Here is a 68150-nt window from a genome sequence, read left to right as displayed (position 1 = left end):
AACAAATCAATGCCAAAGTCAATATCTATGTCGGACGGCATACCTGTAATATCAATTGGAAACACATCTGGAAAGTCCCTCACTAATGGAACTGACTCAACTATAGGGGTATCAATACTGACATCTCTCACATAAGCTAGATACGCTTCACACCCCTTCTCAACCATTCGTTGAGCTTTAAGAAATGAAATAACTATGCTGGGAGTATACTCTAAGGTACCTCTCCACTCTAATCGCGGTAAATGTGGCATAGCCAGCGTCACAGTCTTAGCGTGATAATCAAGAATAGCATAATGGGGCGACAACCAGTCCATGCCCAAAATAATATCAAAATCCACCATGCTGAGAAATAATAAATCGGCTCTGGTCTCAAAACCACTAAGTGCAATCAAACACGACCGATACACGCGGTCCTCAATAAGAGAATCTCCCACAGGAGTAGACAGATAAATAGGGGAACTCAAAGAATCCCGGGATATGCCCAAATATAGGGAAAAATAAGAGGACATATAAGAATATGTAGAGTCTGGGTCAAATAATACCGATGCATCTCTACGACAGACCGGGACAATACCTGTAATGACAAAATCAGAAGTGACTGCCTCTGTACGAGCAGGAATGGCATAATATCTGGCCTGGCCTCCCCCTCTAGGGCGACCTCTACCTCCCCGACCTCCACCTCGAGCTGGCTGAGTAGGTGGGGTGGCAGTTGGTACTGTAATCATAGCCCGAGGACCCGGTGGAGCACGCTGTGCCTGAGAAGTCTATGGAGGTACACTCCTCCTAAATCTGGGGCAATCCCTCACCATATGGAAAATGTCGCCACACTCAAAACAAGCTCTGGGAGGGCGTGGCTGCTATGACTGGCTCGAGCCTGGTCTGCTGGACTGGCCACCAGGAACACCCCGGGCATGAGGCACACTAGATACTGGCGGTGCATAATAAGGCTCCTCGGGCCTAGAAGGAGCTGGAACACCATTGGCGACTAGAAAAGCTGAATAAATGGGGCGACTCACATAACCCCTACAATGGTGAGCTGCTGGGACACGAGCTCCAGAATAATAACCAGTCTCTCGAGACCTCTTGGCCTCTCTCTCCTCTCTATCCCTGGCAAGAATGCCCTCAAATCTCCTGGCAATACTCACAACCTGCTCATAAGAAATATCCATCTCCAACTCCCTGGCCATACGAATCCCGATGTTGGGGTGGAGTCCCTCAATAAATCGTCAAACCCTCTCTCGGACTGTGACAACCAAGACCGGTGTATGTCGGGCCAAATCACTAAAACAGACTGCATACTCTGACATAGTCATAGATCCCTGGTGCAGCTGCTCAACTTCGCACGTCATGAGTCCTTGAGGCTCTGAGGGACATACTCTTTCTAAAACATGCCCGAGAACTGAGTCCATGTAAGTGAAGCTGCCTCATCCAGACTACTCAGCTCTTAAGCACGCCACCACTGATAGGCTGCTCCTCTAAAATGGAATATAGTAAAAAAAAACCCACTCGTCTCCGCTACGCCCATAGTACAGAGAATACGATGACACTTCTCCAGAAAATCCTGAGCATCATCTGTAGACAATCCGCTGAAGGTAGGTGGGTGGTACTTCTTGTACTTATCAAGTCTGAGCTGCTCCACCTCAGAAGCTGCTGCCCTAACCTTGGGCTGAGCTAGAGCTACCGGCTGAATTGGTGCAATCTCTGGAACCTAGTCGACCTGAACTAGCTGCTATGGAGTACCGGCGACGGGAGTCTGTGCTCCTCCCCCGGCCTGATATGTGGCAAGAGCAAGTGGAATCAATCCAGCCTGAGCTAAGGTGCTGAACATGCTCAGAAACTAGGCTAGAGTCTCCTGGAGGGCTGGTGCAGAAGCAGGTACCTCAAGTGTCTGCCCTCCAGCTGGAGCTACTGGGGGCTCCTCTTTAGCAGCTCGTGCGGGTGCTATGGCTGCACCACATAAACGTCCTCGGCTTCTACCCCGTCCCCGACCTCTCACGGCTCTAGCAGGGGTCGCGGGTGCCTAGTCATCAGATCATCTTGTACATGTCCTCACAATATGTGAGAGAATAGAATAAATAAATTTAGAATTTTTGAAGTCAACAATTTTCGAACGACAAGGAATCAAAGTAGTGAAATTTTCCTAAAAATTCCATAGCCTCCCGAAGATAAGTACAGACGTCTCCGTACCGATTTGCAAGACTCTAATAAACCGGCTTATGACTCACAACACCTATGAACCTAGAGCTCTGATACTAACTTGTCACGACCCAATTTCCCCTCTGTATGATGTCGTGACAGCACCTAGTCTCTATGACTAGGTAAGCCTAATATTTTGCGGAATAAATGAAATGAAAACATAATTTTAACAACTAACTGTAGTAATAACACAATAACTGAGTATCATGCCACTTGGCATGTACAATAACCAACTCCTCAATATACTACACAACATTCCCAAAACCCGAAACATCGTGAATCACAAACTACAGGAGGAAAATCTAGTGACTCTATACATTAGAGTCTAACAAAAGAAATACAGAAGATAATGGACATTGGGAAGAGTAGAAGGGGACTCTGAGATCTTCGGACGCGGCAGATATACCTTGAAGTCTCCAAAGCTGTCCCGACTCACTAATAGTCCAGTGGATAAGGAGCACCTAGATCTGCACACGAAAAATATGTGCAGAAGAGTAGCATGAGTACACCGAAACGCAAGAGGGTATCTCCCGAGATACCGTCTCGTAGTCCTAAATGTAAATATGCAGTACATGGGGATCTCCCGGGATACCGTTCCGTAGTCACAAAGTAAATATACAATACATGGGGATCTCCCATAATACCGTTCCGTAGTCCCAAAGTAAATATGCAGTACATGGGGATCTCCCAGAATACCGTTCCATAGTCCCAAAGTAAATATGCAGTACATGGGGATCTCCCGAAATACCGTTCCGTAGTCCCAAAGTAAATATGCAGTACATGGGATCTCCCAGAATACCGTTCCGTAGTACCAAAGTAAATATGCAGCCAAACAATAGAACTCAATAATTACGGCACGAAGTTCTACAGCTCAACCTAAGTACCAGTTAAGGAAAGACAGGTAAATTCACTAAACATGATGCACGTTGTTCAAGTAAATAGTTAAGGCAAGTAGGCATGTTATTCTAGTTTAGTAGGATACTACACATGCTGATGAAACTCAAATAAGAAGGAAATCAAGTTATTACTTAGTAGAAAAATCGGGGGCACAATTAGCCTGTGTACATACTCGTCACCTCACGTACACGACGCTCATATATAAAAATAATTCAAATCCTACGGGGAGTTCCCCCTCCCCCCCTCCCCACAAGGTTATGTAAACCACTTAGCTCGAACCAAGCTCAATCAATCGGTAAGAATGCCTTTTCCATGAATATCCGACTCTGAATGGCTCGAATCTAGCCAAAATAATTCGATACAGTCAACAAAAATTATAGGAATCAATTTCATAAGAAAATACTACATTTTTCAATAAAATCCGAAATTATCTAAAAAATCGCATGTGTGGCCCACGTCTCGAAAAATCTGGCGAAACCCACAAAATACGACAACCCTTTCAATTATGAGTCCAACTATACCAGTTTCACTCAAATCCGACTCCGAATCAACACCGAAATCTCAAAAATTCGTTTCTATGAGATTTCTAAATTTTCCCCAAATTTTCATCTCAAAACACTGAAAACAATGATATATTCATGTATATTGACTAAATACAAGTTAGAATCACTTACGCCAATATTTTTTCTTGAAAATCTATCAAACATCGTCTCTCCTCAAGCTCCAATTTGTCAAAAGTGGCAAATGGGACGAAGTCCCCTGTTTTATAACTCTACAGAGGCAGCCCTCGGTCCTGCCTCGATCCTGGCCCTCGATCATGGCCCTTGATCCCGGGTCTAAATCTTGACCTTCGATTCCGAGCCTTCGATCACGGCCCTCGATCCTGAACCTTCGATCATTGCCCTCGATCCTGAGTCTTCGATCATGGACTCGATCAGCCTTCGAACCTGGCCCTCGATCCTGGCCATCGAACCTGTCCCTCGATCCTGGCCTTCGACCCTGGGCTCGATTTCTGGGCTTCGATTTCTGCATTTCCGTAGAAGAAAAATTGCAGCAGTTTTTGCACCAGCTGTTTAAGTCCAACTTTTGATCCGTTAACCATCCGAAACTCACCCGAGGCCCTCGGGTCCTCAACCAAATGTACAACAAGTCCTAAAACATCATACAGACTTAGTCGAAGCCTCAAATCACATCAAATAACGCTAAAACCATGAATCACACCCCAATTTAAGCTTAATGAAACTTAAGAATTTCCAACTTCTACATTCGATGTCGAAACCTATCAAATCAAGTCCGATTGACCTCAAATTTTGCACACAAGTCATAAATGACATAACAGAGCTATAAAAATTTTCGGAACTGGATTCAACCCCGATATCAAAAGGTCAACTCCCCGGTCAAACTTCCAAACTTAAATTCCTATTTTAGCCATTTCAATCCTAAATGAGTTATAGACCTCCAAAACATAATCCGTACATGCCCCTAAACCCAAAATCACCTAACGGGACTAACGGATCCGACGAAATTCCATTCCAGAGTCGTCTTCACGCAGTTCCAACTATGATCCAAATCTTACGGTTTAAACGTGCATTTAGGGACCAAGTGTCCTAAAACACTCCAAAAATCAAAACGAAACCTCCCGGCAAGTCACAATTGCAAGGGTAGATATGGGAGAAGCAGTAAATAGAGGATCAGGGTTATTACTCTCAAAACGACCGGCCTAGTCATTACAACCACCCTTGGCCATACATAGCTTCGCCTCTGGGCGCCCCGTATCAGGATATTTTTTATTTCAAGACTCGAAACTGAAAACCTTTGGTGGAGGATAGAGAGATCCTAATATGAAAACATCCTTCAAACTTGAACAAATATTTGCAAAAACGATCATCAACAAGAAACTAATTAATGTTGCTGAATTGCTCATATAATTCGTCTACGTATAACATTAATGGAAGCCATTTGGTAATTCTCCAAATGGAAAGAATTTGATTACTTAACCCCAGTAACGTAAAAACCAAAGATAACCCTTTTTTATTCCTTCCATGCATCATATTCCACAGTACTATACTCACACGCAACTTAATCTCAAACAAATTAAAGAAATATTGAACAATGCCATACAAGTCTTTTCATATCACTCAAAAATAAATCTCAACTAAGTATAACACTGTCTATTAAAAACTCGAATATATCTAATCCTTATAAATTACCAAGACATACGCCACAACTCAAACTGTAATATAGTGTCACATGATTACTCGATTGAATTGAACCAGTTGTAACTTCCAACTTGAATATTTCTTACTTCAACGTACCCTTCACAATCAAATCCAAATCACTTCCTTTAAATTCCAAGATGTTGACAACATCAAATCTAGAGAGAAACTTTCTTTTTGCAATCCATATCCTTAACATTCTGCGTTTGTAAATCAACTACCATACTGCAATTCATTTGTATACCAACACTCTTTTTAATCACCAAAATCTTGACCTTTCCCTTAATACTTGTGGACATACTCAAAGGCAATTCCCCTTCCACCAAATCACTTGCTAGCCTAGGAATGCCTGATAATTTGTCTACCATAACTGTAACATTCACAATCATTCGGAACGTTCGTCGAGCCTTAGCATTCGCTGCTGGCGTTAAGACTTCTACGATGACTCTGTCATCGTATATCAGACTAGTAGTTGCCTCGTTAAACTTGAACGAGGCCGCGTTAGGGTTTTTAATAGAAATATCTGCAGAGACCGTTATGTTCACGTTGGTTTGTAGATTGGAACTACTAGTGAGATAACTCAACCCGTCAAATTTGATTGAGTTCATTTTTATAGTAGGCTTTTTCACCTTGAAAAAGGTGAATGCAAGAATTACGATGATCACAACTAGGATTATTGTTGTGATACCACAACAACTGCAACATTTGATGCATTTTTTACGATGTCGTTTTTTGGCTAACTCCACACTGGATATGGACGTGGAATTAATGCCTTCTTCGTTTTCTACGTGTATACGGTGGGATGCAGGTGCCAAAGGTCGAACTTGATCTCTAGATTCAATCATGGTGGAATTTGGAGATTGGGGTGGAGACATTTTTGAAAAGTTTGTAAAAATTGATGATGATAATTTTGCTATGAAATGGGAGTATTTAAAGTGACAAATGGTATAGAGCTGACTACTTTCAAGCCAAAGTTGAATATTTCTAGCTGTTTTAGGCTTTGAGTTTTTCTAGATATTCAACTAGTTTTGACCCATTAATAGCCAACTTGAGAGCATTGATGAGTCCAATTATGAAGTATCTAAGCCTTGACTTCTTTGGAAGGAATCTTTATGTTTTTTCATTATTTTATTTATCTAATAAGAGGATCAAATTTTCAAAATGTACTTATTTTAAGAAAAGCATTTTATATTAGAAATGCTTTCCGAAAAAAGTATTTTGGAGCTGTAGCAGCTTTTATAACGCTTTTAGTAGTATTGGTGTAACACTTCTCAAATCTATAAAAGTTTTAACATATACTAATATAAAATTTAATTTTTTTAATCTTAAATTATACTTCTTTTACGAATTTAAACCCTTGTGATTGACTTTTGAGTTACTTCTCTATTTTTAAATAATTGGATATACAATTAGGGGAATATTAATAATTTAAATTTTATTAATTATTAAAAGTAAGTATAATTAAATACTAGTTAAGTCAAAACAAAAAAAATAAAAAAAACAAATAAGGAAGCACGTGCCTTAGCCCATATAGGGTTGTGGAATGCAAAGGATTAAGCAAAGGCTTATACAAAGAAACAAAACGCTGTTTTGTTTACGCAGCAAACGCAAGGCACGCAGGCGAAAAAATAATAATTCTAGGGTTCTTTACAAATCACTAATTCTTGGACTCAAGTATATAAAATCCCCTATTGTCAATTATTCTAAGGTAGTGATAGGTAAGAATTACATAGTTAATTTTTTTCTTTTTCAGTATCAACAGTAAAGTTCCGTGTTTAGGTGCGAAACTTTGAAATTAATTAAAATACACTAGTTGTTTTAGAATCAATTGTTTGACTAGTGTCAATTGGACTAGGGCCTACGTATAGGCTCGAGAAGTTTTGAGGTGAGTTGATATAACCCTTTACTAAAATGGTTTAACTCACAAAAGCATGCATACAAGGTGTTTGATGAATTGCTTAAAAGAGTTTATATTTACTTAATTGGAGCGAGTGAGTACTTATTAACTTAGAACTGTTCTAGCTAAAGTTTAGATGATTTATTATGATATATGTGCATAAATTTTCAGATTTTTGTGTTATTCTTATATGCCATTTTCATGTTGAATATTTATGAAGAAGCAAGAATCTTTAGAAATACTTTTGAATGTTTATTTCCTTCTTATGCCATGCTTTACATTTAAGGATACCAACATGAGTATGTATAGGAAAAGATTTAGACTTGAAAAGTCACAAGAAGAAGTTTTAGAAAGAAAAGATTTTTGGGAGTATCCTTTATTTTGAGAAGGGGTCATCGTCCAGGTCGGGGGTCCTGACCAAGGCATTGACTTTCTAAAATTACTTGTGCCAAAGTAGGGAGCACACGAGCCGAGGGTCTCGTTGCTGAGAATTTACTTAGCCAGGTTAAGGTATGATACATGAGCGTTGAGAACCATGAAGTGAGTGCCACCTCGTGGATTGGGCCTATTCGTTTAGGTTGGGATCGAACCCGTGCCGATCACATGGCTCTGTTGGGTTCCGAAGACAATGCCGAATACATAGAGTGGGATGAAGTCGAAGACGATCAACTTGCTAATTTATTGGATTCCGCAGACGATATTGATCTGGATGCTATAGAATTTATCTAAATTGGATGCTAATTGCTTTTTCAATTGACGACGAGAATATACGTACTCTAATATATTTAGTAGCTAATTTAGTTTGATAGTAGATAAAGTTAAAGTTACAAGTTTTGTAATATTTTCTCTAAGCTATGACTCTCAATCAATATATTCTGAAGTTTTACTTGCATATCTCACATAAATTTGTAACTGGTTAGTACTATATGGTCAATGTAAATATGGTCCTTGTTAGTTTATTAAGATTAATTGTCACCTTCTGATGCTACTGTCATCTGGTTATTATTGTAGTTCCTTATTAATTTGGTAACTATATATATAAGTAATCCAGTTGCGGAGCGAGAAGATTTACCAATTTCTACAAACGATGTCAGAACCTATCAAATCACGTCCGATTGACCTCATATTTTGCACAGAAGTCATAAATGACATAACAGAGGTATTTCAATTTTCAGAATCGGATTCCGACCCCGGTATCAAAAAGTCCACCCCCCGGTCAAACTTCCTAAAAATTAAACTTTCGGCATTTCAAGCCTAATTCCACTACGGACGTCCAAATAATTTTTCGGACACGCTCCTAAGTCCAAAATCATCATACGGAGCTGTTGTAATCATCAAAATTCAAATCCGAGGTCTTTTACACTTAGGTCCACATCCGGTCAACTTTTCTAACTTAAATTTTAATTATGAGACTAAGTGTCTCATTTCATTCCGCATTCCTTCCGGACCCGAACCAACTAACCCTATAAGTCATAAAATAACTATAAAGAATAAATTGAGCAGTAAATGGGGGAATGGGGTTATAATACTCAAAATGACCGGCCGGTTCGTTACAGGAATATATGAGTGGTAATACAAATACAATACACAAAAATATACATCGTAACACAAAGAAAAAATTGAAGTTTACCACTCGGCTTGTGGATTATGTATACTAGGGGAGAAATTATTTCCTCGCTCCTCATTCGCCCGTGGAGATAAGTTTAGATCCGGCCAAACGCTTTCAGCCGGAACCTATTCGGCTAAAACTGCTCCAAAATAACCACCTGATGATTGAGAAATTTTCCTACTTTACGCAACCTCATTATTGCGAGCGTCTTCAGCCTTGACGTACATTTCCAACATTCTTATCATAATAAATTCCCGGTATTCATCCAGAGTCCTCAAAATATCTCTCAGAGTTTCATCATCTTCGATGTTAAATTCAGCATAACAAGCAACCCCTTACGGAGTCACAGAATACGGATATCTTCCGATTATTTTAAGATTCACCGAATGTTTGCTCACACTCATTGTTTTACATAACAACGATACTAATGTATCGTACTCCATTGTAAGTGGCAACTTAACATGAGACTGTGGTGATAACCTATAGCTTACTGAGTTATTCGGCACCACAAACGCACCCCCCAATATAATGAAATCCTAATTTTTCGCTCTTCAGACATTATGACAAAATGCAAAATAACTTAACAAAGAAAAATTTTATAAGACTTGAGAGTATTTCTGAATGGATTTTTACAAAATCCTTAACGTCCTTAAATAAGGCAAAAACCATTCCGGGGGGGGAGGGGGGGGAGGGTTAATTATTTGAGGTATAGCGTCTTAGCTTAAGACGTTATACCTAGTTAAATTATTGTTATGTTAGTTAAGCCCAAAAGAATTATTTATGGGCCCACATAATACATATTGCGTCTTAGGGAAAATCGTTATATATATTTTGGTCACTATGTATTTTTTCGACATATTTTTGTTTTTTGAGTCCAAAAGAACCACATTTTAGTTCCGGATTCCTCGGTTTTCTCTATTGGCAATCAATTTTTCTTTTCTTTTTATTTTTTCAAATATATTACTGTGCTAGTATTTTTTTAAAAGTAGTCCTTGTTATAAATATATTATATTATGGATGTTCATTTAGTACTCCATTGTAAATAAACTTCCTGAAGAAGCTTATCCATATGAGACTCTGCCGTAAATATGTTTATCTATTTAGTACTCTATTGAAAATAAGCCTCCTAAAGAAGCTTATCCTTTCGGTACTCCTTTACGGATAAATATTACATATGGTAGAAGATTATCTATATCTGGTACAGTAGCAGCTTACACAGCAGCTTAGAGTAGCAGCTTACACAGCTGCTTACACAGCAGCTTACAAGCAGCTTGTAGTAGCAGATTACACAGCAGCTTCCTTTCTTCTATAAATAGAGTAGAATTCAGTTCATTATGTACATAAGTTTGAAGTTTGAATAATATATCAATCCTTTACTGTCTTTATTTTATAACACGTTATCAACATGAGACTCTACCATCTAGAGAAAATACTTTGAAAGTATCAGAGGTACGAACGTTTTTTCCCTAAATAATGTCAAATATTTCTAAACTTGAGTTTGTAGCCCTGGATATATCGGGCAAAAGCTCCATGTCTTGGGTGCTTGATGCCGAAATTCATCTTGATGCGATGGGTCTGGCAGACACCATCAAAGATAAAAATCAGGTATCAAACCAAGACCATGCCAAAGCAATGATATTCCTACGCCATCACCTTGATGAGGGCCTGAAAATGGAATATCTTACTGTTAAAGATCCAGTCATACTGTGAAATAATTTGAAAGATAGATATGACCACCTAAAGATGGTCGTTCTTCCACAGGCATGTTATGATTGGACTCATCTAAGGCTACAAGATTTTAAATCTATCAGTGAGTATAATTCTGCTATGTTCATAATTATTTCCCAATTAAAATTATGTGGTGATAATATTACTAATCATGATATGCTGGAGAAAACTTTCACCACTTTTCATGCCTCGAACATGCTTCTGCAGCAGCAATATCGAGAGATGAGATTCAAAAAGTATTCTGAACTTATCTCACATATTCTTGCAGCCGAGCAACATAATGAGCTATTAATGAAAAATCATAAAAGCTGACCTATTGGTTCTTGTCCATTCCCTAAAGTGAATGAGATGAACTTTCACCAAGCTAAGCGTGGAAGAGGACATGGCCCCAGTCGTGGTCATGGCTGTGGTCGAGGAGGAAACTCTAATCGTGGTAATAATAATGCACCAAAGAACCCTCCTCACCACCAGCAGTGGAAAAGGAAGGAACAAAATCATGAAGCGGTGCAAGCAGCAAAGCCAGAAAATACATGCTATAGATGTGGAGGAAAAGGGCACTGGTCACGTACATGTCGTACGCCAAAGCACCTGGTTGAGCTGTATCAAACCTGCCTGAAAAAGACAGAGAAAAATGCTGAAGCAAATTTTATTTTTGAAGATAATTTAGACTTCATGCATTTGGATGTAGCTGATTATTTTGCACTCCCGGAAGGAGAAACAAGTCATGTGATCGGTAGTGAATCTGTAGAAATATAAATATTTTAATTTTGGTTGTTTGTAAATAGATAGTATGGTTATGTAATTGTTGTACATAAATAAAAGTTATGCTTTGATAATGATGTTTACTATCATATTTATTTTGTTTATATCATTTTGAAGAATATGGATAATCCCCAAATTATGTTTGGATCAAAGACAAATCATGGAGATATTTGTGTAATTGATAGTAGAACAACTCATGCCATATTCAAAGATCAGAAATACTTTTCTTATTTGCATAAGAAAAAAGCAAATGTTTCTACAATTTTTGGTAATATAAGTTTGATTGAAGGCTCCGAAAGGGCTACTGTATTTTTGTCTAGGGGAACAAAACTTATTATAGACAATGCATTATTCTCCTCCAAGTCCCGAAGAAACTTGTTGAGTTTTATAGATATTCGCCGAAATAGGTATCATGTTGAGACAATAGATGAAATGAACGTGGAATATCTTTGTATTAAAAAGAATATTTCTGGCCAGAAATGCATTGTAGAAAAGTTACCAACTTTATCTTCTGGCTTATACTATTCAAAGATTAGTACAGTTGAAACACACTCTATCGTAAACCAGAAGTTTACTGATTCAAATACTTTTGTGCTTTGACATGGCCGTTCGGGCCATCTTGGATCAATAATGATGAGACTAATTACTGAAAATTCGAGTGAGCATCCATTAAAGAACCTGGACATTCTTACAAATGATGAATTTTCTTGTGATGCTTGTTATCAAGGAAAAATGATCACTAGACCATCACCAATGAAGGTTGGCATTGAGTCCCCTGCCTTTTTAGAACATATACATGGGGATATATGTTGATCTATTCACCCACCAAGTGGACTGTTTAGATATTTTATGGTCCTAATAGATGTATCTTCAAGATGGTCTCATGTATGCCTACTATCATCTTGCAACCTGGCATTTGCAAAGTTATTAGCCTAAATAATTCGATTAAGGGCACAATTCCCAGATTATCCTATAAAGGCTATTCGCCTTGATAATGCTGGAGAATTCCCATCTCAAGCTTTTGATAATTACTATCTATCAGTTGGGATAAAAGTTGAACATCCTGTAACTTATGTTCATACTCAAAATGGCCATGCAGAGTCATTTATTAAACGTCTGCAATTGATAGCAAGACCACTACTTATGAAAACAAAATTACCCACTACTGTTTGGGGCCATGCTATCTTGCACGCAGCATCACTTATCCGTCTCAGACCGACATATTATAATAAATATTCTCCGTCACAATTAGTTTTTGGTCATGAACCAAATATTGCCCATCTACGAATTTTTGGATGTGTTATATATGTGCCAGTAGCACCACCACAGTGCAGTAAGATGGGCCCCCAAAGAATGTTAGGAATATATATTGGGTTTGAATCACCCTCTATTATTCGCTATCTTGAACCATTGTCGGAAGATTTATTTACTGCTCGATTTGCAGATTGTCGATTTGATGAAATATATTTCCCACAATTAGGGGGGAAAGAAAAAGGAAATCAAAAGAGAAATTGTGTGAAAAATTTTATCATTATCTCACTTTGATCCACATACCCCTATATGTAACCAAGAGGTCCAGAAGATCATCCATTTACAGAATATAGCGAATCAAATGCCAGGCGCATTTACTGATTTAAAAAGGATAACTAAGTCTCATATCCCTGCAGAGAATGTGCCTATCCGAATTGATGTCCCAGCAGGCCCATCTACTAGCATGAGAGCTAGTGTACCTAAAGCACGCCTGAAGCATTGTAGGCCTTTAGGTTCTAAGGATCGAAATCCTAGAAAAAGAAAATCGTCAAATGATCAAAATGATATTATGAAGGGATCTCCTGAAGAGACCCAAGATCTGATTAGTTCTGAGATTCCTGAAGAAATCAATGAACCCGAGACTCAAGTGAGTGGAGAACTTTTAATAAGTTCTACTAGTGATGGGATTAATTTAAATTGATCTGAAATAGTGGTAGATAATATTTTTGCATATAATATTACACTAAACATTATGCAAGATAGTGAAAATCTTGAATCCCGATCTGTCGAAGAATGTTGACAAAGATCTGATTGGCCAAAATGGCAAGAGTCAATTCAATCGAAATTGAAGTCACTTGCTAAAAGAGAGGTCTTTGGACTAGTAATCCAAACACCTGCTGGTATAGAGCCAGTTGGTCATAAATGGGTTTTTGTGCGAAAAAGGAATAATAAAAATAAAGTTGAAAGATACAAGGCTCACCTTGTTGCACAAGGATTCTCACAACGACCTGGAGTCGATTATGAAGAAACATATTCACCCGTTATGGATGCCATAACATTTCGATAGCTCATCAGTTTAGCCTTACGTGAAAGACTTGAAATACATCTAATGGATGTGGTTACAGTTTATCTGTACGGGTCACTTGATAATGAAATTTACATGAAAATCTCTGAAGGATTTAAAATGCCCGAAGCATATTCAAAACCTCGGGAAATGTACTTCAATCAAATTACAAAGATCTTTGTATGATTTAAAACAATCTAGGCACATATGGTATAATCGCCTCAGTGAATATTTGCTGAAATAGGGTTACATAAATGATGTTATTTGTCCATGTATTTTTATAAAGAAAATGGCTTCAGAATTTGTTATACTTGCTGTTTATGTTGATGACATAAGCTTGTTGGAACTCTAAAAGAGCTCCAAAAGACAATTGAATATCTTAAGAAAGAATTTGAGATGAAAGATCTTGGAAAGAAAAAACTTTGTCTTGATCTGCAAATTGAACATTTAGCAGACAAGATCTTTATCCATCAATCTGCCTATACAGAAAGGGTCTTAAAATGCTTTTATATGGACAAAGCACACCCATTGAGTACACCAATGGTTGTTCGATCACTTGAAGTGAATAAAGATTTGTTCCGACCTCCAGAAGAGGATGAGGAACTCCTTGGTCCCGAAGTACTCTATCTCAGTGCAATTAGTACACTAATGTATCTTGCTAATGCTACAAGGCCTGACATAGCATTTTCTGTTAATTTACTAGCAAGATATAGTTCTTATCCTACACAGAGACATTGGAACGGGATTAAGCATATATTGCGATATTTAAAGGAAACTTTTGATATGGGTTTGTTTTATGCTAACAAAGATAGTGCAGATCTTGTTGGTTATGCAGATGCAGGTTATTTATCTGATCCCCATAACACTAGATCTCAAACCGGGTACATGTTTATATGTGAAGGTACTATCATATCATGGCGCTCCACAAAGCAATCTATTGTTGCTACTTCTTCAAATCATGATGAAATAATAGCTATTCATGAAGCAAGTAGGGAATGCATATGGTTGAGATTAATAATTTATTTTATTCGAGAAAAATGTGGTTTGGAATGTGAGAAAAGACCCACAATTTTATACGAAGACAATATTGCATGCATAGCCCAATTAAAGGGAGGATTTATAAAAAAAGAGATAGAACGAAGTACATTTCACTAAAATTATTCTGCACACACGATCTTTAGAAAAATGGTGATATTGATGTGCAACAAATCCGTTCAAGTGACAATCCGGCAGATTTATTCACTAAATCTTTACCAACTTCAACTTTTGAGAAGATGGTATACAAGATTGGAATGCGGGGACTTAAATATTTGAAACAAGGTTTTCATTAGGGGGAGTAAAATATGCGATGTACTCTTCTTTTCCTTACTAAGATTTTTTCCCACAGGGCTTTCCTTATAAGGTTTTTAATGAGGCAGCTAGCAATGCATATTACTAAATATGTGTACTCTTTTTCCTTTACTAGGATATTTTCCCACAGGATTTTTTCCTAGTAAGGTTTTAATGAGGCACATTATCTTTTAATGAATATCTAAGGGGGAGTGTTATAAATATATTATATTATGGATATTCATTTAGTACTCCGTTGTAAATAAGCTTTCTGAAGAAGCTTATCCATATGAGAATCCGCCGTAAATATGTTTATCTATTTAGTACTCTATTGGAAATAAGCCTCCTAGAGAAGCTTATCCTTTCGGTACTCCTTTACGGATAAATATTACATATGGTAGAAGATTATCTATATCTGGTACAGTAGCAGCTTACACAGCAGCTTAGAGTAGCAGCTTACACAGCAGCTTGCAGTAGCAGCTTACACAACAACTTCCTTTCTTCTATAAATAGAGGAGAATTCAGTTCATTATGTATATAAGTTTGAAGTTTGAATAATATATCAGTTTCTCTCTATACTTGTCTTTACTTTACAGTCTTTATTTTATAACAGTCCTCCTCCATTTCTCTTTTCCTCATTTTCTAATCTTCCATATAATTTTGCTTCTTTCTTTTTATTGTTTTTTTCTTAGTTATTAAATACTATTTTGTATTTTACTAGCTATCATTAGTATAAACAACTAATTCTAAACTCATATCTATATTTTGAAATTCAAAAAATATAATAAATCTTAAATTCCATATTACATTTATATTAGTTGGTAAAAAGGTTAAATTCATTATTAAAGCTTTTATCAATTGTTTTAAACTAATATACTAATTTTTTGAAAGATAGTCAAGTTACCGATTATTTTTTATTTTATTTGAAAGTGGGTTTCAAAATTGAGCTGATGCCCTAATTTTGCGCCACATCTGTAAAATTGCTCTTATATTATACTAGTTTTAGAGTACACGCATTACGCTTATATCCACATCAAGGAGTATAAAAGTTTTAAAAATTATAAATATCAATAGAAAACAATATGCAGAAGATACGATCTATAAGAAGCAACATTGATTTCTTACTGGCCAAACAATATTGGCTTCTTACCAATACTAATGAAAAATTTTATATTTAATTTCTCTGACTTAATATTGAATTTGAAATGACCGAATATCTGTTATATACTTTTATCACGATTCTTTTTGAATATTTTTCTAATGACACAAAAAAGAAGTTGAGCCGTTTAGTCTTCTACAAATTCTGTGGATGATGGGGTTGGTCCTATAGATTCTAAAAAATTGATAGGTGATAATGTAAAATCTAAATATAACTAATATTGAGTTCATATTCTACAATAAAGAAATTAATATTTATAAAGAACAAAAATCATTCGTTGGAATAATAAAAATGAAAGAAAAATAAAAAATGGCAATTCATTTAAAATATACTTTGTCTTCTACTATTTCATTATCATTCCTTCAAGTCTGATTTTTTAACCAATTTGACTCTTAATGAAATATTATAACTGACTTTGCTATATTTTTCAATCTCATTCACTGTAAATGCTCTTCTTAAGGGGGAAAAAAATCATGTAATCAAAGAGTTTTGTCAAATTGAAAATTCTTTTACTTATATAATGAATTTGGAACTTTTTGAATATGATTCATTTGCTAGATATTCAATTTAAAGACTTATTAATCATGTTTTCTCAACATTAAAGGAACTAACTTAATTTTTGTTGATTCAAATTCTTGATACGAGCTTATTCAAAATTTTAAATATTTAACTTTAATTATAATTTCATCCAATAAATCTATTTTCAAATGATAAATATTTTATCAACATTTTATTTTTGGATCTTTCTAATTGCATAGTCGTTATTATTATTGACTTTCGCACCTTGATAGAATCTAAGGGTCCACCAAACTATATAAAGAACCACGTTCTCTATTAGTTCCCACAGAACACACGCACACTGCAGTAAGTAAATGACACAATGAAGTTTTACGTGGAAAGCTCCCAGCTCACGGGATTAAAAACCACGACCTACCCTTGTAGGATTTCAACTTCACTACTGAGCATACTTTAGATTACAACCTATTGTAACCTAGGAATTAACCTCTTAATCCCTCACTAACTTGTAACAACTCTATTACAAGCCACTTTGTAATAACCCTATTACAAAGACTTACAACTCGACTTACTCTAGCCAAGACACAAACACAAAGGTTTATGATTTACAAAGGTTTCCTACACAATGCTTCTAACTAAGCTAAGTAGGAATTACAAGTAAAGAACTTTAACAAAGGTGCAACACAACTAAGGATATGTAATAACTCAATACAGGGAACTGGTCCTTGTTATGTTGTTCTTTGTTCTTGATACCCTTGAGAATCGATAGTTGGATTGATGTACCGGTTTAGAGAATGCTTGATGGATTCTTCAACGTTCAAGTCATGTTTTCCTTTGGTTTAATGTTAATATAACATTCATGACAAACTTGAATGATGCAAGCATGTTTGGTACATGAGCATTCCCAATGAAGTTGACTGATTTGAGCAAAAGGAGAGTAAGATATATCATGAAAAAATTTAAAGTTATATAAGCACTGTTAGTTTAAAAGTTATTTTACACTATCGGGGTCGTTTGGTAGGGTGTATAAGAATAGTATAGTAATGTTGATATTAGTTATCCTAAAATTATTTTTTACTGACTATTTAGTTTGGTGTATTAAAGGTCTTAAAAGAGCAATTTTATCTTTATACATGCTTATCCATATATTAAAAACTATAATATTGCTAATACCATGGTTTGCTATGTATAAGAATAATATTGAATAAGATATATTATAACTAATTAATACAAGTATTAGTTATACAAAGGTCGTGAAAAAACTACTCCAGACAACGGAATAATAATACCAAAGCTAATACATATATTATTTTTCCTAATACATTCTACCAAACGACCCCTATTAATATAGTTTAACCTGTTATATCACGTTAATTTTGTTTTTATTTGACTGTCAATTAATGTTTATCATAGGACGATTACCTATAATTATCTTATAAATATTCCGAGGAACTTAAAAATACAAACCTGAATAATAGAGGGGTGATGATGGCGAGTAAAACCAGTAGACGAAAATTTTGTATAAGCTTGACGCTCGTCCTCGTTGCTAATGTACTCTTCTCCTATTCTTCCTCTTTCCACCACCTTATTTATCCTCTTAACCATGCTTTCGTACATCAGCTGCATGTATGGATCATGCAAAAACAACAGTATTCAGAGACGGATCTAAGATTTCTAGTACATGGGTACATTATTAAAAAAAAAAGAGAAAAAAATATATTAAGTGGGAACTGATTTCTGTTCCTCTTAGTAATTAAGTTAACCTTCAACCAAGTGCACCGTTCAATCTTATTGAACCATGAGTGCCAACAGTTAATATTATACCAATTTTAGAAGATGCGTACATAAAATATCTAATTTTGCGGAGAGACTATGCATTTACGTGCCACATATTTTTGCCTATAAATTCGCCCCTGCCGGTATTATAACTCTACATCCGCCTCCGGTTATTGGCTCATCTAACCCGGTAGCATTCATGAGTTGCGAGTGGCAAAGTTTAGCACTCTTTGCTAGTGAGCTATGCACGAGCGTTCAAAATCTATTTTTTTATCAATAACAAACTGAACTTTTAGCTCCCATGCAAAATTAATCACTTTCATAGAAACCAAAAAAAAAAAAAAATACCTTAATTGTATGAAACTGGGAGTTTGCTGCATAATTACACGACCTGAAATATACATGCGGACACCTTTCCAAAACCCAATTATCCCTACAAAACGGCAGCCAATGTACAGCAAATTTTGCAGCTTCCAAAAGAGCAAACAGAGTAAGCTCCGAACCTCCATCGTCCGACACGTATACCGAGAGCTTCTCGGTCGGGTAATCGTACGCCAACACGGACAAAGCCGTGTTCGCTACGTTAACCGGCGGCTCCTTGTACGGATCCGCCGTGCAAATAAATACGTCCAACGCGGGAAATGTTTTTAAATTTTTGAGTTTTTCGGGGAATTCTTTACGTGTTATGGGATGCATGTGAAAAGACTGAGAACTTTTCCACATGAAGGCTAGGATCGTGTCACAAATTAACATGGAAATGCGTGTTATGGTTGTGTGGTGAAATATTTGTGTTATGTGGTGATAGAAGAGAGCTAAGATGGCAAATATGTAAATAAGAGCAAATGCACGGTTGAGAACCATTCGTTTATGCATGACTTTGAGAGAGTGAAGCGGCGATAGTTTCCATTTTTTGGTGCTGCTGCTGTAGATTATCGGATGTATTAATGTGTATGAGAAGTCCAACTATTTATAGGAACTCATACAAGTTTTTATAGAAATAATTTAAATTTAAATTTCTCATTTTATCTTTAGTGGAATATTTTATAATCACACAAATATCGATAACTTGTATTAGTCCATAAATTTCAAAAGTTTTTCTTTCTTTCTTAAATTGCATGCTAGTTAAATACTGTCACATAAATAAAACGCGGATAGTGGTACTCATAGGCAGGGGAGATACTGTCGCCAAAGGATCGCCATGTCGAACACTAATCCTTTGTCGAAAAATTATACTGCGTATATTGTATAAAATATTAAAGACCTTTTTATCCATATTTTTTTTCTTTTCAAAAACATGTTTTTCATGAAAATTTGTAAGTTTTTGGAGATTTAACGAAAATGAGTTTTTCAAAAACCAAAAAATAGTTTTGACTACTTTTCATATTTTTCGGATTTTTTTCCTCTCACGCTCTGAAGGATTTGAACCTACGACATCGGGTTTTGGAGACCCATGTTCTACCGAATCCCATACAAAATTATAATATTTTTTTAAGTGAAATATATGTCCAAACATAATTTCAAACTCCAAATACTAATTTTCAGCTTAACTCCAAATACTAATTTTTTTCTTTCTAAAAATTATAATTTTTATGTCGAAACGACTGCTAAATCTATATATATTTTGTATCCGATGAATCTGAGCTAAATATGGCCTCCCACCAATCTTGACATATATCTTGCGATTGCAACGGCTGAAAGTAAGTTTGTCCCTGATAGTACGTAAAAACTAAGATCCTTCTTATATTTTATACACAAAATTCTCTTCAAAATCGTAGTATCCTCTCCATTTTATTCCTGTTTGCTTACACATATCTTTGACAATGGACAACGAAATCTTTGACCGACTATAAATGCTCGCAACATTTTGAGTTATTAGCAGCGTGATTTTAATTAAAATAATGTCATTTTGAGGTCATGGTTTTTTGTTTGTTTACATTGTACAACAAAAATGACATCATTTTATTGTAATATAAACACAAGTTACCAAACTCCTCACTAAAAATTTAGAACTGTTATAAAATAAAAATTATAAAGTAAGACAAGTATAGAGAGAAACTGATATATTATTCAAACTTCAAACTTATGTACATAATGAACTGAAAACTCCTTTATTTATAGAAGAAAGGAAGCAGCTGCGAGGCTTTTCAGGAAGCAGCTGCAAGACTTTTCTTTAGCTGCTTGTAAGATGTCTGCATGAGCTGCTTGCAACCTGCCTGTTTAATAAGAAGCTGCTGCAAATTATTTCATTGAGCTGCTTGCAACCTGCCTGCATCAGCTGCTTGTAGATAAACTTCAACAGAGTACTAAATGGATAATCTTCTTCAGGAAGATTATCTATAGCGGAGTAATAAATGAACATCTACAATATAATTATTTTTATAACACTCCCCCTTGGATATTCATTAAAAGGTATTGTGCCTCGTTAAAACCTTACTAGGAAAAACCCAGTGGAAAAAATCCTAGTGAAGGAAAAAGAGTACACATATTTAGTAATACGTATTTCTAGCTGCCTCATTAAAACCTTATAAGGAAAATCCTGTGGGAAAAAACCTTAGTAAGGAAAAAAGAGTGCATCGCGTATTTTACTCCCCCCTGATGAAAACTTTGTTTCAAATATTTGAGTCTCCGCATTCCAATCTTGTATACCATCTTCTTAAAAGTTGAAGTTGGCAAAGATTTAGTGAATAAATCTGCCGGATTGTCACTTGAACGGATTTGCTGCACATCAATGTCACCATTTTTCTGAAGATCGTGTGTGTAGAATAATTTTGGTGAAATGTGCTTCGTTCTATCTCCTTTTATAAATCCTCCCTTCAATTGGGCTATGCATGCAGCATTGTCTTCGTATAAAATTGTGAATCTTTTATCACACTCTAAACCATATTTTTCTTGAATAAAATGAATCACTGATCTCAACCATACGCATTCTCTACTTGCTTCATGAATAGCTATTATCTCAGCATGATTTGAAGAAGTAGCAACAATTGACTGCTTTGTGGAGCGCCATGATATGACAGTACCTCCACATGTAAATACGTACTCGGTTTGAGATCGAGCTTTATGGGGATCAGATAAATAACCTGCATCTGCATAACCAACAAGATCTGCACTACCTTTATTAGCATAAAACAAACCCATATCAAGAGTTTCCTTTAAATATCGTAAAATATGCTTAATCCCATCCCAATGTCTCCGAGTAGGAGAAGAGCTATATCTTGCTAGTAAATTAATAGAAAATGCTATGTCAGGCCTTGTAGCATTAGCAAGATACATAAGTGCACCAATTGTACTGAGATAGGGTGTTTCAGGACCAAGGAGTTCCTCATCCTCTTATGGAGGTCGGAACGGGTCCTTATTCACTTCAAGTGATCGAACAATCATTGGTGTACTCAATGGGTGCGCTTTGTCCATGTAAAAGCATTTTAAGACCCTTTCTGTATAGGCAGATTGATGCATAAAGATCCCGTTTGCTAAATGTTCAATTTGCAATCCAAGACAAAGTTTTATTTTTCCAAGATCTTTCATATCAAATTCTTTCTTAAGATATTCAATTGCCTTTTGGAGCTCTTCTGGAGTTCCAACAAGATTTATGTCATCAACATAAACAACAAGTATAACAAATTTTGATGTCATTTTCTTTATAAAAATATATGGACAAATAACATCATTTATGTAACCCTCTTTCAGTAAATATTCACTAAGGCGATTATACCACATGCGCCCAGATTGCTTTAAACCGTACAAAGATCTTTGTAATCTGATTGAATACATTTCCCGAGATTTCGAATATGCTTCAGGCATTTTAAATCCTTTAGGGATTTTCATGTAAATATCATTATCAAGTGACATGTATAGATAAGTTGTAACCACATCTATCATATGTATTTTAAGTCTTTCACGTAAGGCTAAACTGATGAGATATCGAAATGTTATGGCATCCATAACTGGTGAATATGTTTCTTCATATTATCCACCACTATTTCAGATCGATTTAAATTAATCCCATCACCAGTAGAACCTATTAAAAGTTCCTCACTCACTTGAGTCTCGGGTTCATTGATTTCTTCAGGAATCTCAGAACTAATCAGATCTTGGGTCTCTTCAGGAGATCCCTTCATAATATCATTTTGATCATTTGTCGATTTTCTTTTTCTAGGATTTCGATCCTTAGAACCCAAAATCCTACCACGCTTCAGGCGTGCTTTAGGTTCACTAGTTCTTATGCTAGTAGATGGTCCTGCTGGGACATCAATTCGTATAGGCACATTCTCTGCAGGGATATGTGACTTAGTTATCCTTTTCAAATCAGTAAACGCGTCTGGCATTTGATTTGCTATATTTTATAAATAGATGATTTTCTGGACATCCTGATTACACATAGGGGTACGTGGATCAAGATGAGATAATGATGAAACTTTCCACACAATTTTTCTTTTGATTTCCTTTTTTTCTCCCCCTAATTGTGAGAAATTTGTTTCATAAAATCGACAATCTACAAATCGAGCAGTAAATAAATCTCCTATCAATGGTTCAAGATAGCGAATAATAGAGGGTGATTCAAACCCAATATATATTCCTAACCTTCTTTGGGGGTCGATCTTACTGCGCTGTGGTGGTGCTACTGGCACATATACAGCACATCCAAAACTCCGTAGATGGGCAATATTTGGTTCATGACCAAAAACTAATTATGACGGAGAATATTTATTATAATGTGTTAGTATGAGACGGATAAGTGATGCTGCGTGCAAGATGAGAATTCAATTTTGTTTTCATAAGTAGTGATCTTGCTATCAATTGCAGCCGTTTAATAAATGACTCTGCAAGGCCATTTTGAGTATGAACATAAGTTACATGATGTTCAACTTTTATTCCAACTGATAGACAGTAATTATTAAAAGCTTGAGATGAGAATTCTCCAGCATTATCAAGGCGAATAGCCTTTATAGGATAATATGGGAATTGTGCCCTTAATCGAATTATTTGGGCTAATAACTTTGCAAACGCTAGGTTGCAAGATGATAGTAGGCAAACATGAGACCATCTTGAAGATGCATCTATTAGGACCATAAAATATCTAAACAGCCCACTTGGTGGGTGAATAGGTCCACATATATCCACATGTATACGTTCTAAAAAGGTAGAGGACTCAATGTCAACCTTCATTGGTCATCGTCTAGTGATCATTTTGCCTTGATAACAAGTATCACAAAAAAATTCATCATTTGTAAGAATCTTCAGGTTCTTTAATGGATGCCCACTCGAATTCTCAGTAATTCTTTTTATCATTATTGATCCAGGATGGCTCAAACGGCCATGCCAAAGCACAAAAGTATTTGAATCAGTAAATTTCTGGTTTACGATAGAGTGTGCTTCAATTGTACTAATCTTTGAATAGTATAAACTAGAAGATAAAGTTGGTAACTTTTCTACAATGCATTTCTGGACAGAAATTTTCTTTGTAATACAAAGATATTCCACGTTCATTTCATCTATTGTCTCAACATGATACCCATTTCGGCGGATATCTATAAAACTCAACAAATTTCTTCGGGACTTGGAGGAGAATAATGCATTATCTATAATAAGTTTTGTTTCCTTAGACAAAAATACAATAGCTCTTCCGGAGCCTTCAATCAAACTTATATTACCAGAAATTGTAGAAACATTTGCTTTTTTCTTATGCATTTTTTTAAGGAAAGATACATGAGTTGTTATTTCCTTCGGGGAACTCAATAACTAACCATAATATATTAATGTGGTGGTAGTAGAAAGCATTCTACAAGAATGCTTTTGCCTTAGAATGATACTTAATAAAATTATCCAAGATATTTTACGTACAATAAGTACGTGTGGCAATGATCTTTATGCTACAAAAATAATATTTATATCCTCTATTATTCTACCTCTTCAGGAGGTGAGTTGCGGTATTTCTTCATTCACTCCAAGGAATGAAAATGTGCTTCAAAAATAACTTTGAATAGCTCATTATTTTGTTTAAGCACATAAAGAAATTACTTCAAAATATTTTCCTACTTCGGGAGGAAATTTCAATTGTGTTACTTTTTCAGGAGCAAATTTAAAATACGAAATATTGAGTATATATTCTCTCAATCATATTAACTCTTCTGGAGGTGAATTGTAATATATTTACAACAAGAGCACGTTCATATTTATGACTTTATTAATATTATCACATTCACTTTAGGGAATAGATTAATATTTATAAAACATTCTCATCCTTCAGGAAATCGAACATAATTATCTGAACGCGCATTAATCACATCAAATTGTGATGCTTCAACCTCTTTTAAAATATTTACTACTTTAGGATCAAATCGAGGCGTGCATGTAATATAGAGAATATATCTCTAGCTTATCTTTAATTGTAACCATATAAAGTCTAAATTATCACTTCTGGTAGTCATAGGCATATACCACTTCTGGTGGTTAACAAAATTTAGTTACAATGAGATATACGAAATATAACCACTTCTGGTGGTTGTATATTTCTTGCAAACTCTGCTGGAGTTTAAGTGGATCTAACAATGTTATCCACTTTGTAATCCTTTATTAAGATAATAAGGATGAAAACAAATACCAAAATAGGTACTGTATACGTAACATATAACCAAGCAAGCGATGATAAAAATATTAAAATATAAGCAAACGGCTCAAATTAAATTGCGCAAATTTGGCTACTCCATATGTAAGTGATATCTACATCACTACTGCCAAGAAGAAAAACTCACCAACTCAAGGATACAATATGCCTTATGATGCTAGGAATGAACAAGATCTAACCACGGACATAAGAGTGCTGCCTTAAATCGGAGATGAACACTGAAATAAAAATTAAATTCGAAGTAAGTGCTCAAAATGGCAGAGTCTCGTGCTGATAACGTGTTATAAAATAAAAACTGTAAAGTAAAGACAAGTATAGAGAGAAACTGATATATTATTCAAACTTCAAACTTATGTACATAATGAACTGAAAACTCCTCTATTTATAGAAGAAAGGAAGCACCTGCGAGGCTTTTCAGGAAGCAGTTGCAAGACTTTTTTTTTTCCAGCTGCTTATAAGCTGTCTGCATGAGCTGCTTGCAACCTGCCTGTTTAATAAGAAGCTGCTGCAAATCATTTCATTGAGTTGCTTGCAACCTGCCTGCATCAGATGCTTGTAGATAAACTTCAACAGAGTATTAAATGGATAATCTTCTTTAGGAAAATAATCTATAGCGGAGTAATAAATGAACATCCACAATATAATTATTTTCATAACAAGAACTATTACGAATTCAACTTTCATTTTAGCACTAAAACTTGACAAAAATTGACTGAGGCCGAAAAACAGATGTCATTAAACTAGATACGCACTGGTAGAGCTGGAGGGTTACTAAACTGGAGGTGAGCATTAAAATACAAGTTTAAGTTTATACACTAATAATTACTGATAAATATTTCATATAGAGATTTACACGTAGTTATCTTATAAGTGACCTGATTTTATAAATCTTTTTTATAGCGACAATGTGCAGAAACTAAACTCTTAAAATAATAAATTTAACATACGTACATAAACAGTGTGAAGAAATTTTTAATACTATATCAAATCACCCAAAAGATATCTATATAGGCAAACCATATTCACAAAAAATAAATTTGTAATCTTATAAGTAAGGCAAGTTACATACAACGGGTAAATTTTACCTCATAGAGTACAAATCCTTACAATATCGGTATGTAAGTTAAGTTCTAAAATAATAGTATTGTATTAAAACCAAAGAACACAACACGCATAATTTATGTTGTTAACGGCAAATTACTCCTTTTAAGATGGCAAATAAAGTTTTAAGCAAATTAAATGACATTTCTTATTCTACACAATTGAACAATAATATAACTTAGGAAGATATGACTCTAAGCTCTGTGCACTGACAATGTATATATTACTATATCATCTTATAAACTTGACCTATAATAATATGTAATTCTTACATCAAGTCTAATAGGGTAATTTAAAAAATAGAGAGATCCTAGTAGCAATAATCAGTTAAATTATACTGATAGTATAAAAATTAATTATATTAACAATGCATATAGCTTAATCACATATGTACTTGATTTAGTGTTCTAGATGCTTTCAATTCAAGGAAAGTGATGATGCAAGTGCAAGGTATAAGGGTACCAGATTCTTAATTTCTAAATATGTAAGCGATGGTGATTCACATATATAGAAAAAACAATTAAGTACTAGTTGAAGTTCTAAGTCAAGGTACTACTACACGCTTTCAGATAAAGATATTACGCAGGGGTATCTTGTATAATAATGTTATATTTCTTTAAAATTATTTAAATATATGTGTGTGAACTCATGCTCAAAAACTCATATGGTGCAAGTATTGTTGGGTGCACCTCTACAAGTGAAATTGACGGTTCAAATTCCACTTTGAACGGTCTTGATTTCGGCACGAAATATAGATATATATGTGAAAATTACAAATTTTTCAAAAAAGATATAATTTTGAACATATAATTTCAAAAGTGTAGTGGTTTCATGGTAAGTGACTAAAGTTAGACCCGTCAAATATAAATTCTAGAAACACTTCTTCATAATAGTGCACCCATCCTCTTGAAATCCTAGATTCGCCTCTGATTATTTATTTACGCATGTGGTTGGAAAATATTTGCAAGATTGAGCAAAAGAATATTTGAAGTCGAAGTTTAATAAGTTTATTATTAAAACTTTATATAATGTTCGTATTAAAATAACTCACAGAAATTAAAATATCTAGCATTTTTCTTATATGCCTTCATCTCATTCACTAGGTTGAAACACACAAGAGGCGACACGTTGCATTCTAGACGCACGAAACCTGATAACTGCAACCCGCAAGAAATTAATTCACGTTTACACCAAATCATATAGATTTAACATAGTTTAAGTAATGAATGAATTAAAAATATATTATATTAAATTAACCATAGTTAAATGATTTATGTACATAGAAGAAACATGTCATATACTTATTGGTTTAGTATGTCACTTTTAGTATTATTTTAATTTATATATATGGTTATTGTCGGGTCGGGTTAATTCATTCTTATTTTAATTAGATTATTATTTATTAGTCGAAAAATAAAAAAAATAAAAAAAGAAAATACTACCGAAAAATATATTTTTCGGTTACTATGATTTTTGTGTGAGTTAGTGAAAGTTTTATGATTTTTGTATGAAAACATATAGTAATATGACTTTGATGAAAAATAATCATAGTTATATGACCACTAATAAATGTACACCCGAAAAAAGAAAAACTATGGCAGGAATTTATTTTTGACTCTTTCTTTACCCATTGGTTAACTCCACTTAATGAAACTAGATCTAATTTTCTTGCTATTAACATTTTTGAATTGACAAGATTTTTTTATGTGCGAATCAAACAAAGGAAGTGGCTTATAAATTTTTATATTAATTAATTTGAACATTTAATAAAGTATTAGCCATGGATTTGTTATTGCAAATGATGACACAAGGTGTGACGTATAAACCATGACTTGGGTGTTTAATTTATTCACCACCAAAAGCAGTGGTGCCCTTTTGTTGCAAAAACTATATACTCTATCTTTTAGCACAAAATAAAGTTATATATTGCATGTAAACAAATAAAAGAACAGTTTCGTGAAACTTTAGTATGCATCTGATCTTGACTAGTACTATTTATTATTTTTTTTCCTTCCTCGTTTGGGGTTAAGGGAGACACTAGAGTGGGGGCAAAGAAGCAAAAGGGATTAATTTAACACTCAAATAAATCTTTGCTAGAAGGACTTTTATCGACTAAGTTAAATATTTGACTAGATAATCTCGACGTGCGGCCCTTTACACTCAGGATGCGGCTCTTTCTCGGACCCTGCATGAATGCAGGATATTTTATGCACTAAACTGTCATTTTATTTTAATCTCTCGTCATGTTTTGGTCCTAACCTTTGTACGAATATACATTATATTATGCACCGAATTATCCTTTTTTTTATATATATAATATCATCGTGTTTTGGTCCTAACCTGTGTAAGAATATACGTTCTTTTTGCCACTACTAAGTTTTTGCTTTGGGAAGGAGGTGGGCGGAGCTATGGGCGCAAGGGAGAATTGAATCCTCTTCGCTGGAAATTACACTATATATAAGATCAAAATAATTTTTATGTGTATATTGTAAATATTTTTTTTAAACGGTGCTATTGCATTCCTTCGTGTAAGATTGCCAGAGAGTACATTTGGGAAGGGGGCATAAGACCTAACCCTTCTTAGCAGTTGAGAACTTTTATTCCAACTCTATGGATGTTTGTCAAAGAAGCTCTAACATATTCCTACTATAGTTACTAGCTACTAACATACATCATGGTGGCTCAAAGTGAATTTCTGATGATTTCATCAGCCTAATTCTAAATGAAGCCACTTCCAACTTATCCAGCTGAAGTAATCCTCTTATTTCTCTTGGTAATCCAGTAAAGTCATAGAAGATTGTTTGTTGCTTGTGAATGTGGCTGAGCGCTGCTAATTTGTCTGCGACTTTGTTAGCTTCTCTGTAGCAATGTTTAGATTTTACCCCTCGTTCCTTCATCATTTGTTTAATTTTCTCAGTCGTTTGAAGTAACCTCCATGGCGAATTTGATTCTTCATTGACGACTGACACTAATACTTTCGAATCTGCTTCAACCTCAATATTATCAATTCCTTTTGCTGTGCACAATTGTAATCCAATGAGCATGGCATGTCCTTCTGCCTAGTTACTAGTGCATTTGCCCATATAAAAGGAGTATGCCATTATAAAGTTTCCGCAATGATCTCTAATCACCCCTCCTGCACCACACGACCCTTCCATGCAACTTCCATCACTGTTTAGTTTATAAAATGGCATGGGGGGTCTAGACCATCTCACTATCACTACAAAAAAAACTCGATTTAGCGACAGATTTTTGTGATAAATATTTTTTCGTCGCTAAGTAGCGACAGATTAACTACGGAAATAGATTTTTATCGCAAAAAAGATAAGTAGAAGAATTAGTATCTAATTTAGCAACAAAGTAGCGACAAAATAAAAAAAAACCGTCGCTAAAAATTGGCGCCCTCATTTTAGCAACAAAATAAGTGAGGAAAATTTGATGACAAAATTTATTACATATTAACGACGGATTTAGCGACGAAGCATGTATGTCACTAATCTTTTTCATTAATGAGAGTATCTTTACCCTTGTTGCTACGGAAATTTTTTGTCACTAGGTATTTAGGGGAAAAAATTGTGTCAAAATAAGTGTTGCTGCTATCTTTACCTTTGTAAGACTAAAACATAAGGTCTTTCTCACAGAAAAATACAGTAAGAAACGAGCCCCTTTGCTTCTTCTTCTTCTCCTCTAATCTTCCATTAATCTTCCCAGATGCGCTACTAGATCATCTCTTTTCTAAAAGACTGGTATGTCTCTGCTTTTTTCTCTGTTTATTAGCAATTTTTCTATAGTAAAAATTTTAGGGCTTTGGTATATGTAAAATAAATCAAGCTTTCATCTCTTCTCCCTTCTTCTTTGTAGTATGTGAAGTTAAATATGAAGTAGGGGTTGACATATTCTGGGTATATCTCATTTGTGCATAAATATATATTGTTATTACTACTTATTGTTGCTAAAATCTGATTTGGGGGTTTCTTTTATGTTGAACTCTTGATTAATACCAATTTTGGTGATATTTGGTGATTAAAATCTAATTTAGGTGTCTTGAGATCTGCATGGCTTCCAATTTTTTTAAGGTGAAGTGCTGAAAAACTCTACTTTGTTGGTGAACTTTCACGTTGTTTTGTCCTGCTTTTAAGACTGCTTTGACATCAACCAATTCCAGCATCTTCCGAGTAACCTGTTCCTTCACTCTACCACTAGTAATCTTGGAGTTTTGCCACTCTTTTATGCCGCATGTATAGCTGGTTTGTGCAGATGTTGAGACTGTATTGCCACCCACCAGTTCCAACTTCTTAGCATCATCAATCTTGTCATTCATATCCTCCAATGGTTCATTATGCTGCAAAACCTTATAAGAGTTTAGAGTACACAACTCCTTTGCACCTTCTGTTTGATCACCATGCTGCACATTATCTAGACCAACTATTTTTTGACTTGCAGCAATCGTTTTGCAAGCTACCAGAGTCCATACTTCCTCCATATTTTTCTCCTCATTGTTGCTCAATTTATAGGCATTCAAGCTAGCTATAGATGCACCAATATTCCCAGCCAAAATGCTACTGGAATGTGCAGCCACTTGAACACTTTCATGTCTGGTTGTTTCCTTTTCTTGTTGCAACAGATTTCCAGTCTGCACATTTGCTTCTATATCCCTATGGTTGCATGATTGCTCAGCTTCAACATCTATTTTTTTAAGTATAATTGATTGATATACATCCCAAGCAACATTAGTAGCATTCACCGCTTACCACATTCACCAGTTGCAACTTCAAAGTGTTGCATCAAATTTCCAGCTTGGTCATGAGCCACGCTTGATGCATACTCTTAGTTGGTGATCGACTCACCTCTGCCCCGTCACTACCAGTTAAATTTTGCAAAGCCTTAATAACTGAATTTTGTGTAGCTGCTATCTCAATGTGAGTTGTACCAGTTTTGCTTGACGCATCAAAACCAAGTCCAGCTCTTTCCTCCTTTCTTTCAAGACCTCGACCATTATCGTGCATAACAGTAGGTGTAGCCACTGCTGGTTTTTCAATTACTTCACGTGCAGATGTAGTAGCTAGATCACCAATCATAAATAACTTTGTATGATTTTGTAAAGCTGAGCCCACAGCCTGGTAAATCCTCCCCAAAGCAGTAGCTGCAGGAATATCCCTAGGAGCTTTAGATTTATTAGAAGTTTTTCGTTGATCCGTATTACTCTGCACAGTATTTTCAGCAGCTGTTTTCTTTTCAATAATTTGTCCAGTTTCAATTTGAACTACAACTGCATTAGGCACATTTTTAATAGCTTCTTTAACACATGTAACAACAATCCGATCAGTTGGTGCATTTTGAGAAACCCCATGCTCCACTCGAACTTCAGTAGCTGGAATAATTGTGACATTGAATTTTGATGATTGCGAGCATGTTCCTCCTACATTCATCTTCTCAGTCACACGATCACCACCATTACCAGTAGACGACACCATAACAACCTTCTTCTTTTCATCCAATAAAGTCCTTATATCACCTTGATATTACTCAGCAGATTTGCCTTCATACGTAGCTTTTTGATGATCATGACTGCCATTTTTTTTCTATTTTCTTGACATATGAGTTATGTAGCTTTTTGCACCATAGAAAGGGATTTAGTTCAACCGGATTTTGTTCCGAAAATATGTGAGACAATTGGATGAACAATAGAGTTGTAATGAGATGCAAAGTTGTAACTGCAAGTACAATAGAGTAAGAATAAAAAGAAAATGACAATCAGATGTGATATCTGTGACTAAAACTATAGACTACTTGACTAACAATTTGCTACTAAAGGAACCATGTTGCTTTCTGCCAAATTTGATGTCCTTGTCCTCCAACAAAGCTGTATACATCCTTGCAAAAATAGTAGAAGCAAGGACATCTCTTGAAGGTTTAGGTTGCCCACTTCACCAATTTTGAAGCATCATCTATATGAAAAATCGGACCCTTATCATGTGATGCTGCCGTATTTTCACCAGTTAACAGAGCAGCAACAACTGCAGTCATAGCCCCTTCACAATTTTGCCCGGAATTAGCCACACCACTATTCCTCATAGCAGACTGTTTTTGAACTTCAGCAGGTTGTATGTGAAACACCTGCTGCTTACCACTATTGTTATCTTTTTCTGATATTTCCATAAAACTTTGGCCAGCAGGAATAACCAATGCATTAGTTCTTGTCTCCACCTGAGCATTAAGATTTCCAGCATCGCAATTTACATGTGCACTAGTTGCCTGTTACAGAGTAACACTCTACTGATTAGTACCACTTTGTGACAGCAAAAACTTCTGTTGCTCTATGTGTTCAACTCCTTCTATCAACAATTGTCCAGCTCTTTTTGCATTTAAAAAATCCCTAGCATCTCCTTGAAACTTTTGAGTTATTATTTTGAGTATTTGGATTTCTTGGATATGTTGGGAAGTATATAATCTGAATTTTTTTGTAGGGGCTATTCTTTTTGTTCATGTACTATTGTATACTTCTTGGTACCTCCATTAATAAACTGTTTTACCTTATCAAAGAAAATAAAGTTCTTTATTTTTTGTATAGGCTATTAAAAATGGTCGAGATCCAACACTAAGTGAGCTACATTTGCACGTTCATACACATGGTCATGATGAAAAATCTTTTGTTAGTGAGTGATCACGAATTGTACATGTAAGTCGAAAATCTAATAATTTTACTAACTTTATATATGACATTCACGTACCACTTGAACTACTTGTTTTGCACATGTTTCTGTCCTAAAGATAATTTTTGCGAACTTTTGATTGATTGAAGAACTTAACAGTTATCATTAATGAATTTCACTAACTATTATGCTATTTACAAGAAAAATATCAGCAAATATTACAACAACGAACACAAACTCAATCTGATTTTGATCAATCTCTAGCATTTTATCAAGCTGCGGGAGGGGAAAAGAAGAGAAGAATATATGGTCTTGGATCTCAAGCAAAATATTTCTGTAAAGACCCGACTTGTCGTTTTAAGAATTTATGCCACGTTCAGTGACTTAAGGTCTCGAGCATCCTCGCAATATGTATTATGACCCGCGTGTGTAGTCGAGTTTGATTTACAGATGATTCGAAGAGATTTGGGACACTTAGTCCCTAAGATGGAATCTTAAGTCTTAGGATTATTATCGTAGTCGGAACTATGTGAAGACGACACTGGAATAGAGTTCTGTCGGTTCCGTTAGCTCCGTTGGGTGATTTTGGACTTAGGAGCGTGTTCGGACTATGAATCTAAGGTCTGTAGCCAATTTAGGCTTGAAATGGCGAAAATCAAATTTTTGGGAAGTTTGACCGGGGGGTTTGACTTTTTGATATAGGGGTCGGAATGCGATTCCAAGAGTTGGAACAACTCCGTTATGTTATTGGGGACTTGCCTGCAAAATTTGACGTCATTCCGCGTTGGTTTGATAGGTTTCAACACGCGTTTTAGAAGTTGGAAGGTTTGGAAGTTCATAAGTTTGATACACAGTGCGATTTGTATTTTCGGCGTTATTTGATGTGATTTGAATCCTCGATCGAGTCCGTCATAGGTTATGAAACTTGTTGGTATGTTTAGACGGGGTCCCGAGGGCCTCGGATGTGTTTCGGATGGGCTACGAGCCATTTCCTTCTATTTTGAACTGCTGTTTTCTGTCATCTGGTTTTCTTCTACGCAAACGCGAAGGGAGTCCCACGTTCGCGAAGAGGAATTTGAGGGGCTGGTGGTTTGGCCTTCGCGAACGCGAAGCAGGGGACGCGAACGCGAACGCGAAGAAGGATCTGGGCAAGCCTTCGCGAACGCGGCCAAGACAACGCGAACGCGAAGAAGAAAGGAAGAGTGTGGCCTGAGGTCGTTTGGCCTTCGCGAACGCGAAGGAGCTAGTCAGCTGGTCATCGCGAACGCGACGAGGAGGTCGCGAACGCGATGAACGATTCGAGGCAGTTGGGTTTTGGCCTTCGCAAACGCGAAGTAATGGTCGCGAACGCGAAGAAGGCCTATATGGGCAGAATTAAAAGTCCCAAAAATGGGGGTTTGAGTTCATAACTCAAAATCAGATTTGGAGCTCGATAGAAGGCGGTTTTTTGAGAGATTCTTGCGTGGCTGTTTGGAGTAAGTGATTCTTATCCAGTTTTGATTAATTTTCATGATTATGTCTTTGAATCCGTCATTTAATTCGGATTTAATGGAGGAAAAATCAAGATTTTTGTAAAATCTTCCAAAAATAAAAATTTAAGATTTGGAAGTCGAGTTGTTATTGAAATTCGATAAAATTGGTATGGTTGAACTCGTATCGGAATGGGTGTTTGAATTTCATAAAAATTATGTCGGGTTCCGAGAGGCGAGTCCCGCGTTGACTTTTTGGAATAAGTTTCTAAGTCGACGTTTTATTATCCGGAATTATTTTTGATTAATTTTAATGAAGTTATACAACTGATTTGAATAGATTTGAGCTGTCCGGAAGCCAATTCAAGCAAGAAGGCGATTTTGGAATATCGGTATAACTTCTAAAAAGTAAGTGTCTTGCTTAATTTCGAGTGGGGGAATTACCCCTTAGACATTGAGTCTTATGTGCAATTTGTGTAATTGAAAACCATGTATGCGAGGTGACGAGTACGTACTTGGTTTATATGTGCAAATTTCATTGATTAAAAATCCTTAGACGCCCTTATGTATTTAATTGGAAATTATTGGCACTCATTAAATCCTCCATTTGTCATGCCTAGATCCTTGTTTGTTGAAATTATTTTTTACATAATGATTTGGTGTGATTGCCACCTTGATTTTTATGTGAAATATTATTTTGTTGAGTTGTTCACTTTCGGATATTTTGTTATGATTTTTTGTGCACATTATGGTCGAGCCATGGGCTCCTTATTGTGGAAAATAAGGTATTGTTGATTTTTGTGGCAAATTGTGATATTTGAGCACTTGATGTGCAATCTATGATAAGTTGTAATATTTGAGCACTTGATGTGCAATTTGTGATAATTTGTAATATTCGAGCACTTGATGTGCAATCTTTGATAAGTTGTAATAATTGAGCATTTGATGTGCGATCTATGCTATGTTATAATATTTGAGCGCTTGAGGTACAGTTTATGAGATATGATATTGGCACATTATATTGTGGGAGTTATGTTCGGGTGTTTGCACGAGGTTTCTGCCGTGCTATTATTACTATTAATTTATGCACATGCGGCGTGACAAGGCGGGCTATATATATATTGGGGGAGGGGGGATTGCGCATGTGGTGAGACAAGGTGGGAACATTATTGTGCGCGTGTAGCGAGACAAGGCGGGCATTTACTTTTCTATTGCACACGTGGCGAGACAAGGTGTGCTATGTCGAGGATTGAATTGTGATGGCTTGGAATATTATTATGCACGTATGGCGAGAATTGATTTGTGATGGCCTAGGGGCATTATTGTTGTTGCATATTTATTTTGGGTCTACGAGGTACCTCGGGAGATCCCCTGTTGAGCACTTACTTCGGGACTATGTTTGCACTGGCCTTTGGTTATTTTGTTTTCCGTAATTTGTACATTCTTGTATTTTTCGTGATGTATTATTTGACTTAATATTAAGTATTTTATATTTCTTGATGCATTGTGTTGACCTTGACTTTTATGTACGAGAGTTTGAGGATTTGTATTTTTGGGTTGTACTTGTCTTTGATGATTGTGTTATTTTAAATAAAAGAAACTTTTCAGTATGTTTAATTTAATAATTTTTATATCCAAATCATTAGTTTATCTGATGCTTTATTTTAAAGGAAATGTCATTTTTCTTCTCTCAAACGATTTCTAAAATAAATTTATCTTTTTGTTGATTTCTTACTCGATTTAAATATTTTAACTTAACTTTATTAAAAATAAATTGATCTTGCTGATCTTATATACATTGATATTTTGGTACGTGAGTTGTCTGTGCAGCTATGAAAATAATATGGGCATGAGGTACCGGGGAAAAATATGATAATTTTATTATTGTCACGTGAGTTATCCGTGTGATGGTGATAGAAATATGGGCACGAGGTGTCGTAAAAAATATGAAAGTGGGCTGAGACCCGTAATTTTTATGATTTGAAATGAGGTGTCACATGGTGACTTTTACTTGAAAATATATTTATTTGAAATAAGTATATTCGAAAGATAATTATTCAAAAGAAGCATATTCGAAAGATATTTATCTTAAAGAATAATATGTGAATGATTTATATTTGAAGGACTTGACTTATTGATTGTACTTGTGTTCCTTATTCGCTTGAGCAATAATTATGATGTTCTTGTTGTCTTGTTGTTATATCACTGATTGAGTTGTTGTTATCATTGCTAGTTATTTTTTAATACTATTGTATACTGCTATATTGCACAGGGTATTAGACTAGTGAGTGTCTTGACTGTACCTCGTCTCTACTCTATTGAGGTTAGTCTTGATACTTACTGGGCACCGCTGTGGTGTGCTCACTCTACACTTCTGCACATTTTTATGCAGAGCCAGGTATTGGAGATATCAGACTTGAGCGAGTTAAAGCGCGATCGTAAAGATTCAAGGTAGAGCTGCTTGGCAGTCGCAGTCCTTTGGAGTCTTTTCATTTCATTTACTGTTAATTTGTAATCAAACAGTATTGTATATTCGGTCTTCGTGATCATTCCATGTATTCAGTTAGAGTTCGTGACTTAGTACTACCAGTCTTGGGAGGTTGTATATCGTAATTATTTGTTCCGCTGTTAGCTTTGATTACTTATTCAACTAAAAAAAATGGCTTCAAAAGGTAATTGTAATCGGCTTACCTAGTCTTAGAGACTAGGTTCCATCACGACGCCTGTGGTGAGATTTTGGGTCATGACAATTTCTATGGGCCGAATCTTCGTGCCTCTTCTGGATTTGATGCTTCATCATCAACACCACCTCTGAATGCTCAGTCAGCATCAATGGCAAATTTGGATGAGTTAGTGATTCGATTGATTCCTGCATTGACTGATCATATGGTTCATGTATTGACTGATCACATGCTTCCTGTGTTGGCTGATCGAGTAATAGGATTGATTTCTTCACCCTCACATATGCCAGATAATCTTACCGATCACCCATCAGTTGTGGCACCTTCAATTTCTCCTCATCCTACTAATATTAACGAGGTTCATGCATCGCTTTCTGATGATGACCTTCACTCCAGTCTCTCAGTAGTTAACTTTTTTTATTTGAACTTTGGTATTGTAGATGTTTTGGTATTAACGAGGTTCATGCATCGCTTTCTGATGATGACCTTCACTCTCTAGTCTCTGTTTGAACTTTATTTTAGTATTGTAGATGTTTTAAACATAATTATACATTTGCATTTAGGTATCTATTTTGGATCTTGTAGAATATTAATTTCTATGAATTTTAGTTTTTATTAAGTATCTTCTATATGCTTGAACAATATCTATTTTATTATGTAAAATAAGAAAAATATAATTTGTGACGAATTTCTTTGTAGCTATAACTAATATAGAATAACATGCTGCGACAAATTTGCGACAAAAGAATTTCGTCGCCAAAAGAAAGGCAAAAATGTCTCAATAATATGAGCGATGGATTAGCGTCGAAAAATATTGGTCGCCAATTAAATCTGATGACGAAATGACTTGTAGATATGGTGACAGAATTGATGAGAATTGCGACGGATATGTGTTGTCGCTAACTGTAGCTACAGATACAAACCGTAGCTAATTCATCGCTAACTTACCAATAGATTCAAAATTTTTGTTACTAAGGGGTTAGCTACGAGCATATTAGCGACGGACATAAATCCATCGCTAATCCGTTGCTAAACCTGTTTAGCGACAGAAATATACTATTTAGCTATGAAATTAGTCCGTCGCTGAAGTCATTTTTTTTGTAGTGTATCTTAACTATTCTGAAGTTAATTGGTTGATCAATGATATCTTGCAACTTTTCCCATGTTGACTCCATCTGCAGTTGTCCAAACCTTTGCTTTACTATGCCGGAAAGATTGGAACTAATCAACACTACAGATCTTTGGATAGAAGGGAGCTCTGCTCCATATTTGCTGGCACATTTGGACCTCCATAATTCCCATATTATGATTTGTAGCAGCACCTTGGTAATGAACGATGCTACTGTATTCATAGGTCTTAGGCTCCACCACGAATATAGTAGCTGTATCAGTTGAGTGTTCCTGCAATTAATGCCAAAAGGTGCACAAAAAATAGACCAGATTGTTAATGCAAATGTGCCTGAGCAAAATAAATGCTCTATGGTCTCAGGTGATGGTGTCCTACAGCAGTAGCACTTAGGAATTAACACAATCCCAATCATCGAGACCCTATTATCCGTAGGTAATCGATTATGTACTGCTCGCCAAGTGAGAAAGGCCATCTTGAAAGGGACTGACTTATGCCATATCCTTGTGTCTGTCGCAAATATGCTTCTTCTCTGTCTAAATATTTCCCCGGCTGATGATACTGAGAATTGTCCTCTACGAGCAGGTGTCCATATTGGTCTGTCGGGCTTTTCGGTGTCCAACTCAACTACAATATTTTGCAGTACATTTCTGAGTGAGTTTGGCCATAGAGTCCTGGTAGTTCCTTCATGCTAGCCACCATTAATGAGTACTTCCTTCAACCTGATATCTTTAGGTCTCACCCCTTCATCCAGATGACTACATAGTGGTCCCTCTGCTGTCCAATTATCATACAAAATGAAATCTCACCTTTCCCGACTAACCATACCAGGTTCTCTTCCACTTTATCTTTTATTTTTCATAATTTCTTCCAGCTATGTGATGCCCCTTTACCTACTTTCTTTATCGCTGGATGGTGTCTGATGCAGTATTTGGCCAACATAAACTCCTTCCATAAAGAATCCACAGTTCTTAGTTTCCACCATGTTTTGGCAGAAAAAGCTTTGCACGTATCATGTAGCCTTCTGAAGTCTCCCCCCTTCTTCATACGGATAACATAACTTAGACCAAGCAATCCAATGATGTCTATCTGACCCATCTGCGGAGCTCCAAAAGAATTTTGCTAACAACTTCTCAATCTGAACTAGTTGGAGTGCCAGCCTCTAATCCTGCTAGTTTCCTTACTGATCATTTTTAGTAATACACGATTTTTTGCCTACCCACAAATAACGGACAACCAAGGTATTTAATTGGAAACTTTTGCTGCTTCATTCTAGTCCATCTGGCCAATATAATACCCTTCCTCCCTAAAGCATCTGGAGCTAGTAAGAATTAAATCTTAGTCTTGTTTATCAGTTGACCAGAGATATCTTCATAGACTGCCAAAGTATTCATCACCAGCTTGATAGTTCTCTTTCTACTACTAGAAAAGAGAATGATGTCATCAGAAAAAGCTAAGTAGTTAATTTGAGGTCCCCTTTTATTTATCGAGAAACCAGTGAACTCTCTATTTTCATGCAGCTTATTCAATAATATTGACTGAAGTTCAACACCTGTAACAAATAGCGAGGGGGATATTGTATCTCCCTGTCTTAATCCATTCCATGACTTGAAAAAATATGTCTTTGACCATTCACGATAATTGAGTACCAATTACATGAAATGTGTCTGTGAATTAATTCAACCCATTCCTATGAGAATCCTAACTTCCTCATCATCTGGTACAAAAATGGCCAAGCAATTCTATCATATGCCTTGGCCATATCAAGCTTTATGACTACATTGCCTCATTTTTGAGAGTCCTGCATGCTATTTATGATTTCTTGAGCCAGCATAATATTCTATGATATCGATCTTCCTCTAATGAAGCCCAACTAGTTTGTAGATATTATTTTTGGCAGCACTTGAACAAGTTTGGCATTCAAAATCTTTGATATTATTTTACTTGTCACATTACATAAGCTGATTGGTCTAAGGTCGGACAGCTTCTGTGAAAAATCAACCTTGGGTAACATGACTAAGCAAGTATGTGAAAAGAATCTGGGGATGTTTGCACCATTGAAGAAAGACAACACAGCATTGTGTATGTCCTCCACAATTATTGGCCAACACTTCTAAAAATAATAGGGCATTTAGTCCATCGGGTCTGGTGCACTAGTGGGATCTATGAAAAAGACACTCTCTTTGGTTTCCTCTATTGTGAGGATGGCCATGAGCACCTCATTATCTTCTTTTGTTAGTTTTGAAGTAACACATATTCTAGTGCAGAGAAGTCATTTGAAGCCTCACCATGATTAAAAATCTTGTGAAAATGACTTATGGCCGCTTCTGCAATTTTCTTATCACCTTCCCTCCATTGTCCCTCATCATCTTGTATCTTCTGTATGCATAATATTTTCCTTCTTTCTTTTATGACACTATGAAAATATGATGTATTTTTGTCCCCTTCATTAAGCCATTGTGCCTTTGTTTCCTGTCGCAGTACTTCTTCCTGAATCTTTAGATATAGGATATACTTAGCCTTTGCTTCATTCAATTCTACTCTGTGAGCAGGTGTGGTATCAGCTACGTGCATTGCTTCCAATTCATTTATCTGTTTCTCCAGCCTCTTTGGTTCTTCATAAATGTCACCAAATGCCTGTCTCGACCAAGCACTCAACCGTTTAGTAATCTTCTTCAATTTTTGGTGTAGTATCCATAGAGCATTACCTTGTATTGGTTCATGCCATTCCTCTTGCACCACTGCTAGAAACTCATCATGTTTAGTCCAGAAGTCGAGAAATTTAAAGTATTTGGGCCTGGGAACTAAGCTTTCTTCATATTGATCTATAGAGATGCATGGTCTTAACAAACTCTAGCTAGATGCTCCACAGTAGTTTTTGAGAATTCATCCAACCATTCCATATTAATTAGAAGCCTGTCAAGCCTCTTCCATATAGTTTTAGGGGCTCCTCTATTGTCACTCCATGTGTACATTGCTCCATAATACCCTACGTTTTGTAAACCAAAATCATCAATGCAAGCTAAGAAGTCAATACTTTTTTATACTATGTAAGGCCTACCACCTTTCTTCTTTATAGAGTTAGTGATCACGTTGAAGTCACCAACCACTCCCCATGATCCCTGTATTATGTCCGCTATTTCTCTGAATTTTGTCCAGAGTTGTTGTCTCAAATAGGCCTTGCATTTTGCATACATGGCTGTCAAATGAAATGGTGTAGAGCCCATATGATGGCTGATTGAAACGGTCACCTGTTGTTCAGTATCTTCCAATATGTTAACCACATGATCGTCTGTCCAAAAGAGCCATATCTTGTTGTTACAATTAAAGTAACTATTATGTACCCCAACTGATTCTGGAATCTCCTTATCTTAGTAGCTTTTGTCATTGGTTCTTGTAATGCAATAAAAGTGAGGTTCTATTGTAATTTGAGAGTTTTTAACCTTTCCGATGCCCCTTATATTCCATGATATTGTACTAATCATGAGAAATAATCAGGGGCAAGGTTCTTTGTTATTTTTTTGTTTGTCTTTTGTGCCTTTGCTTGGAGCCATGAAGCATTAGCACCTACATCACCTTGTACTCCTCTGGGAGATAAATGGTTAAACTTTGCTATCTTATCTTGTATACTCTGTGAAGAATCTACTTTATTAAAATCCAGTGTTCTATGAGGTCTTTGAGCGAACTCATCATCTAATCTGACCTCAACTTCTACGTCTTGTAACTGTAGCATCTCTTCATCTAGGTTCCCTGAATCCTCCATTGTGCATGATTGAACATTATGCTTTGTGCCCTATTACTTCCGCTCTCTACAATTCCCAGCTTAGTGTACATTCCCAGAGTCCCCGCTTGAACCACAATCTCTATTTCTGTGTTCAACTTAGATTTCTGGTTTTCATCTGGAGAGTCTTCTTTCTCTAGAGTCAATTCTGGAAAATTTAAGCTCCCATCAATTGGCTCTGGCAGATTAGTTTTAGCGAGCCCTTGCAACGTGGCCTTAGACTTGAACTTTTATCTCTTTTTGGAGGCTAACTTTTTGGACTGCTCCTTAGAGACAATAGCTAGTTCATGACCTGTGGTGCGCATTTATTCTTCAAGTTGTTCAGGTGCTTCAACTCTCTTTTTCTTTTTTCCCTTCTTCGATTTCTTTAATGTACCTATCTTTGATTTCTTATTTTTATTCTTCTTGGCTTTGTTATGGCTTTTCTGTGACAACTCCACAGTGTTAAAACTTTTCGGTAGTGGCACTGGTTCGTATCCAGTTGGTACTGGCTTATCTGGTTGTTCCTTTCCCACTGACAGTACTAACTCCTCTATTTCCTAATTGCCTTGCATATGTGAATCTTCTTTGTCTACTAATTTCTCATCTTCAATAACCTCCATTGGACTGAAACCATTAGTGAGCTTCAAAGGGGTATTATCTGTATGCCTTTCCCCTTGTTTCCCCTGATTAATTCTTCTATTCTTTGCAGAATAATTCTTTTTGGAGTTTGTAACCTCCACCCATTCTTCTTTATGTTGATTCTCCTCTTGGACCTTCTTTTTCATTTTTCCTTCTCTCACTGGTCCTTTAGGCAAGTCCTTATTTTGTTGTATTTCACATTATGTATCTAAATGACCTTGCATTTTGCAAAAGAAGTAAAAATTCGGTACTTGTTTGTATTCCACCACTTGAGTGAAAATGTGCATCTCGCCCGAACTATAAGTCAACGCGGCCTCTACTTCGTTGAGCCTTGGACGTGTCAGATCAATTTCAATTCTCGCCTTAGCTGTTGTAGGTCTTGTGCGAGCAATTGTAGCCTTGTACAGTGCAATCAACGTGCTAATAGGATCTAGTATCCTCTCCAATGCTGGCTAGTCGTGGTACTGCCATGAGAGGTATGGTAACGTCACCATACCAGCATCAATGTAGATTCTGAATCAGTCTTGAAGTCCCGAGTCCAACGTCCTACTCGCATTAGCATGCCACAAATTTGCATTGATCTCCTTCCATAGAATCTCTTAAAGTCTTCCTCATCAGTGAAATCAATAAACACGTGTCTCCAGTTCTTGACACCAATTTTGAAAAATCCTTTTAGCGGCACAAGCCGCTTGAACTCATCTCTGAGTTTATCAATTTGGGGGAGAGTTCGTAGAAATCTTCCAACTATCGTGAGACGGATCTTTTCTGCAAGCAATTTGTCTTCTTCATTGGTGAACACCACCACCCTAGCCTTACCATCCACAAATTCATAAGGCATAGGTTCCAGTCGAATCAATTTTTTGTTCCACCAACTGTGTGTCCTCCGATTGTCGTGGCATAACTGGTTGTTGTTGGAATCTGTTATGTAGGATTAATAAGAAGAGTGAGGCGACCCCCGGTGTGGTCACCAACAGACAATGGAGGGAAGGGGTGCGACAGATTGGGGTTTTGGGGTAACGAAGAGAGAGGAGACATGATGGTTTGGCGAAGGTATGGCAGAGACAATACTGATTACTTGTAAAAGAACTGATTTATACTCCCCTATATAGTAGATATTGAATTAAGGTTTCATGTGTTTATTTCTTTATATTTTGCACTTAGTGAAAATTCTGGCTCCGTCATTAAAAAGAGGGTGTCAAGTTGGATGAGGAACGGGAATTAATTGGAATTACCTTAAATATAAAAATAATCATGAAAAGAAAGTTTATCAATTACGTTTGTTGTCTAAGAAAATAATCTTATTGTTGTAAATAATATTTTATTTATGGTGAATGTTTATATTTTAGAGAGATTTTATGATTTGTTATTTGGTGGCTAAGTCACTTTTTTCCTATAAATAGAGGGGTTCTATTCCATTGTAATCATCCCAAATAAATAAGAATTCTCTCTCTCTCTCTCTCTCTCTCTCTCTCTCTCTCTCTCTCTCTCTGTCTCTCTCTCTCTCTACTTTTCTCTGCAATACTTTTCTTCGTCTTTTATTATTTTACAATACATTATCAGCACGAGACTCCAACCAATTGAGTAGAGGCTCTGGAATATATGTTTGGTGCTCAACTTATACATAATATTAAGCATAATGATTGTCAATTGATCCATGAACATCATTCACAAATAAATTCTGGATTTAAGGTAAGTATTTTACCTTATTTTTCTCTTTTATATTCTTGAAATTCTATAATTTAATTTTAAATACAAGCAAAGATAATAAATTTTGATTATAACTCTAATAGAGTTTATGAGAAATTATAACTACCTAAAGTGGTAAAATTTCTATATCTTGCGATGATCAACTTCATGTATGATTATGAGCATAAGAAGTGGAAAACCATCCCATTGAATTTGCTTCATTCTCATTCCCTTAAGAGAATATGGTAGAAATATATAATAAGTCTAAAAGAAAATAAAATTATTACCGTGAAGGTAACAATGGATGTGGACGTGGCAATAAACGGAATTATAATCGTCATCATTATGGTAATGAGAATAATAGGAATTCTCAAAACAATCCTTCACTCTGTGAAAGTAATGTTTGTCATGGATTTGACATGATATTTGTAAAGCACATATAAATGATTATGGTCCATTCATGATGTGAATGTGATAACATGTGATTCATGAATACATATTCATTCTTGGAAGAATATGAACGCGCTAGTGGTAGTGAATATACTGCACTCACCTCTGGAAGGAGGTTTGAGACGAAATAAAAAAAATAATGTCATTATTATGGCATGAATGGTCATTGGTCACGTACCTATTGTATGCCAAAATATTTTGGTAATGTGATTATTAAAGGACAATAGTAATGTAAGAAACATATCTTGCATACAATTTTGACCATGACCATAATGGTATAACTTTTTCTTTAAAAGAGATATTCACCATATGGATGTTGATGAATATGTGGTAGTACAAAATTTAAATTGAGAGCTCCAGAAGAGCCAATTATACTATTTTGGAGAAATAAAATTGATTATCAATAAGGTATTGTATCGTAGTAAGTCTCAAAGAAACTTATTTAGTTTCTAAAGTATTCGCGAAAGCGGTTGGTTATATTGAGACTATAAATAAAGGAAAGATTTAATATCTTCTATTACTATAACTTGTAGTGGAATAATATGTATGTGAAAAGTTACTCGCTTTATTCTCTAGTTTGTACTACCACATATTAGAGTATGCAACAATAAAGTAGAAGTTTATTGATATAAGGACCTATATCATAATAAACTTGGAGTTTATTGATAATTGTACACGTCATGGTGTAAACCTGAAGTTTATCAATATTGATAATTTATCCAGTTAGCACAACTAGTTTAGCCATATCAATTTCAGTATGATGTGAAAAATAAAAGAGAATTCACATGTGTAAATATTAAAGAACTAGAAAGTTCTTTACGAATTCTCTTATGTTGTTTGTTCTCATTAATTAATAGACCAACTAAAATTGGGATTGAATCCCATGAATGCTGGAAATATCAAAGGTGAATATGGGCCCATTTACCTGCCATATATACCACATAAGATGCATCTATGAGATGGTTACATGTGCTCTTATTATTAACCCTCAACCTAATATTTGCGAGTTAACTTGTTCAATAATTTAATTTCGAGCATAATTTTCATATTTTCTATTCAAGACAGTTTATCTCGATAAGTTGGTTTACATCACAACTGGTTTAGCAAAATAATTTATTGAGTGCCTCTACTTAATAGCTAAACTACTGCTCATGAGAACAAAGTTATCTGTATGAGTTTGATATACCTTATATACGAAAGTATATTATATTCTCCCCTCACAAATGGTTCAGGATCATGAACCAAATAATTCCATCTTATTATTATTGATATGCGGTGTATATTTTGATTAACACCATAACACAAAAAATTGATGAAGCAAGTTAGTTTTTCTAACATGAGGGGGGAGGGGGACATGATAGACAGTTGAGAAAAAGTTACGGAATGAATTATCATTTGTACATCTAGATCCTCGAATAAGATAATATGAGTTTAAAGTGCATAAAAACATAATTCATCTGCAATATGTTGCAAAGCATGCCATATGCATTTGCTAACCCAAAGAAAGTAACTATATTCCCACTACAAATGCTCCCATTAGAATAAGTCCCAGAAGGACAAAGTCTCCTAAGCCGGGGGTCTATTGGAAACAACCTATCTATTATCACAAGGTATGGGTAAGGTCTGCGTACACACTACCCTCCCCAGACCCCACGGTGTGAGATAATACTGGGTATGTTATTGTTGCTGAAGGACAAAGTCTATGGTATGCTTAAAGCGTATAGACAAATCGGTTTCAAATAAAATTCTTGATAAAGAAGATGAGCAAATGATCATAATAAGGAGGCAAGTGATCTAGAAGATCACATGACATAACATTTCATAAAATCTCAAGAGAGGTTCATGTACCTAAAATTATGAATAAAGAGATCTCTATGTTATGTCTTTATGAAAAATATTGGAACTGATATAAAATATCCGTCAATGACATCTATGATTGCGCTAAGTATAGATGAGGATCTTAAGTCTGGAGAAATAATTCAAGTAAAATTTATTCCATATGAAAGACATGAAGTTTTGGACCTACAAGTCAAACACTTAAAAGTATAAAGTCAACAGAGTATGCAATTACTTTTAACTATCTTATATGTCTAGCATGACATGAAAATATGATATGCATCTAAAGTCCATTCATATGGCTTATATGACTTAACTTATATGACACCCCCTCAAAGATTTAAATTATTTAAAGCATATAGAATTCTTGGTCATGAAGTACTACATCCTAAGTGCAATTTGTGCACATATGTATCTTGCTATAACTATAAGTATGATAATGTAATAGCTAGAATTTTATCTCTACGGAGATATTGAAAAGGCCATTCCACAACATTATATGAATATATTACATATATATATATATATATATATCAAGAATTATGATTTCAAGGTGCAACATTTTCATTCAAGTTAATATGGCCGATTTGTTTATCAAATCTCTACCAACGATATTTTGAAGATGCTGCACAAGATTGAAATACAAAGGCTCAAAAATGTGAATTGATTGTACTTTTTTTTTCTTATAAGGTTTTGTTCCACTGGATTTTCCTTGCAAGGTTTTTAACGCGGCAACCAAAAGGCGTATTGTTAGATATGTGTACTTTTTTTCCTTCACTAGATTTATTTTTCACTGGGTTTTATTTTAGTTAAGGTTTTAATGAGGCACATTATTTGGTGAATAGACATTCAAGGGGGAGTGTTATAAATACTCCTTCCGTTCCGATTTATGTGAACTTGTTTGACTGTGCACGTAATTTAAGAAAAAATGAATACTTTTGAAATTTGTGATCCTAAATAAGTCAAAAAGGAGCTCATAGTATTTGTGTGGTTATAAAAGCTTCTCATTAAGGGTAGAATTGTAAGTTTAAGCTAAATTATTTTCAAATTTAGAAAGGGGTCATTCTTTTTGGAACATACCAAAAAGGAAATAGGTTCACATAAACTGAAACGGAGGGAGTAGTATTTTATTTATGGTGAATGTCTATATTTTAGAGAGATTTTAGGGTTTGTTACTTGATGACTAAGCCACTTTTTCCCTATAATTAGAGGGATTCTATTCCATTGTAATCATCCCAAATCAATAAAAATTCTCTGTTTCTATTTTTATCTGCAATACTCTTCTTCGTTATCGTGATGCTATTGTAGTTTCATGTAACTTTCTAGGATAAAGTTAAAACAATCTGCAATTTAATAAATTAAAAAAAAGGTACATGGGCGACCTACATTAAAAAAATTCTGCAATATAAAAACAAGTGGTTGAACATGGGCTAATCAATCTAGAGGTATTATTAGATGTATACATTTTATATAATATTTTGCTTATATGTATACATCTTTCTAGTCTAAAGCAATGAGTCAGTTGAATATTTAAAATTAAATTTTCAAATATTAAATTCATTTAATATAATTTAACTTCAAATATTAGTCAAATTGACGTTTCAATATTAATTTTCTTGTGTTTTGGGTGGAACATCTTAGTAGTTAAAGGCTTAATCCAAACACATGCATTTAAAATTATGAATTTAGAATATAATATTTATTAAAATTTTAGTAATTTTTTGTTCACATATATATGTATGATGCATATAGGAAAACAATTTAAGGCGACTTACAGTTAAAAAAGACACACCCCACCAAAGAAAGAGAAAAATGGCACCTCCCCAAAATACCCCTCTATCACTGAAATTCGGCATCAAAGCCCCCCAAAATCCGTTGTGTGATGCCAGCATAAACCATGAAATTGCTGCCCAAATAAATAAATAAAAACTGCAAAACGTAGCAACTCAACTAGTATAGAAAAAAGCTTTCATCCTACTGCAATTTTAAAAATATTTTAAATAATTTTTTGCGCATATGATTAATATATATATATATATATATAGTTCGAGTTTAAAGCAATGAGATCAGTTTCGAGCTGTAAAAATTGTAAACTTGCACTACATGAATCATACTCTTACAGTCATTAGGATTATGATTACTTCTTTATTACCTTAGAAATTTAAACACACAAAAAATAAAACTGAAAAACATGATTCATCAAAAGCTCAAAGCTTCAAACAATATGATCTCATAACATAGATTTTGAATAAAAATAGAGAAAGAACTAATTAACCATAGCCGGGAAATTGTGAGTTTTCCCAATATAAGCCTCTATATAACCATGAAAAAAAGTCTATAACTTTGTTTAAGGGTTGTAAGGCGCGAAAACAACCACTGAATTATGACCTCCAAATCCAAATGAGTTGGAAATACCTGCAAAAAGAAGGGGAGAAAATAAGAAATATTAGATGAGGTTGTTCGAGCCATAGAAGCCGCCACTAATGCTTGCATTAGGGTAGGCTGTCTATATCACACCCCTTAGGGTGCGGCCCTTCCCCGGATCCTGCGGGAATTTCGGATGCTTTGTGTACTGGACTGCCTTTTAGATGAGGCTGTTCGAGCCATAGAAGCGCCACTAATACTTGCATTAACGGTGCGGCCCTTCCCTGGATCCTGTGTGAATGCGGGATGCTTTATGCACCAGACTGCCTTTTAGATGAGGCTGTTCGAGCCATAGAAGCCGCCACTAATACTTGCATTAGGATAGCTAGGATGTCTACATCCCTTCCCCGAACCCTTTTTTTATTTATCTTCTCTATTTTGAGGCAAAAATACTCTCTCATTAACCAACTTTTAAAAGGAGATTTGTGCCGAAGGATAAAAATACATACCAACATTCACTTCATGTTGTTTCTTCACATTCGGTACAGTGTCAATTGTAACCTGAGGTTCCAAATCCTACGTGCAAAAGTGAAGAAATTAGAGCTTAGAACGGCGATTGAACTGCAGGATAATGTATAAATAGAGGAACAGAGTTGGTCAGTAGTTACATATTGGTTAATAGTTGGATGTAGCCACCCTGTTGTTATTGCTTTGATCGTTGCAATCGCTTCTAGTCCACCAGCAGCCCCGAGTCCATGCCCAATCATTGACTGAACAACAAAGGTAAACAAATTAAACATCATTAAGTTATGTAGCCACTGCTATATGTAGTATTTTTACACAGACGGATCACGTTTAATTTGATGAGAGTGAGCTTAAGCACATATGAGCTATATGCTAAATGAGCGATAGTGGATGGCCTAGCAATGTTAATCATAAAAAATAAGGAAATAAATTAAGCCGGATTTCCTTATAATATCCTAGAAAATTCATGATTTACTCGAGATATATATATTTTTAAAATAAATCGGATAAGCTTTACAGGTTGAAACCTTGATCCAAACATTGAAATTCTTAGATAGTCTCGAAAAAAAGAGGCCTTGAGCAATTTGCCGGGGGAAAAAACTACTAGACAAATGGTCTAATTAAGACAGATACTGATCAAACTAAAGGTATTAATATAAAAAAAACTTTTCGTTCTTGGAGAAAGTTGCATCTTCCTAATTATCAATTAAAAGATTTAGCTTGCACGAAACGCTATCAATTTCATACATACTCCACATAGAAAAGAGCTATTTCTTTTCTTGTAGTGGTATTAGGACATGCAAGGGGCAGTGACAGTAGTCCCATCCTTGTTTGTAATAACGATCAAGTTATTTTGCTCGAAAAAGCATCTATTTGAAAGATTGTTCGACCAATGTGAGTTGTTATTATTTGGAAGACGAATATTCTCACCTTTGTTCCGTTCATCTTAATCTCTGAAGTATCCTTAAAGACTTTCTTGATCGCATTGACCTCTGCCAAATCTCCAGCAAGGGTTGATGTTGCATGTGCATTAATGTAATTCACCTATTTGAGGAAGTATTTAACATTCTGCATATCAGCTTTCAAATAGTACAGAACATATATAAGATGGAGCAAAGTGCAGGATGTTTCTCGAAAAGAAAGCATAAGCGCAATCTTACCTCTTCAAGGGAAACGCCCGAATCTTCCAAACTTTTGGTTATGCAAGATGAAACCCCAAGCCCATCGGAACGAGGATCAGTCATGTGATGAGCATCACAAGTGACAGCACCTCCCAAGTATTCTGCTATAATATTAGCACCTCTTTTCAACGCGTGCTCCAGACTTTCCATTACCTGTTCAAATTCATGAGTTAATTCCATCAAGTTACAAAGAGGAGCTCTCTCAAAACCACGACAATTTTGGGGGAGTTAAGTGATTTCTTTTGCTAATAAAATCAATTTATCAAAAGGAAGAATGTGGCCGAGTTTGTGTACCAGGACACCAGAACCTTCGCCCATGACAAAACCATCACGATTCTTGTCCCACGGCCTTGACGCCTTGTGTGGTTCGTCATTTCTTTGAGATAAGGCACGACAAGCTATGAAGCCGCCAACACCAGTAGGCATGATTGCAGCTTCCGTCCCACCTGCTACCATAATATCTGCTTCACCCCTTCTAATGTGATTTGCAGCCGCATAGAAGCAGTAGTTTGCGGTTGCACAAGCCGTTGAAATGGAGTAATTAGGTCCCATTAGTCCTGTATCTATAGCTAACAATGCTGATCCCATATTGGTGATAGAGTAAGGGATGAAAAATGGACTGATTTTCTTGTATCCTTTCTGAACTAAGGATTCCACTCCACTGCTGAAAGCTGTTAATCCTCCCATCCCGGTCCCAACTAAGACACCGATTCTTGTTTTGTCCATCTGCAATACACAAATGTAAGAGCAGAAGTGGAATTAGGTTTAGCCTTCGTCGGAAAATTATACTACTGTACAAATAGGCCAAAACCAAAAGTATTTGGTTATATATTAACCGTTGAATCCCCTTGACATAAAGGAAGATTTTAGTGTAGAGGCAAAGGGGGTTCAAAAATTACTTCATGTCACATGTTCAAATCCTAGATATGACTTTGTAGTATATCTTTGAATCCCCTAATACAAATTTATGTTTCCTCCGTTGTATAAGAGATTATATTCTTCTTACATGCGGACGCTTATAGGAGAGGAGCTAGAAGTCGATACGGGTTCGGCAGAACCTAGTAGCTTTACTCCAACTCCGTATTTATATTAAAAAATTCACCAAATATGTAAAAAATTTAAATTTAGAACCTAGTTACTAAAACCTGATGTCGCTATTCTAGAATTTAGATCCCATAAAGTTGAAATTCTGTCTCCGCCTCTGGATGCTTACACCTATTTCTAACTTAAAGTTTGAAGCAATTGAGACTCACAGTTTCAAGAACTTCTTGACCAAGATTGGCATCATTAAGGGCTTTCTTGCCAGCAACGAGACAATACCTCCAACAATCATCTAGACGACGATCATTCTTCCCGTCTATGTAGCCTACGGATGAGAAATCACGAATCTGTCCTGCAAACCTAACAGAGTAATTTGAGGCATCAAATCTGTCGATCAAAGTGATTCCACTCTGTCCCTCGAGAAGTTTATTATAGAAATTGTCGATATCACTTCCAAAGACTGAAACAAGGCCCATTCCACTTATGACAATCCTTTTCTTTGGGTCCTTTTCTCTTTTGGGAGCTGAAGCCATGGCCTTGATTCTTCCACATTTTACAGCTGCTTTAAAGAATTTCATTGGATTAGAATTTTCGAAATGCTGATAATGTAGAGCGCTATAAGAAGTAAGTGTTCATGCTCTTAGAATTTTCGAAACGCTGTAACAAAAATTTAAGAGCGTGAACACTTAAGATCAAAAAGGTCGACTCAATTGATACATCATTGAGAACAAAAGTTTGTAAGTTGTAACTAGTAAATACACATTAATAAGAAGATCATGCTGATAATGTAGCTTAAGTAAACATGAACTTGCAACAGTTGTGAAGTTCAAATCATAGTGCCAGACACCTAGGGAAAAGGAAAATGGACAGAAGCTCAACAACAACAACAACAACAACAACAAAACCAGTGTAATCCCATAGAAGCTCAATAAATCATTAAACTATGTCATATGCCATGTAACGGAAACTGCTGTAAATTCATTCCCATTTCCTGATTTCTTGAATGCTAACTTGCTAAGCATCTCATCAAAGCCTATGTTTAAAGAACACAACATTTTAAATTGGAAATAGCAATACCATCTAAAACTTATGGAGCAAGATATAATTAAAGAAGGATTTAAATTATATACATCGACACTTCAAAGATTTTTTACACTATCAATTAATGCGTATCATAGAGAAAACTTATACGTAGTGACGGAGCCAGAATTTTCACTAAACAAAGTCAAAATATAAAGGCGTAAATACACACGAAGTCGAGAATTTAACACACACACACACACACACACACACACATATATATATATATATATATATATATATATATTCAACAAATTACTTATCTACACAATGTAATTTTCCGGCGATATTGACGCCCAATGGCAGAGCCACCTTATAGCAAGAACACGGGAAAAATGCAATATGTAGGTAGGTAAATTTTATATATATATATATTTTAACTTCCCTTGATTTTTCATATGTTTACTTTTATATATTTTGACATCCGTTAATGAAAATCCTGGTTTCGCCACTGTTGATACCCTTAAAAACAGTGGCTCCTCCACTACTTATACATAACCTAGTTGTATATATTTTTATACTATTAGTGTATCCAGTACATATAACTTAAACTCTTAGAAAAATAGCAAGGATAAATAAAAGGACATTCAAAGCCAAGAAATATTCTTGTTTCATTTTTTATACAGGCAAATCAAGAACTGGATAGAAAAAAAAATTACTGTACCTTTTGGTTTCCAGGAATTAGACTCCACTGGCATTTGCATACTTTCAATTGCTCTAAGCCCATTGTATTGAAACAAATAAGTTCCTGATTCTCTCTGCTTCAAAATTAAAGCAGAAGAACAAGTACCAGTAATACTAGTCATTTTTTCAAACACAGAAACTTTGCTTATGGGACTGTTTTTCTTTAACTCAACTCACTATTGGGAAAATATATAGGAAAAAAAGTACATAAAATGACAGAGACATTGAACAATAAGGAGGGGAAAACAAAGTTAATGTAATATTTGAGTTGGGATTTGGAGAGTCCGCCAATTAGCTATTTCTATGAGAATAAAAGTGAAATGACTGCTAAAACAAAGGAAAAAAATAAGTTGCCTAACTAATATCGCCAATGCGTATATTGATGAACTAAACTGCTTCGTTGGAAAAATCGCATCTTTTTTAGTTTAACTGAACAGTTCTTCTTCAACCACGTAAAAATAGATTAAGAGTTTAAGTTAAAGTTTACCTATAACACGTAATTGTTCATAATAAATGTAATATGACAATCAGTGGCGAAATTAGAAATTTTTCCGAGGGTATTCAAATTTGAAATAAGTGAAAAAAAGTTCCCGACAAAAGGTGTTCAATATGTGTTATGTACCTGTAAAATATAATATTTTACCTATATATACAGTACAATTTTCCGACATAAGGTGGTAAGTTGACCACCCTTGTAACCATGTGGCTTCGCCACCAATGACAATCTGAAAAATAGAATAATAATTTATTACAATCAATTAAATTGCATTGGAAGTGCAATAATTTTTTAACTTTGTTGGTATATGACTTAAAATCATTAGATTTAAGACAAACTATTTAATATGGTGGAGCGGTAAGTACTTTCTGATCTTTAACTAAGGGTCTCAAATTTTAGCTTTGAGTATGGAGCCGTCTTTGAAAAGGAGCACTTTATACCAAAAGCGAGATTTCTCGATGCGAATGCGAGTTAGTCTACCCAATGCGTACGCGAGATTGAAAACCAGAAAAATCCATCATACGTGCAAAAAGTCAAAGAAAAATATGGGTTCATATTAATGGAGAGTAGGCCACTAATTTCAAGTCCACAAACAGTCCTCGTAGTATTAATGTCGAACTTTTAAACGAAACTTTAAATCTTGTGATTTAAATTAAAGTGTGTATAACATATGAAAAATATCATTTGAATCTCGTAGTATTAAAACTTGTCACATTTAATTTAATGTCGAACTACTTCACATTTAACAAATAGGTATATGGTACACTCCAACTACTTATGCATACATTAAATAACAAGAACTTTAATTTATATATACTTATAGTTCTAATACTTGCACTATCAAATTACTCAAACAATCTTTACAAGTAACCTACCATAAAAGGTGAAATTTATGATCAAAAAAATAATTTATAACAAGTAAAATGACTTGATAATATAATGTAAATATTCTTTATACGATTTTTCGTTGTCTATAATTAAAACCTATAAATATATGACGTCTACATTTTTATCTTTTCTTATCTTCCTTTTCTATTTTTTTCTTCTTTCCTTTTTCTGTTTTGAGGATGGGAAAAATTCAACTTCAATGTGTCTTTTTCTCTCTAAACCGCGTTTTTGCCATCACCACTCTTTAATTAGCTCACCTAAAATAACCCCACACCAAAGTGAACTATTCATTCCATATTATTTATTTAAAGACCTTTTATTTATCAAAAAAGTAAATTTTATGAGGTGTTTAGACTAATTAATATTAGTAATAAAATTACAACATAATGTATATCAATTGATAATTATGTAATAATAATTTATGTAAAGCACATGATATATTTATACTAGTTTAATATGATTAGGTGATTAAATCAAAGTATAAAATTGTATTAATTAATAATAATTAAATAATACTGAGTACTCTGTCCGTTTGACTTATGTGACAGAATTTCATTCCTAATATGTTTAAAAGAGAACAATAACCTCTTAAATTTAAAAATAATTTAATTTAAATTTCTCGTGTTATCCTAATTGATAATTATTTTTTTATAATCTCATAAATATTATGATACATTTAAGACCAAAGTAATATTATTACATATTTTAAAGTTTTCATTTTTATTTTTTTGACAGTAAAACTTACTTAATACTTACACCCGATATTTATTCTTGGATTAGTGTGAAAAAAACACGACTAAGTTTTCTCTTCCCAATTCCATTTCTGCGAAATTTCCTCTACCGCGTCAACCTCCCCCTATTTTATTCTCCCTGTAAGTAAAGTAATCACTCCTACATAGACCAAGATTCAATCTTTATACTATAAAATTTCTCTTCTTTATCATCTCATACCATTCGTCTCTAAAGTTCACTCCTTTATTCCAAGATTTCAATTTTTTATAGACAATTTCTCTTCTTGGTATTTGAGAAAAGCCTTCATCTTTTACTCCAAGATTGAATTTTTATACAAAAATATCATTTGGGGTATAGGCAAAAAGTGTCAAAAATGGAGAATTCTCAATCATCTTTCTATCAATTCAGTGATAAGCTTCGTTTACAAACAACCAACTTAGCAAAATTGTCTTCAAATGATTCAATTTGGAGCAACAATTATGTATCAAAAAAGCCTGAAGAAAGAAGAAACTTTGATATTAGAGTTGGTGGTGAGCTTATAAATTCTGTTATTAGTTCTAATATTCCAACAAAAAATCTCAATTCAGATTACAATCTCTTTAGCAATAAAGGGGTTTACACAAACCCTTTGAATTTCAGTTACAGTAGTAGTAGTAAGGGTAGTAGTGAAAATAACAATAACAATAACAATAACAATATTGTTTTGAATTCAAAAGGGGTTATGAAGAAAAGTGGAAAATTTGGTTATGAGGTTGAAAATGGCTATTTTGTAAATAAATTTGGCAAGAAAAATAATAACAAGATTAATAGAGAGAGTAATTACAAGGATGAGAATAAGAATATTGGTGTAGAGAAGAGGTTCAAGACATTGCCAGCATCAGAGTCATTACCAAGAAATGAAACAGTTGGTGGATATATTTTTGTTTGCAACAATGATACTATGCATGAGAATCTCAAAAGGGAGCTCTTTGGTTAGTATTCTATATTTCTATTCTCATATTTTATTTTATTTTATTTTATTTTTTTGCTTTTATTTCTTGATTTTTCTGCATTGTTTTTCTCTCAGTTGGATGTTGTAGTTTAAAGTTGTGATTTTTGCAAATAGCTGCAATTAAGTTTGGCTGTACTGATACATATGACCTACATCGCCGGTAGCCGAGCCAGAATTTTTATTAAGCGGGGGTCAAAATTTTTAAAAATAAATACACAAAAAGTTCAAGGGGATTCAATACATAGTATATATACATTAAAAATACTATTTTTTACCTTTCTAAATAGTGTATTTTTTCGGCGAAGCTTGGAGCTATGTGGCTCCGCCACTGCATATAGCTGACAAACTGTTTTTGAGATTGAGGCATAGTTGATTAATTGATATATTGATTGAGTTTCCTAGTTTTAATAGGTATGCTTAGTAGCAAATTGATGTAGATTATTGAAGAGTTAATGAAGCAGTTTTTGGTCAGATTCAATTTCTCTGTATTCTGTTATTGAAATTGTTTGATAGCAAATTTGTGTCTTGATAATTATAGCTTGCATTTCTACTATGATGTTTTCAGTAGATAATTGAACATAGGAATGTTTCTGAAGTTCTTGATGTTCTGTTTCTCTAGAGAAATAGAATGATTTAGGTTTCCTTTAATCTGGTAATATTGGTTTGTAGTGATCGAACACGTGAAGTAGTAAAGGACACATTTCAAACTCCCACGGCTTGTATTCCCGGTTAAAGAATATGAGTAGTGCAAAATAAAGCTGGTCTCAAATTCGCCAGCATAAAAATAGTTTTAACTAAGATGAATTCTCCAAATACTGTTTATGGTCTGAATACAAGGATTATATAGTCAACACCGACTAATTTGAGATTGAGCTGTCGTTGATTGATCCAATGTATCTGCGTAGTTCCACAATTCTAGTTATTCATCAGCCCGCACAATAAAAAGAAGGTAAGAATTGATGTTTTTCTTATATCTGCTCCTACTATATTTCAGGCTTGCCGCCTCGTTACAGGGATTCAGTTCGCCAAATAACACCCGGCTTGCCTCTTTTCCTCTACAACTACTCAACCCACCAGCTTCATGGGATATTTGAGGTTTGTGTCTTTATTGTAAATCTCTCAATCTTGCAGTGTTAAGATCTTTTCCCTTTTTTTGCGTTGCTATTTAACGAGTACATGAATTGATTGTATAGGCTGCGAGCTTTGGTGGGTCCAATATTGATCCTACAGCGTGGGAGGACAAGAAGAACCCTGGTGAATCGCGCTTTCCTGCTCAAGTAAGAAGAGTTAACAAATGCTATTAGCTTTTTGTGCAGAATTTCATTAGATATTCGAATGGTAGGGACAAAACTAGACAAAAACATAACAACTTTTTTGCATATATATAAATTGTTGAATCTCCTTGATATAAGGAAATATTTTAATATAGTGGCAAATGTGGTCTAAGAATTGCTTTAGGTCATAGGTTTAAATCTCGGGTGTGACATCTCGCATTTTTTCAAATTCCCTTATTAGAATTTCTGGCTCAGCAACTGACTCCTACCATAAGGATAATCTCTCTCTCATCCTATCATATTTATTTCATTTACCAGATTAAGGATGAATATATTTGTGATTAATTAACTGAAAAATGAATTGAAATCAGACTGAATAAGGTTCCTGGTTTATGTATTAAGACTTGCTTACTTTCGTCTATTTGCGTATAGGTGCGCGTTGTGACAAGGAAAATTTGTGAACCACTTGAAGAGGACTCATTCAGGCCAATCCTTCACCATTACGACGGTCCTAAGTTCCGCCTTGAATTAAACATTCCAGAGGTGACTATTATTTTCTTGAAAACCAATTTTTTTTTTAAAATTATAATAGATAGAGAGTTTATGGTCTCCATGTATAGAAGCATAGACCTTTGTTTTAACATGAAAAAATTGTATTGTTTGGTTTTGCAGGCCATCTCTCTCCTGGACATTTTTGCAGAGAAAAATATACTGAATAGTTTGTTCAATTGAAGGTGCTACTATAGATAGGCAATTATATGATATGTGTATAGGCAATATATGTGATGTAAAGGAGCTGTGATTTCCTTTGCAGACTAATGTTACAAACCGTTTTGTATTATAGCAGGCTTTTGCATATATAAAAGTAAAGTAAAACCAGTTCTCTTTTGTTTTGTGTTCTGGATATGGTTATCTGTCTTTTTTGGTTTTTTATTCAAAACTTATTTAGCAAATTGGCCCTAATACAAGTTGTTCTTGAAAGATGATACAAAGAGCAGTGTTTGATGTGTGAGTTATGCATACGTCATGGATTCAAACCGTGTTGCATAGAAAAATGTGTGAGTTATGCATACGTTATGGATTCAAACCGTGTTGCATAGAAAAGCCTGGTATTTAAATGAAGAACAGTCAAGGGACGGGTGCATTATTCACCAATTTCATACTTGGGATATGAGATATTTATAGCGGCATTTTCTTATGTTCACATTGTAAGTGGACATTGGAGATCATTATCTAGAACTGCATTTACAGTCACAGACTAATAATGTGTACTGCAGTCGTTATTGTACGGTATCATAAAGTAGGGGTAAAATTTGCATACACACTATCCTCCCTAGATTTATTTGTGGAATTTCACTGAGTATGAGTATGTTGTTGTTATTGACTTTCAAAATACCAAATCCTTAGGTCAGTGAGATATGTATCTTTCTCAAGGTTCTAGAAATGAGCAATTGTTTAGAAGTGAAGAATGAATATGAGTGTAGAATAATAGTTGGAAAGGGAGCCCTCGAGCAACATTTGAGTTGTTTTTATGTGACCTATAAGTTACAGGTTCAAGCCGTGAAATCAGCCAGTGATGCTTGTATCAGGGTAGGCTGCCTACATTACACCCTTTGGGGTGCGGCCTTTCCCCGGACCTTGCGTGAACTTTGTGCATCGGATTGACCTTTTTAGTGTGGAATAATAATTGAATAAAGAGTACAGAAAGACAATTATTCAGAGTTATATTTAGGAAGTAGTTGGAAAGTAGCAACTAGAATGGTTGAACTGTCCTCTTTAACATTGGAACAAGTCGTTGAATAAGTTTACTTGTCCATGTCAAATTCAAACAATACAAGTTAGCTTATTTGAACATTTCTCCTTGTTTGTTAGTATGTAAAGCTTATCTTCTGGTGTCATGTCATATATGAAAATCTCTTTTTTCTTTCTTGTATTTAAATTTTGTAGCTAGTAGAGATATATATTATTTATTTATTTATTAATGACCTAATAAGTAAAACTACAAAAAGATAAAATATTATGTCAAAACGACTTCTGACGTCACTAGAAGGACCAAAGTTATATTCGTAAGCCGACAATTTTACTAAATGGATAAAATCAAGTGCAAATTTTGACATCATCATAGAAAATTAGGTCTCTTGCTGTGGTGTAAATATGTCACTACTCTATTTTTCATTTTTGAAAATTATTTTTGCGTTGAATTTTAATTTATGGGGAAAAGATGGTTAGGAAACTTTAAAAGTTGAAAATTCTGACTCTTGCCAAATTCTTTTGCTAAAGCTGATAAATTAAGTAAAACAGCTTTACTCAACCATTCAGGGTCCATAGCTCAGTGGTAGAGCATTTGACTGCAGATCAAGAGGTCACCGGTTCGAACCCGGTTGGGCCCTATTCATTTTTTTCTTCCTATTATTTTCACTCTTGATCCTTTTACCTCCTTTTATTAAAACACAACATCCATATTATACCTCTTTTAACAAATCACTTTTTTTTCTTTATTTTGAAGCATGTCATTTTGATCAGGCTACCCACTGTCTACGTTTGGCTTTAAAGCTTTTTCAACTGATAACTGCATATGTTAATTTGTAACCTACTATAATTAGTGCAGTTATAAATGAAGAAGGAAAATAGTAGTTTACTATTAAAAACATTATTAATCAGTACGACTTTACAATCAAACTGAGTACTAGCTCGTTCAAGACTGCAGAATAAATGCACCTAATTGTTGGTTTGTTGGCATTGACACCCCATTTCAAAATTATACTACGCAATTAGGAGAAAAACACATTCTTTTGGTAATATATAAAATATTGAATCTCCTTAACCTAAGAGAAGATTTTGGTTCAAAATTTACTTTTCCTCAGTTTTTAAAGCTTATATGTGACGTCCTAATATTTTTTCTAAATCCTCTTATATGTATTCTTGGATCTGCTCTTTTTTTTTCTTGTTGAAGCAAGACTTCTATTAATTTATTAAGGACATGATTTATCCGGAGTAACTTTCAACTTTTTTATAAAGTGAGAGATACTGGTAAAATCATAAATCGCTTATGTGTTATGCAAAAATCATCCATGTATTATTTATGATCGCTTAAGTGATCTCCGGTTAATTGCTTATCAGTTATTACCAAGATCATTTCTTATAAAGGTCCCTAAAATAGGAATTTAAGATGATTTTTAATTTTTTCATGGGCTAAATGTCCACGCCATTTTCATAAATTCTGTCGAAGGGCTTCGAATCGCCTAATTTTTTGGGCCCATAAGAAACGACCTAAGAGAAAATAGTCATTGCTTCGCTATGATTGTACCTCATTTTTGGCGTTTTATGGCCATAAAATAGGAATTCAAGACGATTTCTTTTCGTGTGCTAATATCCACACCATCTTTATGAACTCGGGCGATGGGCTCCGAATCGCCTAAAATTTTGTGGGCCCATCAGAAACGACCTAATGAACAATAATCATCAATTTGTCATGATCGCTCCTTATTTTTTGGCGTTTAAGAGCCATAAAACAGGAATTCAGAACGGTTTCTAATTTTACGTGCGCTAATGTCCACGCAATCTTGATGAACTCGGGTAGCGGCTCCGAATCGCCTAAAATTTTATAAGCCTATTAGAAACGGCCAAATGAACAATAGTCATCACTTCTCCATGACTGTTCCTTATTTTTTGGCATTTTATGGCCTTAAAACAGGAATTCAAGATGAATTCCAGTTATTTGTGTGTTAATGTCCACGCTATCTTCATGAATTTGAGTGACGGGTTGCGAAGCGCCTAAAATTTTGTGGGCCCATCAGAAACGACCTAATGAACAACAGTTATTGCTTCACCGTGACTGTTCTTTATTAGCATTTTAGGGCCATAAAATAGCAATTCAGGACGTTTTCTAATTTTTTGTGTGCTAATATCCATACCATCTTCATGGATTAGGGTGACGGGCTCTGAATCGCCTAAATATTTTGGGCCCAACATAAACGACCTAATGAAAAATAATCAATGGTTTGTCGTCACTGTTCCTATTTTGGGGGCCATAAAACATAATTCACGACGATTTTTAATTTTTCGTGTGTTAATGTCCATGCTATCTTTATAAATTCGGGCGACGATCTCCGAATCACAAATATTTGTAGGCCCATCAGAAACGACCTACTGAATAATAGTCATTACTTTGCTATGACATATCCTTGCTTTTTGGCATTTTAGGGCTCTAAAATAGGAATTCGGGATAATTTTTAATTTTACGTGTGCTAATATCCTTGCCATCTTCATGAATTAGGGCGACACGCTTCGAATCACCTAAATGTTTTGGGTCCATCAGAAACGATCTAATGAAAAATAGTTATCGCTACGTCATGAATGTTCCTTGTTTTTGGCGTTTTAGGGCCATAAAATAGGAATCCACGACGATTTTTAATTTTTTGTGTGCTAATGTCCACGCCATCTTCATGAAATCGGACTCTAGTCTCCGATTCGCAAATATTTATGGGCCATAAAAATAACCTAATCACCGTCACCATTCCTCTTTTTAAGCGTTTTAGGTCCATAAAACAAGAATTCAGGAAGATTTTCAATTTTACGTGTGCTAATGTCCATGCAATTTTGATGGATTCGGGCAACGGGCTCCGAATCGCTTATGGGCCTATCAGAAACGGCTTAATGAACAATAGTTATCGCTTCGTTATGATTGTTCCTTATTTTTTGGCGTTTAAGGGCCATAAAACAGGAATTCAAGATGATTTCTAATTATTCATGTGCTAATGTCCACGCTATCTTCATGAATTCGAGCGACGGGTTGCGAATCGCCTAAAATTTTATGGGCACATCAGAGACGACCAAATGAACAACAGTCATTGTTTCCCATGACCATTCCCTATTTTTAGCACTTTCGAGCCATAAAACATTAATTCATGGCGACTTTTAATTTTTCGTGTGCTAATGTCCACGATATCTTCCTGATTTAGGGCAGCATGCTCTAAATCGCCTAAATATTTTGGTCCCATGTAGTCCACGCCATCTGCAAGCATCCGCGCGACCGGAACTGAATCACCTAAAATTTTGTCGGTCCACCAAAAATGACCTAAGTCATCGCTTCACCATGACCATTCCTCATTGTTTGACATTTTAGGGCCATAAATCTGGAATTCCGCCTGATTTCTTAATTTTCGTGTGCTATAACTCACGCCATCTACATGCATCCGGGCGACCAGCCCCGAATCGCCTATAATTATCGGCCATAAAATATGACCTAAGGAATAATAGTCATCGCTTTGCCATGAACGTTCATTATTTTTTGGCGTTATAGGCCATGCCATGTGCATGCATCCGGGCGACGGGACCCGAATCACCTAAAATTTTGTCGGGCCATAAAAAATAACCTAAGAAATAATAGTTATCGCTTCACCAAGACCGTTCCTCATTTTTGGCATTTTAGGGCTATAAAACTGAAATTCCGCCCGATTTCTAGATATTCGTATGCTATATAGTCCACGCCATCTACATGCATCCGAGCGGCCGGACACGAATCACCTAAAATTTTACAGGCTCATAAAAATGACCTAAGATCCATAATCATCGCCTCGCCATGACTTTTCCTCATATTTTGGCGTTTTAGAGTCATAAAACTAAAATTTTGTCTATTCGTCAAATTTTTGTGTATTATTGCTCACGCCATCTGCATGCATTCGGGCGACCGGACCCTAATCGCTTAAAATTTTGTCGACCCATAAAAAATGACCTAAGAACAATAGTCATCACTTTTTCATGATCGTTTCTCAGTTTTTGCCGTTTTAGGGCCATAAAATTGGAATTCCGTCCGATTTTTTAGATTTTCGTGTGCTATAGCCCATGCCATCTGCATGCATCCGGGTGATAAGACCCGAATCTCCTAAAAATATTTTGGCCCATAAAAAATGACCTAAGGAATAATAGTCATTGCTTCACCATGAGTGTTTTTCGTTTTTGGTATTTTAGGGACATAAAATTGGAATTCTACCCGATTCCCAGATTTTCATGTGCTATAGCCCACGCCATCTGCATTCATCTGGCTGACCAGACCCGAATCACCTAAAATTTTGCCGGCCAATCAAAAATGACCTAAGGAACAATAGTCATCGCTTTGCCATGATCGTTCCTCTTTTTTGGTATTTTAGGGCCATAAAAAATGGAAATTCCGCCCGATTCACAGATTTTCATATGTTATAGCCCACATTTTCTACATGCATAGAGCTACTAGACCCGAATCACCTAAAATTTTGCCGTTCCATCAGAAACGACCTAAGGAAAAATAGTCATTGCTTCGCCATGACCTGATAAGTGGAGATTTTGACTACTTATTAGCACCTTTTAGCTTTTATTTTAGTCTAAAAGCGTTAAATGGTGTTCCCAAAACTGATGAAATGTGAAAAATTACAGGAATATTGGAAGTTGGACTCCTAAGATGAAATACGACTCAAAAAGGAGTAATCTAAACACAAAGCAATAAAAGGAACAAAAACTCACAAAGTGGGAACCGCAAAATTATATGCGACTGCAAACAATGAAGAAAATCTCAGCAGGCTTTCTCGCAAACTGCGGACCGCACAAATATTGTGCGGCTGCAAATGATGAGCTGGAGATCAAATTCAAAGGCTTGCAAATTTTCAAAGTCCAAGTCCCTCAAAATTGCGGACCGCACAAGAATTGTACGATCGCGGAAGAAGTGCATTGCGACTGCAAAAGTAAAGATGCGGAGCGCAGAAGACCAGATTGCTGCTGCAGTTATAAATATGCGGACCACAGAAACATTGCATCGCGGTCGCAGTTGAGAATTGCGCGACCGCAGAATCCCAACTCTTGCATGATGAAGAATTCTGCGGACCGCACATGGAATTGTGCGGCCGTAGAACCTCCCGAAGGGCATTTTTGTCCTAAATTTCCAGCCTTGTATAAATAGACGAGTTTCACAAAATTAGGTCAACTTTTGACATTAGCAAGTCATGTAGTCATTTTTCTTTGCCTCTTTTGGAAGTTTTCTATATTTTGGAGTATTTTACTATAGATTTTATCATTTTAACTTTACAATATGAGTTTAGTTAATATTTCTTCTTCTATTTCTTCAATTTCAAGCATGAGTAGCTAGGCTTTTACTAGGGTTGTGACCCAACCCTAGTGTGTAAACCTTATGGGTATCTAATTTAGTGCTTGTTTATGATTGAGTATTTATTATTTAGCCTTGTTCATACTTTAATTTGTGGAATTAATGGTTACAAATATTATTTCATGCATATTTGACTTAGTCTCTACTTGAGAAAGAATGACTTAGTCTAGGAATACTTGGCTAACAAGAAATTGGGTCAATCGAGAGATTGATCAACCCAATTAAAGGGTTCAACCTAGAGATAGTAATATCCCGACTTGAGCTATTATCAACCGTTTTGTGTGATACTCATTTGGACTTGAAAAAGCCAAATTGGGTAAAATCACTCTCTGGCCGAGAGGTTTTGAGTGGGTAATTGAGAGTTTATAGCTATAATACATCCCGATCAACAAATTAAGCATTAAGGTTTATATCCCATTAGGCGAATACCTAGGTGATGGTCATAGCCCTATGCTTTTTACAAACTTGAAAAATAACAAAAAAACAATTACTCTAGTCTTATTCCTTTACTTTACAATCTCTAGTTTTAAAATAGAAATAGAAACAACACCAATTTATGGAAGTACAAATTAAAATAGTTCAAATTCACACTCTAGAATATATACTCCTAGCTCTCATCTAAATCCATGTGGATTCGATCCCAACTCTTTGTTGGGTTACTATAATTGCAATCGACCGATTCATACCTTGTATTGAGGTGTGCATTGTGCGCGAGAGGTCAATTTTTGGCGCCGTTGCCGGGGAGTTAAAATGGTGTTAGCTATATATTTGAGTGTATTTTTGGAATATCTTCTTTTCCTTCCATGTTAATAACGTGTTGGGGAATTATAGATGTAACCATGGCAAACAACGAGCTCGGAAACATTGCTTTAGGGGGTGTGGACATTGAGGATGATCAAATGGATGAGGTTCCTCTTGAATCTCAAGCCAATAGACGAGGCTGAGTGCCTCATGACAATGTGCCCGCTCCACCCCCACCTCCACCACGAGTGGATCCACACCGGGTGTTTCCGAATGAAGGATATGCAAGTGCAATAGTCCCTCCCCGTATTAGGGCGGGCAACTTTCAAATAACCAACATGATGCTCACCTTGCTTGAGCAACGGGGGTTCTTCACCGGTGCTCCGGGTCAAAATGCATACAAACACTTGAAAGGGTTTGTGGATACGTGTTGGGGGAGTAAACAAATAAATGTATCCGAGGATGCTTTGAGGCTAAGGCCTTTTGCCTTCTCTCTACGGGGGAAAGCTTTAGATTGGTTGGAACATTTGTCAAACCATTTCATTCATACTTGGGATGAATTGGCAGAGAAATTTATTTCTAAGTACTTCTCTCCCGGGCACATAGCTATACTTCGGGATGAAATTCTAGCATTCAAGCAAGAGCCCAATGAACCACTACACGAGATATGGGAACAACATAGAATAATGGTTAAAGAATGTCCCAACAACGATATGACGACGAACATGATTCAATAAAATTTATATCGGGGGATCAACACAACCAACAGTGTAGTGAATCAACTTGCCAATGGGAACTTCATGACTACGCCTTACGCGGAGGCGTGTGATATTTTGGATGAAATGGCGGATACTTCATCGGCGTGGCAATCCCAGGCTAATGTTCCACAAGGTGATCCCAATGTGGTTCACCTTCATAAGAATTGCATGACCATGGGCAAGCCATATCCAAATTGACTACCACCATAAGCCAGTTGGCAAAGGCTCAACTTCAACAAGTGCAAAACCCGAGGCAAGTCAATGCAATGAAAATGGTATACATGATGGTGAACAAACGGAGAACAAAGGGTCCACAAGTGCAACAAATAGTTGGACAATTTTATGCAAGAAGATAGTGGGTTTGATCAAGATGACTCTTATAATGACCAAGAAGAAGAGGTCCAATATGTGAACAACTTTCAAGGGCAAAGATACAACTTCCAAGGCCCAAGCCAACAACAATTGTGACCTCAAAACAATCAAGGAAATTGGAATTCTCACAACCAATGTAATTGGAGTAGTGGAAACAATCAAAGCAATTGGAATAACAACAATAATTAAGAAAATTGGAGTGGTGGAAATAATCAATGAAATTGGCATAATAACAATAACCAAGACAATTGGGGAGGTAACAATCAAGACAATCAGCGGTCGGGTTTTCAAAGGCCCCCAATGTATCAACAACTAAGAAACCCGCCTCCTTATCCTTCCCATGGTCCTAGTTCTTCCAACAATGAAATGGGACGTATTGAGAACATGTTCAAGCAAATGATGGAGAAGAATGACGATTCTGATGCCCAACTTGCCTCACACAACACATCGATCCGCAACTTAGAAGTGCAAATGGGGAAAATATCTCAAGCTCTAAATTCTCGTCCTAATGGAGCACTACCAAGTGACATGGTGGTGAACCCAAAGGGTGGGAACAACACGGGACATGCCATGGCCGTTACTACAAGAAGTGGAAAAGGTGAGAATGCACCCACCTCAAGCCAAAGGCAACTTGTGGATGATGAGCAAGTAGTACAAGAAGAAGAGACCCCGAGCAGTGTGATGCAATCAAATGATGAAGTTCGGATTGATATTGATGACAATGTGGAAGAGACGCAAGAGGAAGTGAACCCATCTAGGGATCACATTATTGACATACCAAAACCGGTAGTGCAAAAAGCTAAGGCCTCATTGCCTAAGTATCCTCCTCCATATCCTCAAAGGCTTGCCAAGCAAAATGGCGAGAATCAATTCAAAAAGTTCATTGACATGATGAAGTGTCTCTCGATCAATGTTCCATTAGCTTAAGCTTTGGAACAAATGCTCAGTTATGCAAAGTTTATGAAGGATTTGGTGACAAAGAAGCGGTCGATGAATTTTGAAACTATGAAAGTCATTCATCAAGTGAGTGCAATTGTGCATTCAATGGATCCTAAATTAGAAGACCCCGGTGCTTTCACAATCCCTTGTACCATTGGAAGTGCCGAATTTTCTAAAGCTCTTTGTGATCTTGGGGCAAGTATCAATTTGATACCCTATTCGGTTTTCAAGACTTTGGGAATTGGGCAACAAGACCCACATCTATGAGATTACAAATGGTCAATCGTACCATGAATAGACCGTTGGGAGTGATTGAAGATGTATTGGTTCGTGTTGATAAATTCATTCTTCCGGTGAATTTTGTCATTCTTGATTGTGAAATGGGCTATGATGTGCCGATTATTCTTGGAAGACCTTTCCTTGCTACGGGGAAGGCTCTTGTTGATGTGGAAGCCGGAGAACTCACTTTACGGGTGGGTGATGAAAATATGGTATTTCACGTGTTCAAATCAATGCGACAA

General features: G+C 35.6%; 3 protein-coding genes, 1 long non-coding RNA gene and 1 other non-coding gene across 6 annotated transcripts; 3 read left to right on the top strand and 2 right to left on the bottom strand.

The window, feature by feature from the left end:
• Positions 1 to 29664: 29664 nt before the first annotated feature.
• On the top strand, positions 29665 to 36870 carry LOC107778435 (uncharacterized). 2 transcript variants are annotated; one of them, XR_012699570.1, is made up of 4 exons: positions 29665 to 29871; positions 32697 to 32804; positions 34588 to 34655; positions 36640 to 36870. It is a non-coding gene; the product is annotated as an uncharacterized LOC107778435 (long non-coding RNA). The 2 variants fall into 2 exon arrangements; XR_012699571.1 differs by lacking the exon at positions 34588 to 34655 and having other exon boundaries at positions 29675 to 29871.
• Positions 36871 to 40289: 3419 nt separating this feature from the next.
• LOC107798356 (uncharacterized) lies at positions 40290 to 41817 on the bottom strand. The gene is made up of 4 exons (XM_075231893.1): positions 41631 to 41817; positions 41116 to 41346; positions 40907 to 41043; positions 40290 to 40691 (listed from the first exon to the last, which is right to left on the bottom strand). The coding sequence occupies exons 1-4, from the start codon at positions 41815 to 41817 to the stop codon at positions 40290 to 40292; spliced, it is 957 nt and encodes a 318-aa protein (XP_075087994.1).
• A 6788-nt stretch (positions 41818 to 48605) lies between these two features.
• LOC107798358 (3-oxoacyl-[acyl-carrier-protein] synthase I, chloroplastic-like) lies at positions 48606 to 53548 on the bottom strand. The gene is made up of 8 exons (XM_016621335.2): positions 53284 to 53548; positions 51752 to 52098; positions 50793 to 51224; positions 50478 to 50651; positions 50248 to 50361; positions 49461 to 49562; positions 49302 to 49368; positions 48606 to 48843 (listed from the first exon to the last, which is right to left on the bottom strand). The coding sequence occupies exons 1-8, from the start codon at positions 53423 to 53425 to the stop codon at positions 48776 to 48778; spliced, it is 1446 nt and encodes a 481-aa protein (XP_016476821.1). The 5' UTR covers positions 53426 to 53548; the 3' UTR covers positions 48606 to 48775.
• Positions 53549 to 55479: 1931 nt separating this feature from the next.
• LOC107798359 (DCD domain-containing protein NRP-B) lies at positions 55480 to 58572 on the top strand. The gene is made up of 5 exons (XM_016621336.2): positions 55480 to 56390; positions 57405 to 57505; positions 57604 to 57687; positions 58117 to 58227; positions 58357 to 58572. Exons 1-5 carry the CDS (start codon positions 55793 to 55795, stop codon positions 58414 to 58416), a joined length of 954 nt encoding a protein of 317 aa, XP_016476822.1. The 5' UTR covers positions 55480 to 55792; the 3' UTR covers positions 58417 to 58572.
• Positions 58573 to 60002: 1430 nt separating this feature from the next.
• Positions 60003 to 60074, top strand: TRNAC-GCA (transfer RNA cysteine (anticodon GCA)). Its single transcript has one exon. It is a non-coding gene; the product is annotated as a tRNA-Cys (tRNA).
• Positions 60075 to 68150: the final 8076 nt, after the last annotated feature.

The sequence above is a fragment of the Nicotiana tabacum genome, chromosome 15, assembly GCF_000715075.1.
Source record: "Nicotiana tabacum cultivar K326 chromosome 15, ASM71507v2, whole genome shotgun sequence".
NCBI classification, from domain to species: Eukaryota; Viridiplantae; Streptophyta; class Magnoliopsida; order Solanales; family Solanaceae; genus Nicotiana; species Nicotiana tabacum.
This window is presented reverse-complemented; position numbering and strand designations above follow the sequence as displayed.

Coding starts and splice junctions, on each gene's coding strand:
- LOC107798358 (XM_016621335.2), bottom strand. CDS start 53,425: ATGACTAGTATTACTGGTACTTGTTCTTCTGCTTTAATTTTGAAGCAG. Junction 51,225..51,751: donor GTCAAGAAGTTCTTGAAACT/GTGAGTCTCAAT, acceptor TGTGTATTGCAG/ATGGACAAAACAAGAATCGG. Junction 49,563..50,247: donor TTAAGATGAACGGAACAAAG/GTGAGAATATTC, acceptor TTTGTTGTTCAG/TCAATGATTGGGCATGGACT.
- LOC107798359 (XM_016621336.2), top strand. CDS start 55,793: ATGGAGAATTCTCAATCATCTTTCTATCAATTCAGTGATAAGCTTCGT. Junction 56,391..57,404: donor TCTCAAAAGGGAGCTCTTTG/GTTAGTATTCTA, acceptor ACTATATTTCAG/GCTTGCCGCCTCGTTACAGG. Junction 57,688..58,116: donor AATCGCGCTTTCCTGCTCAA/GTAAGAAGAGTT, acceptor ATTTGCGTATAG/GTGCGCGTTGTGACAAGGAA.
- LOC107798356 (XM_075231893.1), bottom strand. CDS start 41,817: ATGGAGGATTCAGGGAACCTAGATGAAGAGATGCTACAGTTACAAGAC. Junction 41,347..41,630: donor ATCTCCCAGAGGAGTACAAG/GTGATGTAGGTG, acceptor TCTTTTGGACAG/ACGATCATGTGGTTAACATA. Junction 40,692..40,906: donor CTGTGGAGCATCTAGCTAGA/GTTTGTTAAGAC, acceptor TGGTCGAGACAG/GCATTTGGTGACATTTATGA.